The sequence below is a fragment of the Amblyomma maculatum genome, chromosome 5, assembly GCF_055883805.1.
Source record: "Amblyomma maculatum isolate TAMU_Amacu chromosome 5, ASM5588380v1, whole genome shotgun sequence".
Classification (NCBI taxonomy): Eukaryota; Metazoa; Arthropoda; class Arachnida; order Ixodida; family Ixodidae; genus Amblyomma; species Amblyomma maculatum.
Window position 1 is genome coordinate 149,616,970 of NC_139348.1, and position 72,089 is coordinate 149,689,058.

General features: G+C 46.5%; 1 protein-coding gene and 1 long non-coding RNA gene across 2 annotated transcripts; one reads left to right on the plus strand and one right to left on the minus strand.

Moving 5' to 3' along the window:
- Positions 1–18,577: 18,577 nt before the first annotated feature.
- On the minus strand, positions 18,578–24,457 carry LOC146189931 (uncharacterized). The gene is made up of 2 exons (XR_014707695.1): positions 24,084–24,457; positions 18,578–18,940 (listed from the first exon to the last, which is right to left on the minus strand). It is a non-coding gene; the product is annotated as an uncharacterized LOC146189931 (long non-coding RNA).
- Positions 24,458–54,979: 30,522 nt separating this feature from the next.
- Positions 54,980–58,950, plus strand: LOC146189932 (uncharacterized). Its single transcript, XM_084604661.1, has 2 exons — positions 54,980–55,091; positions 57,822–58,950. The coding sequence occupies exons 1-2, from the start codon at positions 55,001–55,003 to the stop codon at positions 58,712–58,714; spliced, it is 984 nt and encodes a 327-aa protein (XP_084460787.1). The 5' UTR covers positions 54,980–55,000; the 3' UTR covers positions 58,715–58,950.
- Positions 58,951–72,089: the final 13,139 nt, after the last annotated feature.

Here is a 72,089-nt window from a genome sequence, read left to right on the forward strand (position 1 = left end):
AAGCCTGAAGAGAAGCCAAGCTCGCAAAGCTGTATATAGCGCACGAAGCAAGCGAGGCAATCCTTGTGACACAAAACAGCCTTATAAGCCAGGGTTATAAAAAGCGGTGAGTTCTTGATTCTAGAACACATCCCGTGTTGATATTCAGATACTGGAGGAAGATCTCTTGTTTAAGCGACACAGAAAAAAGCAACCTTTTCACCAAGTTACTAAAACTTTACACCCTATTCATAGGATGCAAAAGGTAGACCAGCAAGAAAGAGATCAATAGTAAGGCTCTAGACAGCTGCTGTGCACAGAAAAAAAAAACAAGGCCACATAGGCAACGAAGACTTGCCGCCGAGTGCACCGAAAATTAGCCGCGGAGTTTGTGATCAGGTGACGCACATGAAATGTTCAAGTTGTTATAAAAAAAAAAACATCTAGACACTTGAGCCCGTCTTTTGTTCATGACACGAGGGCACTGTTGGCTCCCGTGTAAGGCCTCTCTTGCTCACTATCGTTCGCAGGCATTCATTTCGCAATTCGCCTAATCGTTTTTAGGGGCCTGTATTGTCGCACACGTGGTCATTACCATATTGTAATAAACTCATACATTATGTGGTGGCTTACGCAGGTCCTCGCCACCGGGACAACTCATGCCAACATTACGCCCCTAACTCTTCTCGCTTGCAGTTCGACTTGCCAAAGCACCGCTCGTCACCGGGTTATGAACTTCAAGTTCTACTCCACTTCATTTCCTTCCAACATATCAAGAGGTGTGTCTGCTTAATGCATTGCGATGAGATACTGAATGAAATGTGAAGCCAAATAATTCATTTTTTTTTTCAAGGTATGTTGCAGGACATCCCAGCATAGCCGCTCGCACTTCGTTTAAAACTGCAATACATTCTCGTGCTGTGCAGTGAACATCGGCGCTTCGTTAATTTCAATGTACCCTGTCCTTCATTTAGCCTACGTAAATCGCTATACACATACGTCATCCGGGCGAGTGCCGGCGATGTCCATGGCCGACGCGTCTAATCTCGCAACACCTCGCAACGCTTAGACTTTTGCATATCTCCACTGCAGGCGTCGCAGTACTTGCAAATGCTTAATATTTTTTCGGGAGAAGGGGGGGGGGGGGGGGGGGGGTGTACTTGTTCTGGTCTAGAAGGATGAGTGACTTGCCGTATTTACTGCACTCAACTGGTGAAGCTTTGGCTCTTCAGCTGATGGAACTCCGCTGCATTTTCAAATGATAATCCTACAGCTGAACTCAGAGGAAAGTAAAACACGGCATGCAGAAATTATGACGGAAACGTTTATGACAACCAGGTGCGTTCGGTATTCTTTTTTTATCATCTCCAGCGTTTACGCTTCCTGAAGAACTTCAACCCTGCATCTTCCTGCCCATGTTACAATGTTTTAGGTCTAAGTTTGCCTTCTCATTCACCATTCAATATGGCAAAAGATATTCATGTCACAAGGTTTCGAATAAGCAAAATTAAACTTACTTGCCTTCTTAACTACTTGTAAGACAACGTGCACATATCAGAATTGAAGTGTTCTACTCACGTCTCTTCGTATTACTGGACAATAGCAATGGTCACTTAGAGTCTTCACAGCCAAAAAATAATTTTCATTTCTTGCTGGCTGCACGTTTGCGCTGTTGCAGAAAAAACGAATACACCTATAACAAAAAGTTCAAATACACTCAAGAAACTTTCGCTCGTCACTTCTCGGAAATCTGTCAGAAGAACAAAGGATATTTATTTCATCTGCCTGTATCTGAAGAGGATCCGGGGTAGAACTATAGTTAGAAGATGGCTACACAGTGAAAAAGTGGACTGAACAAGGGTTGAGGGGGAGCCTCAGTTCGCAATCCGAGCCAGAGTTTCGACAAGTGGACTTGTCTTCACTGGGCCTGAGGCTTCTCCTCAACTTTTGTTCATTGGTCTTACTAGGCTATTCAATACACAATTCAAAACTTTCAAAACACCTTATTCTTCATGAAACCAGAAGCTTGTTTTTAAGTTTCTTGCTACTGCCTTAGGCTCTGGGCCTGCATGATTGTTCATCGTACGTCTTTCACGCATTCTTCCTCGTTTATATTGTAACTGCTCATGCCGGAGCCAGAACAGGCTGCGCGATAATTCAATATTTACTATACGGCCCTCGGCAGTGCTGGGACAAAATAGATTAGTGCGGACCATAGTGTGTTGAGCTGCGCTTCAAGGCCCTACGGCAAAGCTGCAACTGGGAGCAATGACCTCACGCAGACAAGAAAGTGTGAGCTTTAGGTCCATAAGTTCATATTTACTCTTGCCTCGAAAAGGCCTCGCTGCGCTTCAACTTCGCTAGATCAGGGCGTAGAAGCATTGTCCGAAATAAAAGCGTCTTTTCAGCAACAATGGAAAGGTGCAAACTCTGCCTGCAACTTCTCGGCCTTGCACAGCGTTGATCACTGTTGCTGAGCCTCGAACTCATTATTCAGGCATGGAGTCGTGCTTTAGCTTTCCAGCGTTCTACTATCAGCCACAAAAGGTTTCGGAATGAGGAGATATAGTAGCATTGCTTTCGAAGCATTTACACAAGCTAATCGCCTGCAATGCTTCAATGCACTTGGGAACGAGGGTGATCCATCAGCGGGTACCGTTACTGGACGTTCAAATCTACACCCAACACAAGGATTGTTTTTTTATTCAAGAAACATCATACCGCAGCTTTTGTGGCCGATCGCGCAAACAGCGTTTAAGCACTTTTACTTCCACTATGACACAAAATATTATATGAAATATTCTTTAGTCATCGTAGTCGTTCATAAACAACATCAAATATTTTGCTTAGTTAAATACAATATTAGTCATGTTGCGCATTTAATTACCTGGCGCGAAAGGGAGTGTATTGTATCATTCGCGCATGCGCTCTGGCCGTTATTATGCAGCCGCTCGTAGGCTATATGTACCAGCAAGCAATCTCGACTAAACGCCCTTCTTCTTGTTGTTTCCGCGCTGCGTGTTCATTGCTGCACGCCGGAACACGGTGTCAGAAGTGGGATTGCGTTCACGTATGAAGTAACGCGCTGATCGAAGCGGTGTCACTATGCACTGCACGGTGGATGTAGTGAAGCGACCGCAGCCGCTGGTGCTGTCCGGTAGCACCGCGAAGAACTGGAACCTCTTCAATCAGCGTTTCGAGCTGTTCCTGCAGGCCACGGAGTCGACGAAAGAACCACGGACGAAAGGAGCCAAAACCGCACTGCTGCTCACCGTAGCCGGTGAAGATACCCTAGAAATAATCAACAACTTTTTGTTTTCGGAGACGAAAGCAAGGAAGATTATCAAACTGTTACAAAGAAGTTCGAGGAATACTGCAAAGAGCAGCAAAACGAAGTGTACGAGCGCTATGTATTTCGTTCAAGATCGCAAGCTGAGGACGAACCCTTCGAACGCTTTTTACGGGACTTGAAGAGACTTGCACGAAGCTGCAATTTTGAAACCTTGAGTGACTCCATGGTCAAGGACCAGGTTGTCTTTCGCACAAATATTTCGAAATTGCGCGAAAGAATGCTGAAAGTTAAAGACCTTACTTTACTGAGGGCGGAGGAAATTTGCAAGGCTCAAGAAGTATGCGCCGAACAAAATAATACATGGGCTCACGCGGAGAAGCAAGTAGCACGAATTAGAACGCGCCAGCAAGGCAACTTTTCAGCTTGTGAACAGTGTGCAGAATGTTCAGATCAAGACGAGGCTTAACGAGAACAGGAAGTTGCTCAGATAAAAACACGCCGGCAGTTCGAATGCTCTAAGTGCAACCGCGTCCACGAACGCGGCAGATGCCCAGCATTCGGCAAAACATGCTTCCGGTGCCGTGGCGCTAACCATTTTTCGGCCTGTTGCAAAAACATGTCTCAAGTAAGCGAATTACGCGGCGAGCAGAAAGGTTTTGAAATAGTCGACGTCAGCTTAGGCAACAAAGCTGATTGGGTCATTGACACGAGGGTGGCTTCCCAAGTAGTGTCTCTTAAAGTAGACACAGGCTCGCAAGCGAATTTATTGCCTTACTCCGTGTTTCAAAGTCAAAAAGTGAAGTCTGGTTTTAGAGAAAGCCCCTCCCTCCTCCGCTCATACACCGGTGACGTTATAAAGCACATCGAAGTGGCTACGCTGCAAGTGTTTGTAAACAACCAAAGTGGGTACTTCGATACTTCATTGTAAAAAAGGGCACCCACGCCATATTGGGACTTTCTGCAAGTGAAGCTTTAGGTCTGTTGTCGCGTTCTGTGAACACTGTGCACATTAACAGCACTGACCAAGTGGTTAAGAAATTTCCCGAGTAATTTCAGGGCATCGGCTGCCTAGCAAACCCTTACCACATGGTTCTGCGTGAGGATGCAACATCGGTAGTCCAGCCGGTGCGACGGGTGCCCTTGGCGTTGCTCGAGCCCCTGCGAGAGGAGCTGGATCGAATGGATCGAGCTGGCATCGTGGCCAAAGTCAGCGAACCCACTGATTGGGTGAGTGCGTTTGTTGCAGCAAGAAAAAGGATGGGAAACTGCGGATATGTATTGACCCCAGGCGAATTAACGAGTGCCTAAAGCGAGAACATTATCAAATGCCTAAACGAGATGACGTTGAGGCTGAGCTTGCCGCATCGACGTCCATTCAGGGTTCCACCGAATCCCCTTAGATGAAGCTACATCAAAGGTATGCACAATCGGAACACCCTTTGGGCGCATACCGTTTCTTGCGACTTCCCATTGCTTCGGCGCCTGAGGTTTTCCAGAGAACTATGAATGAAATATTCGACCAGGCTTCAGGGGTCCGAATTTATGTCGATGACATATTGATATGTACGAGCACAAGGGAAGAGCACGATACTCGCCTAAAAACTAAAACTAAAAAAGATGCAGTTGTAAGAGTACGAGGGAATGCATGGGACTGCAAGGCTCGAGTCATGGGCCTGGTAACACCAAGGTCCTATCGCGTCCTTACATAGGACAACAAAGTGCTTCGTCGCAACCGACAACATCTTCTAGCCACACGTGAGCCATTCCGAAGCAACTTAATGGAAGATGACTCTGGTATCAAAGACATTTCCCAGGAAAACGTGGAAGCATCGCCGTCTACAATACAGCCCACGCAATTTGTGCCAAGGCGATCCACCCGACAAAAGAGACAGCCCAAACGTCTTCACTAGAATTGCCAACAAGTGTCGCGTATTGTGCTCTCAGACTATTAAAGATTACACCGAGGAAGATGTATTGTAGCAGTCGCACATGCGCTCAGGCCCTTATGATGCAGCCGCTTGTAGGCTAGATATACCAGCAAGCAATCTCGAATAAACACACTTCTTCTTGTTGTTTCCACCCGTCGCGTTCGTTGTTGGACGCCGGAACATGGGGCACAGGTAGTAGGTGTCTGTTCAAATTTGTGAAGTGCCAGAACATAAATTGTCCATCAAACAGCTTGAAGGCAATATTTGGACTGATGGTACGGGCTCATCATCTCAAGAACGACTAAAAGGCACCACCTTCAAAGTAACTTTTGCTGATGGTTTCTGTCTTGGTACACTTTGGAAGCACTGCGCTTGTGTCCATGACGGGTTCTCTATGCATCTGTGGCCAGTAAGAGTTCCAAGACGATCCCTGCGTTTAGCGTGCTTTCGAAGGATGGCCTGACCAGCGTCATCAATGATTATGTTTTAGTGTAGAATGCCTGCTACAAACTGTTGGCGAAATACTGTTCGGTCTCCGTGAGCGGCTATGAAACAAATAACCGCTCAGCGTTCTATCTTGCGATTCGATAATGACATTGCTTTGTGAAGTAACTCAGGGCACTAACTGCAACTAATTTTAAATGCTCTACACAGCTGAAGCAGAAAGGTAGGCCTAAAGTTTAATATGCAGAAGACTAAAGTAATGCTGAATAACCTGTGAAAGGAACAACAGTTTAATGTAGGCAGCGAAGCGTTGGAAGTGGTAGGCGAATATGTCTACTTAGGACAGGTAGTGACCGCAGACCCGAACTACTAAAGGGAAAAAATTAGCAAGGGTTTAGCGCTGCTGAACCGAATATGGAGCGAAAGCATTAGCTGTGACCGAGCGTTCTGTTTCTTCTTCTTCGTCTTCTTCTCCTTCTTCTTCTTTCTTAATTCGGACATGAACACGGACACGGGCACAGATACAGACACGGCACGAAGCAATGAGCGGTTAGACCTGGAGTAGTATTGCTTTCACAATAATAACTAGGAGAATGAGATTGGGATGAGCGTATTTGGAAGGTACTCAAACATTGACTAGCAGCTTACCGGTCTCACTCAAGGGAAAAGTCTATAACAGTGGCATCCTACCGGTACTGACGCATGGGGCTGGAACGTGGAGGCTAAAGAAGAGGGTTCTACCTAAATTGAGGACAACACAGAGGGCTATAGAACGAAATATTTTATTTTAGCGTTAAGAGATAGGAAGCATGCAGAGTGGGTCAGAGAAATTACTCGAGTTACCGAATTTCTAGCCGAAATTAAAAAGAAATGGGCATGGGCAGGGCATGTAGTTCGAAGAGAGGATAACCGAAAGTCTCTAAGAGTAACCAATATGATTCCAAGGGAAGGTAAGCATAGCAGGGGGCAGCAGAAAATTAAGTTAGTGGATGAGATTAAGAAATTCGCAGGGGTCAAGTGTATGCAGCCAGCAGAGGACCGGGTTAATTGGAGGAAAATGGGAGAGGCCTTCGCCCTGCAGGGGGTAAAGGCCGGGTAATGATAATGATGATGATCTATTTTTAGCTACAGGGGCTCTTCCATGTTGTTCACTTGCAATCGTCTTCTAGATCCCTCGACCGCAGTCGGGCGGCTTTTAAATGAGCCTTCGAACTGCGTTGAAACACCCCCGCGGCAGCTCGCTGCATCCGGTGCTGAGAGCGTTTGAATCTTTTCGCATATTTACGTGACGCAGCATGCTTCTCCAATCTTCTGCATTACGCATGCATCAGCCGGTGATCGTCCATGGTTCCATTTAACAATCTACTGCACAGTAATCACACGACCAAGTATGACTGAGATGCCATGCGAGTGTCGTAAGCAGTGATTCTATCGAGTGGCGCATAACCGCTCTGTTTCTACGCTCATTACAGTTCGTGCGTTAAGGCACTGCCTACACTGCTGACGCTGCCACGCCACCCGCCAGCCGTCTGCACCATGCCCTTTTCTGCAGTTCTTATGCAGTTTCAAATTTGCAGCATGTGGTTAACATTGGTTCAAACAAGCGGACCTTGTACCAAATGAAGCGGTTTACAAAATTTACTTATTACCATTATAGCCTACGGCGACTATGACCCCTGCGTGCCGTGCACAAGGGGAGTATGCTGTTTTTTTAGCCTCGTCTTTCGAAGGTGGACCAGACCATGTTTGCTTCATGTCTTAGTCATTTCGATCGTTACTTAGCGTGAAAACATTCTCGCTGGCTGGATAGCCTCTAGGAATGCATTCTGGTTTCTGTTTAGCTCTTCTAGCCAGACTATCATTTTGGCGATCTTCTCGTATATAAGGAACGACCATGTCAGTCTAGAAAACTGTGTTCCCTCCGCCGGAGGATTTGTGAGAGCATTTTACAAAGTATTTTTCCTTTCCAAATGGACGCGTGATTGGTATGTTCCTTCTATTCTTGATCCAGAATGGGGTTCAAGCAAAGCGTGTATGGGGTTCAAACAAAAACGACAAAAATCAAGAAAATGCTCAATAGGGTTTTAACGCGATAGCGTGAAAGATTCCTTTACTTAGAAAATCCTACATCGGTGTCAGCATTTCGAGCGAAAAGTCGAAGGCATGGCGCTGGTAAGTGGTAGCAGGCAGCTGGAACGGTCGCACTCATTCTTCTATCCGCTGTGCGTCTTAATTACACCACATGACATATAAAAATTAGAAGTAGCGGCCAACTCAGGCTATTATTTGAGGTGTAAATATGGAAAATATTTAACCTTCCAGTACCCTTGGATACCAAACCAATCACTCTGCACCTAGGTTACACAGGCACGTTCATAAGGCTCAGGTAAAGCGGCGCTTTACATATCAGGTCGTCGCATACGCCTAAATGTCCCTGTAAGATTTTAGTACTCTTGGAGAAGTTTCGTATACAGAAGATAGGCACTCCTGGTGCGCTATTTCTCTGTTCAGTTCAGTTCAGTTCAGTCGTTCAGTCGTGTCCGACTCTTCGTGACCCAATGGCATAATCGTGACATAATCACGCCACGATTTCCGGTCTCTCACTATCTTTCTAACATCACATTTCTCTGTAGGGTCGGTGCATATTGTCCTTTTTGTATACACCGTATGTAGGACACCCATACGCCTCTATGGCTATCATGGCTTCATCCAATGTTCCCGTTCTTATTCACACTAAAAAACAACCGGGCCCGCGTTGTGATTGCTGTTATCGGCTGTGCCGGCGTGGTCGTTGAGAAGGAAGATTCACGGGCATACTTCTGGCAGATGAAGGTTATTAGGTGAAATCATTCCCTGGCACTGATTAATCATAGAGTTGTGTGATGTCACGAGATCACATTACGCCGACGATATAGGAGCCGTTGCTTACACAGTCTTTCTCCGTTCTGATAGAAAGTTGAGGTAGGAATCATGCCTTCCAGGACCCATAGATGCCGAATCAGAAGATCTACATCTCTGTCAACCAAGCATATCGATTCGACCAAGTTAAGCAAGGCTTGTATACATATTGTAGTAGGGCGTTTATTGACGCTCAGATGGAGAGCTGTGAGAGCAGGACCTTGCAACGGCGAGCCCAGCGTACTTCTTCTTTGTCTTCGTCGCACAACGCACAGGTTCATGTCGATGGCTGAAGTGCTGACTATCCCAGTACATTTTCCCCCCGGGTAAAAAAAAAGAGCCATCCTGGCGACTTATGGCGCGGAAAGCACAGCGGGGTCATAGAATGGCTTCAATCGGTTCACGTGAACTGTTTCACGACCACGGCGACGCAAGTCCGCAGAGGGCGTGACGGGCTCAACCACGTAGTTGACTGCAGATGTTTGCTGGAGGACCCTATATGGCCCGTGGTAGCGAGCAAGAAACTTCTTTGAAAGGCCAGGGGTTGTGGAGGGCACCCAGAGCCACACCAGTGTGTTCGGGAGATATGACGAAGCTTCGCCGGTATCACGGAGGTATTTTTGTTGCCACTGATTTTCTGTTGTGAGAGAGCGGGCGAGCTGACGGCATTCTTCTGCGTACGTGACGGCATCGGATAGCGGGGAAGATTCGGAAACGTCAGGGCGGTAGGGAAAAAGTGTGTCCATAGTACAGGGCGGCTCGCGCCCGTAAAGGAGAAAGAAAGGAGAGAATCCAGTAGTGGCCTGTGTCGCAGTGTTATATGCGTAAGTAACAAACGGTAGAACTTGGTCCCAATTGGAATGGTCGGTGTTAACGTACATAGCCAGCATGTCACCGAGAGTGCGGTTAAAACGTTCTGTCAGTCCATTCGTCTGAGGGTGGTACGAGGTAGCGGTGCGGTGTATGATGCGGCATTCTTAAAGGAGAGCCTCAAGAGCGTCTGATAAGAAAACGCGTCCGCGGTCGCTGAGCACTTCGCGAATGGCACCATGGCGAAGAACCAGGTTTTTCAGAATAAAGGCAGCCACGTCGCGTGCGGAAGCAGAGGGCAATGATGATGTCTCAGTGTAGCGGGTTAGATGATCCACTGCCACGATAATCCAGCGGTTGCCAGCTGAAGTTGTAGGAAGGGGACCGTATAGATCTATGCCGACACGATCAAACGGACGGGCAGGACATGGCAACGGCTGCAACGAAGCAGGGGACTTGAGAGGAGTTTTTCGGCGTTGGCAAGACTGGCAAGAGCGGACAAAATGGCGGACAAAGCGGTACATTCCACGCCAGAAGAAGCGTAGACGCAAGCGCGTGTAGGTTTTCAACACTCCGCCGTGGGCGCACTGGGGATCAGTATGGAAAGCAGCACAAATTTCGGCGCGGAGATGACGGAGGATGACTAAAAGCCACTTCCTTCCGTCGTGAAGATAATTGCGGCGATAGAGCAGCCCGTCACGAATTGAAAAATGGTGAGCTTGGCGAGCAAGTGCCCGAGACAAACGACCTGGAGAGTGACTTGAAAGAAAGTCCAGAAGTGTAGATATCCACGGGTCGCGCCGCTGTTCCGTGGCCATGTCGATAGTGGCAAGCGAAGACAAATCGTAGGCGCAAATCTCATCAGACAACGAAGAGGGAGGCAGCGGTGAGCGCGAAAGAGCGTCTGCGTCAGTATGCTTGAGGCCTGAGCGATATATGACACGAATGTCATACTCTTGGAGGCGAAGAGCCCAGCGAGCAAGGCGGCCGGACGGGTCCTTGAGGGACGCCAGCCAGCACAGAGCGTGATGATCAGTGACCACATAAAATGGTCGGCCATAGACATACGGACGGAATTTTCCGATAGCCCAAATAATGGCCAAGCATTCTCTTTCCGTAACAGAATAATTGGACTCTGCCTTGGTCAAGGTGCGGCTTGCGTACGCCACCACATAGTCTCGGATACCAGGTTTGCGTTGGGTGAGAACGGCGCCTATCCCAATACCGCTAGCGTCAGTGTGAATATCAGTTGGCGCATTCGGGTCGAAGTGGCGGAGGATGGGAGGCGAAACTAAAAGACGGCGTAAAGTGTTGAAGGCGTCATCACAAGCAGGTGTCCATGCGCAGAGGTCGGAGCTGCCGGAGAGGAGCTGGATGAGAGGAGCAATAATAGAGGCGAAATTTAAGATGAAGTGGCGAAAGTAGGAGCACAGGCCGATGAAACTTCGTAGCTGCTTCAGTGATTTTGGGCGTGGGAATTCGGCAACTGCACGAAGTTTGGTGGGATCGGGAAGAATGCCATCCTTAGAAACGACATGACCTAGAATTGTTAGTCGGCGAGCAGCAAAGCGGCACTTCTTCAGATTCAGTTGGAGGCCGGCGGTAGCGAGACAAGTGAGAACGTCCTTCAGTCGGAGCAGGTGGGATTGAAAATCGGTAGAAAAGACTACGATATCATCGAGATAGCAAAGACAGGTTCGCCACTTGAATCCACGAAGCACAGTGTCCATGAGGCGTTCAAATGTGGCCGGGGCGTTGCAAAGCCCAAAGGGCATGACGTTGAATTCATATAATCCATCTGGTGTGATGAAGGCAGTTTTAGAGCGGTCAGCGTCAGCCATTGGCACCTGCCAGTAGCCAGATCGTAAATCCAACGAGGAGAAGAACTCGGCGCCCTGCAAGCAGTCTAGTGCGTCATCGATACGTGGCAGAGGATAGACGTCCTTGCGCGTGATCTTGTTGAGCCGGCGGTAGTCGACACAAAACCGGAAGGAGCCATCTTTCTTAGGTACCAACACAACTGGAGACGCCCAGGGACTGTGGGATGGCCGAATGACACCACGACGGAGCATGTCGTCCGCATGATCAGCAATTACTTGGCGCTCCGAAGCCGACACGCGATAGGGGCGCTGACGCAAAGGTGCAGTTTTACCGGTGTCGATGGTGTGCTCTACGACAGACGTGCGGCCCAAGTCAGTTTGAGGAAAGTCGAATGAAGAAGCGAAGTTCTGCAAGAGGGCGACAAGTTGATCACGTTGCGCAAGTGGAAGATCAGCATCAATAGCATGTCGGAAAACGTCGGAGGGCGTCGAAGCGGTCGCAACATCGCAAGAGCACAGACTAACGTCGACGGAGGGGGTTGAGTCAGCAAGAGTGGTGATATGACTGGGATCAAGCTCTTCAAGACGTCCAATGCATTCGCCACGGAGCAGGACTGCTGGGCAAGAAAATGGGTTCGAGGCGTAAAGTGCACTCTTGCCGTTTTGAATTTCGAGAACTGCGAACGGAAAAAGGAGGCAGGGATGACGGGAGGTGGCTTCGGAAGGTGTAAACATCGCAGTCAAAGGAGTTACCCACTCACAAGACAGTGGTACGAGGGCAGCAGAGAACGGAGGAATGTCGGTGTCATGGGCGACGAGAAGTTTTGCAGTGCGGGGAGGGGTATCACAGAAGGGGGCATCACAGAGGGGGGCGAAGGCAATTTGCGCACGAGCACAGTCAATAACGGCTTGATGAGTCGATAGAAAATCGTATCCGAGGATGATATCATGCGAGCAGTTCGGCAGAACAATAAACTCGATGGGGTACAAGACGTCTTGAATGAGCACACGGGCTGTGCAAGATGCGGAGGGGTGAATGTGCTGTGATGAGGCGGTGCGGAGCGAAAAGTCGGAAATCGGAGTGGTCACTTTGCGAATTCGACGGCAGAGCGCTTCACTGATGACGGAGACGGCTGCACCGGTATCGACGAGAGCGAGAACTGTGGCGCCTTCTACAGAAACTTTGATAACATTAGCGGGACGACATGGAGGACTTGAGGAATTCGAAACAAGCGCAGTTCTTGCCCCCGGAACTGCGACTGTTAGTTTCCCTCAATGGTGCTGGTAGAACGTCGCAGCATTGGAGAAAGCGATCGGCGCCGAGGAGAATGTGATCGACGAGCGGTATAGGTTTGGCGATCTTGTGGGACAAATTGAGAACCGGGCGGAATCATTTGCGAGCATGAGTCGGCATCGTACGGGTAAAGTCGAATGTCAGGCTGTGAAGGTTGGAGGCGCTGGCGACAAAGGCGCGCAACATGGCCCGGCCGACCGCAGGCATAGCAAATCGGAAGGTTGTCCGTAGTACGCCAAGGTTTCATAGGATGTGGGCGGAACCTTGAGGGTGGGGCTTGAAACGAAGGCTCAGCATGACGCGGTGAACGGTAGGCAGGGACCTGCACATAGGAGCCAGACGTGGGCGAAGGTGGTGGCCTAGCCGTTACTTGGGCATACGTGAGAGGTGCCGTCACAGGCGGCACCACGGGGTTGGACGGCAAGACATCAGCGACGTGTTCTTGCACGGCACGGCGTATAGCAGGGGCCAAAGATGGAGCCAGTTCAGGAACGAGGCGGCCCGAGTCTTGAAAATGGGGAAGGAGTGAGATCTGACGTGCGACCTCTTCACGAATAAAATCTTTGATCTTTTGATTCAGCTGGCTCCCTTCAGAAGTTGGCGAACCACCCAGGGCTAATGCGGATACGCCTTCGTCGCACACACTGGAGCGGCGCCTAGAAGCGCGCCGCTTGCGGAGCTCGTCGTAGCTCTGGCAAAGCTTCACGAGTTCAGTAACGCTGGTGGGATCTTTCGCTACCAGCATCTGGAAGGCGTCCTCAGAAATGCCCTCGATGATATAGCGGATTTTGTTTGCTTCCGGCATGGCCGGGTCGACTCGTTTGCAGAGATCAACGACGTCTTCTATGTAGCTTGTAAAGGTCTCATCAGCGCGCTGAACACGATCGTGTAAACGTTGTTCGGCACGAAGCTTACGCACTGCCGGGCGGCCGAACACTTCCGCGAAATTCTTTTTAAATGTCGACCAAGATGACAGGTCAGCCTCATGGTTGCGAAACCAGAGGTTCGCCACGTGCGTCAGATAGAATATGACGTTACTGAGCTTGTATGAGTCATCCCATTTGTTGTAGCTGCTTACTCTTTCGTACGATGACAGCCAGTCGTCGACATCTTGATCGGCCGTGCCGCTGAACAAGCAAGGGTCACGCTGGCGCACGACGCCAGCACACATGATCGTGGGTGGAACGGCCGGCAGCGTCGAAGTGGACTCGTCTTGCATGGTGGTCGTAGAGGGTAGTGTACGGCTTCGCAGTTCCAGTTTGGGTGGGATCGTACCCGGCACCTCCACCAATTGTAGTAGGGCGTTTATTGACGCTCAGATGGAGAGCTGTGAGAGCAGGACCTTGCAACGGCGAGCCCAGCGTACTTCTTCTTTGTCTTCGTCGCACAACGCACAGGTTCATGTCGATGGCTGAAGTGCTATCACAGTACAATATTGTTACTAGCGGTATTCGCTGGTCGTGCTCCGGAGGACGATGAAGTGCGACAGTCTACCAAAAGACGACCTCGTCCGCCACTCAGCAATTACTGATGAACACGTGATTACCGTCCCACCTATTATTGCTGTGGAGTTCGTGGCCATATTTCCTGAGACTGCCAGAACCGTGCTCCCGAAGAATCTGCTGACCCAAATACCCGCTTCCTGGCAGCCCTGTAATCAGTACGCAAGCGCCGATCCACCTTCAAGTTCCGTCGCGAATCATCGTGACACCTTTCGCTTCGCCACTCACCTTCTCCGCATCGTCGCTGCATGTTTCCTCCGGGACAGCGTCCCAATCTCGCTCAATAAAAAAACTTAATGCGGCCGTTCCTTAGGCGAGAACTGCGCAACGAGCGAAGTGTAAAAGGCCCCACTTATCTCCAGAAATCTGCTTGAAGTTTTTGTTGAGGGCGTTGTAGTAGTAGCTCTGGTCGCCACCGCCGCTGCTGTTTCTACCATCGCTGCAAATATTTGCCGTTAATTGCTCAAAATTACATCTATATCAGGATTCTGGCTATGCACAGCAAGTGCCCAGCCTGTAGATCCTATTGCGGCATGCACTGCTCAAGTCATCATTCAGGAAGTTGTGTAAGCTACAGAGTTAGTCTTTTCGCCTTCCTGTTCGTACGATCTTACCTTGGAATGGGATTTTCTGTCGCGTCATAAAGCGGTGGGCTCGTGCTGAAATAAAGTCTTCTTTTTTTTTTTTTTCGCTTGACGACCCGTCGCCACGTTTCTTTTCCCAAGCTCATCATTGCCAAAGATACTGACCTTCCTGCTTGTTATTTCTTTTATTCGCCAACCACTCGTGTTTTTCACGCATTACCGATATATTCTTTTCACGAGATTCACCTGTCTTTATAAACCGCCAGTCTTCCTCTGCCCTATGAGGTAATTTCTACATCAGCTGAGTTCACCGCGCTATGGATTTCTAATCAATTCTCATTTCCGTGTCCCTGCGTCGCAGTGAATGTCTCTGCACCATCCAGCTCATTGATTCCATTCTCACCGGTGACGTCGGTGAAGCAGCTTAGCTTGAACAGCTGGTATCAGTGAGCTGACTGAGTGCATGCGGCACCATATCTGATACACGAGAAGCTCGCGAGATTCGGAGAAAAGCCTAGTGGACAGCGAGCCTGTCAGTAGTATGTATTGCTTCGCAACAGATTTTGAGCGGCGTTTAAAAATATATTGGCTTTGGAAAGACATAGCATACATTTTCACACACTTCAAAGCGCTGCTTCAATACAGTCCGCTTGCGCTGGTGCTTTGTAAAACGAGAAAAATATTGCGGTACGTTGCGTGTACATGTCTTTCTATTGGTCGGCCTCCCACTTTCGAAACGACGTTGCATATTTTCGCGACCTATTCTTCGGCGTTCATGATTGCGCTGTAGCAAACATGGCATCATAGGTTTCTCTAGAATAAATAAATGCCTTGAAAATGTTCGCTTCAATATATTTCTGTGGCGTTACGCCTACTTTTCACCCCCCCCCCCCCCCCCCCCAATATGCCGCGGCGTATCGCAAGCACCCCTTTTGTTCGTAAGCGTGGTGTCAATCTATAGAAGGATATTTTTGCAGATCCTCGGTGCGCAGTCACGTTACACATAGGTGGCACGCTGCTCATCGATATTTTTTCCCCTTGAGAGAGGTGTGCAGCTTATTCAAAAGGCGCGACGCGCGGAAATGCTGAGTGAGTGCCAATTCTGTGCGTTCGCAATATTTTCCTTTCGTTCTTTTCTTCCAGTGATTTGGTGGAGTGGCTGGCATTGGAATCGACGCAGAGACTTGAAGTCGTAAGTCTGCTTCTTCGCAGCGCGCTGCGGGGATTGTGCGGTTGCTTCGCTCATTGCATTGAAAATCTGCGCATGAGTTATTTGCATGCGCTCGCGCCAACACACTAGCAATTTTGTAGCGGCGGAAAAGAAATAACCGTCTAAACCTAGCAACCAATAAGGCGGATTAACTTTGATGCTTGGAATGAGACAGTGACGTGACGAACAGTCTGTCCGTCACGTCACTAAGTTGTTTCACATAACTGGTGGAACTTATGGCACAAAAGCGACTTACTGAGCGCTGTGCTGTAACGTGCTGCGCAAAGAAGCAGTGAGATCTTTAGTGGTCCGTACAGCTAGACAAAGAAAAGGAAGGAAGCATTTAAGCGAGCGTGCAACTGCTCTGTACTTTGCCGAGGGCAGCTCCAAGCCGTTACTGGTTTAAAATCGCACGTCCACGTGGCTAGTCTGTTGTGCTGCTGTGTGCTTTGCTCGGTGGACAGCTAGACACTTATCCTCCTCCAGCTCGAAGCCGCGCTCCGACAGCAAAGCGCCCCCTTTCATCCTTCCCGCGCATTTGACTGCAGAGACACCTTGCAACCACCTTCTCAATCCCTGCACTACAATGAAGAAAAAAAAAAGAGACCAACACAACACGTAAAAATGACGTAAACCCTACGTCACGTTTGTGCCATGTGATTGCGCGCCCAAGACCTACAAATATCCTCCTTTGATGTATAGGCTACGTAGGCACGTGCATACGGCTTTGTTGACCTGGGGCTTTATATGTCCGGTGATAGCTTACGCTATCACGTCATACCCTTAAAAGCGGAGCTTATGTGTCCCCTGTATTTCCGGGCTACAAAAAAAACATAGAAACCTTCCATGACGAATCGAATTTTAGGTCCACAATTTGAGCGAAATTTTATTTCAGCCAGGCGATCATTCATATAAGGGAGGTGCATGAGTACACGTACATTCAATGGAGTGGCAGTTCATATAAGCGACGGTATTAACCTTGCTCGCTTTATAGTTGTTTGATGCTTGGGCTTTCATAATGAATTTTTGATGGCTTTGATTGCGTTGACTTCTGATTCCGCTTGCTTTTTCAGAAAAATTGGCTCTTTATCTGTAATAAACGTGAAGCAAAAGCCACAAAAGATGGACATGCGATAAATTACAGGCATCACATAATGACGCTTCCGGTTCCTCACCGGGAAGACGAAGGTTTCTATTTTATTGCCACGTCCACTTTTCTCCAAATCATTTTATTTCCCCCTAACCTTATAGTGCGTACGAATGAACGTGTCAAAAGTAGTGATGGAGCATGCTTTGTGTATCGTATCCGCACAAACAGTGCCTCTTTGAAAAACCTCATTCTCTAGAAAATCCAGAGTCGGCGCTGTCAGCGTTATATGCGAACAGGCACGTCACGCACCTGGCAGATGGTAGTTCGCAGATTACAGGGCACTTGTGGGTCAGTAGGGTATGTGCCGTCCCGAAAACACAAGGCAGGGCCAACTTGACAGGACACCACAGCCGGAGCAGCTCCTTTGAGGTGGGAAGCGAATCTGCCTAGTGCCTCAACTGTGAGGCAATACTGTTCCTCCTACAGGCCACGGATGCATTATTCTACGGATTGTTTACTGCGGGGTTTATATATACCTCAATTGTGTGATCGCGCAAAAAATGAGGCTGTCTTACGGTATGCTAATGTATGTATGTGAGATCATTAGGTGAAGAAGTCCAAGGATTAGTGATAAGCGAATGACTAAGTGCTTAAACGCGAGCGATAATCAGCAAGGGATGCTGACAGACAAGTGGCACAACCAATGTCGCGTCATCCTCTAAAAGCGGAGCTTAAGCGTCCCAAATTTATTAACTTTGCTTTCGAGACAGCCCAGTCATAAGACATCAGTCATGTGTAATCTTGACCATTCCTGTGACTCTTGCAATAAAAATATTGGCCCCTCAGGATTGAAATCTCGCCCGAGAAAATGTGGGGCCGGGTGGCGTAAAGAGTAATACCTAGCTTTACGTTCAGAGGTTACATTGTGCAGGATTTACAGTTGATACTTGATAGTGTTACCCTGCTATAAGTAATGCAAGTCTTGTCCAGGTCCCCACAGATTGTCTCTATGTCCGAACGTCCGTGACATAGCTGGATGAGAGAGTTCAGAAGAGCCAACAGGGTCGCGGGAGTTTCCTTACGATAGCCACGCAAGCGGCCGTTTTTCTAAGGGAAGCATCCGAATCCATAGAATCCACCTGCAGAGCCAGTTTTTTGCTTCCCTCACTCGGAAAATCTCCTCGCAGTCGCGGCTTTGTGATGGCGCGAACTGAACTAATTATTGCCATCCGATTGCACTACTGAAGATAGTTACACTGCGCTTGGCACTCGCTGCACTTCCCAAATTTCGTATGAACAGGGCGCAGACAGTCACAAACCTATGAAACATGGGCTGAAATTAATGTGCTTCATAGGGAGCGTGTACTATAGCCCTGTGATAAACAAGGGAACGCACTAACTCAGACGTCTCGTTGTAATCCATGTCTGGCCACAAGATCATGCTATACTGATGATTTATATATAAGGCTCTGAGCAGAACAGGGCCCGTTTTCGGAGTTTGAGTTGTTATTGAACGTTTCGCTATCCCACGTGACCTCGAGTCATCTGATTGGTGGAAACACCAGAACATGATGTTGCCACCTCTTCCGGTTTCGTAGTGGCAACACACGGTTTCGGCTTTTCAACCAATCAGATGACTCGAGGTCGAGGAACTAGCTACACTTTCGATAACAACGCAAACTCGGCATACGGGACCCAGTTACGTGCCAGAAGAATGAAATGAAACTTTTCCTCCGGCACGCCTTTTATTGTTTTCTGGAGACTGTTGCTTCCACTTTACGTGCAAAAACTGCCACGTTGGCTCAAGATTTTCACGTAACGGTGCATCATGGACGATTCTACTCTGGAAGCCCACCGGGGGGATGCCTTGGGGTAGGCAATGGAGCAAAGACTGGTTTTCGGCACCGCTGTGGGGTCACACAACGTCCCTTGAAATTCCTGTAATAGCCTGGCTTGCAGAAGCAGCGATTGACGCAGTCCGTATTGCAGATTCGTGGCGAATACACCCAACGAAACAAGATAGAACAGCTAAACTCGCCGCAGTTGCTGCTCTGGCAGTACATGAAGACTTCGTTTCTTCCCCGACAACCTGCAAAAAAGGCGTATTTATGCATTAGATTTAGGCCAGTTGCAAATTCATTCTTTACACATCATGCTGTTTCAATGCTGGGCCGCACGTCTGGATGGATAACGGATTATATGATTTTATTAGTGCTTAACCCTCAAATCATCATGAGAACAAGCAACATGGAGAAAGGAAAGAACTTAGGAGAGGCCCTGACGTCATTTTTTTTAAGCCAGCGCGGTCGCCCCGTGACCGGACGCTGCAACGTCTCTCCTCCTCCTTTACCCTCCGCATTCTCTTTCTCCGCGACGCTCACGTACCTAGGACCCTTAGCAACGCTGTTGCTAGTGGCCCGAGTTTTCATAGCAACAGCGTTGCCGTTGCTAATGGCCCGACTTGGCTAACCCTAAATTTTGACGTCACTTCCGCCACACTTTCTCCAATGCATTGGGAATGGCAAGGGCCTCTCAGAAGTTGTTTCCTTCCTGCATGACAAGCAACAAACTTTATTGTGCCTGACTAACTGGCCCATCATATCATGACGCAACAATCCACGTGACCTGCGCTGGTAATTCAAACAGTGATTTCACACTTACCATTTGTCTATCCAGGTTAAACAGCAGATAGAGCATAGCAAAATCACTTTCAATTTCGCTTGTAGAGCGTTTACACACAAAAACGTCATCAGGGAGGACTGGATTTAAACCTAGGAATTTCTCTTAGCAGGTCGATATGTAAAGTCGCAGTCATAGCCAGACTATTGCCCCGAAAGTTAAACTGCAACGCACTCTCGTGCTGCCCAGTGAACGTCGTCGTCTCCATCAATGTACATCAGCGCGCAAAGGTAAATTCTACTCGGTTCAAGTATAATAAACCCGAGCATTTGTACATATGATATCGGCATTCTCCAATAGATATAGACTTCAGTCTACACATGCAGTTAGGAGCCATGTGAACTCAGCGGCGTAGGTAATATGAAAAGGCTGTAGCAGCAGAGCGCTTCTTGCAATTAAAACTTTTTCCTGGAATCATTCGGTAGGAATGCCTTGTTTCCGAAAACAATGCTGCTTCTCTTTTTGCACTATTGATACAAACTCGCTGCTTCAGCAACTGATTCTAAGACGCCTAATGGCTAATGCAATTCAAGTTACTGTTTTCATCCTGTATACCGTTTTTCTGTTCATAGCGATTGCCACACTATATGAGTAAATGCCCCACATATAGCAAAGCGTAGGTTGCTCTCTCGTAGCAACACTTGAAGAGAAGTCGGTAAAAAAGATTTAAGAAACTTTTTCGCCAAATTTGAGAAAAGCAAAGTTCTTTCGCGGCGACTAAAAAATCAGAGAATGCCGAAATATTGCTGTAACCTGTGAAAAATGAGCAATGCATGGACATTGTACTTTGAAGTGGCGTTCACATCTCCTCAGAGATGATAATGCGTGGCGTTTTCTGGCTCAGTATGATGACAACATGACCTGGTGAAGAATGATTTAATGGCTGACCTAGCGCGAGGGCTCCTCTCGCGCCACTGCCAATCTTCTTCGACACACACACACACACACACATGTTAGTGTGTTAGTGAATAGGTTAGCTCGCCTTCTCTTACTGCCGTCCAAGAAGAGGGGGTAGAAGAGAAGTAGGGCTGGCTTTCGCCACTACTTTCTTAAGCAAAACTGAGTTCAATCTTGTAATTTAATGTTTTATACAGATTCCATACTGCTGCTGCATATTCATATCGGGGCCTAACACGCCTAGCATAAGCCTTGTACGCTATGAGTCTGGTACTAACGAGGGCATTTTTTAAGTTTTCTTTTGTCATTGATATGGGAGATTTCAAAGTTATGGCAGGTCCAAGTATCTTGTTAGATGAGTTATTTCGGGATACTTATAGCTCTCAGCCTTTAAAATACCAAGCTTTTGTAATATATAAGTATGTAGTCATAACACTATTTTTCTATGATTCCTAACAATACTGGTTTTTCTTTGTGAATATTCATAACACATCCCTTTCACCAGTCTGTGATTGCTACTACAGTCTTCTATATCGACAGATAATCACTATAACTCCCTTTTAAATTGAACATAGTATGTTCGTAGGCGAATTGCTTCTTAGGTACATCGTTGTCAATAACATTTACTAGGTATTTCACCTTGATTAAACATAACACGGGCCTCAAAAGAATCCCTAAGTCACATCCATCTAGGACGTCTGAAGAGCGATCACGGATCGGTACGAATTGCTACCTGTCTGTAAAATAGGCGATGATCCACTTAATTACAAAAGAACGAAGCCCTAGTTCTCCCAGTTCAAACAATAATTTTCCGTAAGGCGCCTAGCCAATGGTCTTACTGAAGTCAAAACCTACACCCCGTGGCACATAGGCACTTGTAAAATCTTGGAACTTCAAGTTCTTTGCGCCAAAGGCGGTTTACGCACCGCTACATGGCAGAGCCTCGAGACCTTTAAAAACAGGCCCTTAACACAAAAGGCGGTCCCAAACATGAGTGCCAGCTACCGAGCTTATGAATCAAAACTTTTGATGAAAAAATAATTATATTTATTATAATTTCTTCTGTTTATGTGTTCATTTCTCATCACAATGAATTTTAAAAAGCTGCTCTGCAGAGAAGGCTTCGAATGTTTCCAGCAGCCACACTGCCATACGTATGCAATGATTTGCTCCTTGTGCGGTGTTCTTTGCTGCATTTTGTGGCAAGCATTTTTGGTTTAGCAGTGATTGCTTGCTAACTTACTAGTAATTTCCTATTGCCGCGGTTTATCTTTAGTGTTTTAAAAATTTAGGTTTCCGGAATCATCATCATCATCGTAATGAATCCCCTTAGCACTGTAGCTGTATCGCTGCTCCGTTTTTGGTTCTGCTCTTTTAGAGGAACAAACTTCTTTTGCAGCAAATACCTTAAAAAATTGCTGCCCTGTGACAGGGATATAATACGTCCGTTTATTCAGAAACATCCAGTACTGTAAGGTCGCGATGGTTCCTTTACAAATGTTTTAGGCGGTCCTGCTGGAGAAAGTCGCGCTAATAGAAAGTTATATCTAAAGCTTTCCGAAGAAAGCGCTGCCGATTACGCACTCCCGATTGCGGCGGCGCGCCACCTCACCCCCGTCGACACGGCCGCCAGGCCATCTGGCGACATGCAATAGAAGCTGCTAACACCTTTTGGAACAGAGAACAACGTACAGCGTCAGTTTCTGCATCCCACGGCATAGACCGGGTCCTCCTCTCATCGTCTCCTTGACAAAACAGAGCATTTGGGCCACGGCTTCGCGAAAATTCGACGACTGTCTAGCGCGGCGGATGACATGAGCCAGCTGCCGTTTGAGCTCGTCCCATATATCCCTACTGAAAAACCAAAAGTCTACGGGGCAATCACCTCATAAACTCTCATCTAATCGCATAGACTTTTATACGGTGCGCATCATTATCATAAAATATCTTACATAAGTTATGATAATGTACAAGAAACTATGAGAGATTATGCAATTCTATATGACTTGTATGTGATTTCTTATGTGAATTGAGGAAGATTGTGCGAGAAAATGTGAGGTTATTGCCTCATACAATTTTTTCATAGCGTCCCACTCCGTCCTGTAAAATTTAGATACAGTTATTTGAGAGCACACTGTGCGGCGGATACTGGTTCTGGACGAAGCTCTCACAGCGGTACCAGGCAGACCCTGGCTTTAGAGGAATTCGTGAGAGAACAGTGAGCTCCAGTGTTATGTACGGCGCCAGCTCTTGGAGGTCCGCTTGCATTTCAATCAGCGCGTGTTGTAGAACAGTATTAGCTTCTCTTTCTTGTAAATACTTTTGTGTAATAATTTATTACAAGTGTTTCTAAAGTTGTTTCGTCTGCTGCCTCGACTTTGCCTCCTTCGTCTCTCTGAGAATTACACGTCACCCTCCAAATCGTCGGGCATTTCGAAGAGCTAAGGTGCAGAATAGAAGAACAGAACAAAACTTCCTTTACTACTACACTTGAAAATTCCTGCACTGCGGACAGAATTTGAGAAACAATAGACATCCCTTTCCTAAACCCATGCTGGTAACCTGACAAAATCTTGCGGTCTTCTAAGGACTGCTAATACAGCCTTTCTGTAAAGTTTCAAGCTTACATTTAAAAAGCTCCTGAAGAGTACAATTTCGCGCCCTTTATATTTCTAAGTGCAACCCGTAAGTGCACCGAGTTAAAAACTCAATAGAGAAGAAATCCCAGAAGTCTATGGTACGTGCTACTCTTGTGCAACAACAGATTCATTTGTATTTAGAGGCATATAATGCAGAATATAATTCCTTTAACAACTGAAAGAGCATTTAGCACTTCCTACATTTTTGTATATTCTCGATTAAGAAACAGACATAATGCAGCGGACGATGCTAAAATTTAAGAAATTTCTACTAATAATTTGGAAGGTTCCTGGTATTCTTCTTGATAAAACTGCAAACCATGTAAGAGGTACCCCGGAGAGAGGAGTTCTGATACTCAGAATTATCTCTCTCCTAACCAGCTGCGGCGTAAAACATTTTTATGGTAGTGGAAGAAACGCTCTTCACCAGGAGAAATCTTTTTCGACTTAGACGTTCAAGTTGGCAACGTCCGTAGAAAGGGCGCTGATTTGGACGGCACGTTTTTTTTTTATATATATATAATTAGTTGTTTTGTTTGTTTGCTCAAAAACCCAAGAAAATATACTTCGATACGCCAGAAAACTGCACATGAAACGAAATAGTTCTCGAGTATTTTTCTTACCGCAATAATGATTCTATCAACCTCCAACGGCGCACAACGTTACGGTGCCCATATATGTCTATGAAATTAATCCAATTTTGTTTCCCAGCTGAGCCTTCGAATACACAATTCTGAAGAGAACGTTAAAAAAACGCTATGATTCGGACTACGATTACCAAATTTCGAACTTCGCGCAGCTTGGACGCAGATATCAGAAACTATTCTCCTCAGAAAAGCCACAGTCGCCTTTGATTGCTGTCAGCATTGCCTACCCGCTCTTCTTTTTTTATGATAATGACAATAGTAATGCATTGATCTGTGATCTGCATAGCCAAGATTTTACTGCTCGAAAGTTACCGCGTCGTTAAACGAAGTTGTAAAAGAGAAGCTCGGAGATAACAATTCCTGTACGTACGTGGACGCGTCGGACGCCAGTATGGATTTACGTAACCGGAAACACCGTACGGTGCCGCGAGTGCTTGAGAACTGGCTTGTGCACTCGCCAGTAGCACAACAGCACAGAGTGCCAAGACCACCAAGATGCACGCAATCGTCACCTTCGTCATCTTGATTTACCTTCGCGGTGCTTAGTGAGCAGGTCTGTCTCCTGCAAAGTATATATTTCAGTTCCTACAATGCGTATTGTTTAAACGCCCATAACAACAGCGCGACAGACGGGACGTAGAAGAAAGGACGACAACACCGTAACTCGCCCAACAACTGGTATTGATATTGTTAAAACGCAGCGGCTCTTTTTCGGGTCTTTCAGACTGTTTGGTCAATGCAATTTGTCAGAGTTTTGGATTGGACGAATGTGGCCTTCAACTAAGTATATATAACGTACAGCTTTTCTATTGTAATATTTTTCAAATATACAAGTGGAATTACCTACAAACGGCACCCATATTTGACAGAATAATGTAACGGAGTGCACCATCAAGACAGTTGTTTTCCTCTTTGGTATCACTGGATAGCTTGATTGTATGAAATTGGGCCATTCTATGATGAAACGCTTCCGTGCACCTGCGGATGAGCAGCAATAAAGAGCGATTTCTCACTCGAAACGCAGCATTCTACCTCTACCACACCTCATGCCCACAATATTGTCTATCGCATTTATGTTTAGCATTTAAGTGTTTTTGGCCGCGTAGCTGCGCTCCCATTGAACTGCATCGATTCAAATGCAGGATTGTACAAAACAGAAGTATTCCGGTTAAAACCATTCACAAATAAAGAAAAAAGCTGAAAATAGTTAGAAATATCTGTCGGACACTTTTCTCTATGCTTTTATTGTCCTCATACTTTCGTCATAACTTGTGTTTAACTCACACTAGTCACTACTGCGAAAGATCCATTTTCCTCGGCTTGCTGTCATGCCACAATGCGAAGGCGCTAAGTCGGCTACTTAGACTTTGCTTGTGCGGCATGCGTGCGCGGGGCATTCTGTAATGGCGTAAATTGTCCAGCAGCCTGTGAAATGCTTGGCTGGGATCCTGGTGGAGCTTTTATAATGCTTCTTAATAATGAAGAAACTGAGGAGTTTGCATTCATGCTGGTGATTGTAAAGCACTGTGTTACGGCGTACACATGTCTAGTGTGCGAGCGTTTCGGAGCATAGTTCAACACGAGTTTTCTTTCAAATGCTTGACATGTATACTGGCCCGCACAGAAACCACTTGTGAAGGGCCCCGTGATGCCATTTAGACTTGCCAAAACAACGACAATGGGCTAGTTTTTGCAGTGCAGTACTGAACGCTTTTATGCTTTTTACTGAGGGGTGAAACATCCCAGCGTCCACTTACGGATTGATAAAACTGGGGTTTTTATCTCGACCGAATAGCGTTTAAGGGTGAACCCAAAATGTGTACACCCCTCTTCCAAGAGTTTGCAGCCCAAAGAGTTTGCGTTTGACTCACTCGAAATTATTCCACTTTTTATATATTGATAATATCCTTCTTTTTCTGCCCTATCCGATGGCTAGGACTTAACGAAAGCTAAAGGAGCCCCACTATACTGCTCAGAAGCAAGCCCACTGGGCTCTAAACGTTTGATGAAGTGCAGAAATCGGAGGCAAATATTATAAACGTCATGCTGCTCCTTCCCCAGTATACCTTAAACACCTTCAATGATTTTGTTTTTTGTTTTTTTAATCAGCCTAACCATTTTTGTAAATGACGGCTGCGGTTGTCATTTACGTGCTATAGCTACCAGACAGATACCTGCGCACTGAAACAACGACCCGTCTGACTTATGCAGACCCTTCCACATGTTAGTGGGATTTACATACTACGTCGACGACGCAGGAAACAAAAGACACACCATGCCTCTTATCGCACTCGGGTTCCTTCTTTTGCCCAATCTTTGAGCCCGACATTACGATATAATGCTTGTATAAGTCATGCCGTGGGAAAGGCAGCTGGGTGCGTCCTGTTAGTGCGACAGAATTTGAGAGAAGTGGTTCAATGTGTTACTGTGAGTGCTGATGGTCAATTTTATTGTATTTCTCTGTGTACTGAAAATATAAGAGTGGCGAATTGTCTGTATTTGCACACTTTTTAAACCCGTCGAAAGAAAAGCATTTTTTTTAATAAAATCGAAATATTTTCGACACCTAATGGCTGATTATCTTCCTATGAGATTTTAATTGCATATTATTTGCAAGGGACAAATAAAGCGAAGCACTCTTTAGGGGTGTAAGTAAATGGTACGTTTAATGCTTCGGCGTGGATGATGTATGTGAGTTTGTAACTGGGTCTAAAACTGTTCGATACATTCATTTCCAAAAGAGTAGTCATGCCTGTTTAGACCGAATTTGTTTCATTGAACTATTGCGTCATTGTTGTCCATATGACGTGACTTTCGTGTCCTTTATTATCTCTGTTTACTTTTAGTGGCGCTTGGGTAGACAAAACAGAAACAAAAATTCATTTTAGTTGAGACCGTTGGACACTGAACTAACAGCTGTTGTGCGATAAAGTTATACAGACTTTGTTAACGTTGCTTAGAAGAGACAGAATTGCATACCGAAACAAAATTCGCAGCCATTTGGGACTTCACCACGAGAACTATGCCGAACCTCTTCGTTTTGCATTCATTTCGCTTATTTCGCAAGCACTACAGGCTTGTCAATTTTTCAAAACTTAGCCGGTTCACATACAATACATCTAATTATAAAACGTTCAAATTGACCACTTTTTTTCAATGCATTGACCAAGTCAGGTGCACATGGCTGAGTTTTCTAAAGTTGTGGCGAGGCTTGTCAAGCGGTCGTAATGACTGCTTTTATCTTGCCGCCCTCAGTTTTTTAAAGAAAACTGAAATAAACTGATTGATTGATTGATTGATTGATTGATTGATTGATTGATTGATTGATTGATTGATTGATTGATTGATCAATTATCTGTAGAAGAAATCCCCAAATACTCTCGCATAGGTCTGTTATGAAGATCAACATCGCAAACAGCCATTCATCGTTTCCACACGCTATGCAAACTTAATAACATTATCATTCATACCGAACGCCGTAATCAAAATCTACCACTGAGAACCGAATTCTATATAGAGGTTCAGGGAAAATATTTGTAAAAGTTCGCTTTAGACATGCCTAAAGGAAAACCCCATCCGAACAATATATAAACTCATGTTCAACAGTCCTGTTTTAAACAAAATACCCCTCACACCACAAGGCACAAAGATGTCTTTTTTGGCATCCATATATTCCCACGTGCTTGAAGATATATATAGTGGCTGCACAGCAACCATTGTTCTGCATAAAGAAAGTAACAAAATTCCTATAAAGAAAGGTGTTAGACAAGGAGACACGATCTCCCCAGTACTATTCACAGCTTGCTTAGAGGAAGTATTCAGAGACTTGGAATGGGAGCAGTTAGGAATAGGGGTAGATGGAGAATACCTCAGTAATTTGTTATTTGCTGATGACACTGCCTTGCTAAGTACCTCGGGGGATGAACTGCAAATAATGATTGATGACCTAGACAGGAAAAGTAGAAAGGTAGGCTTAAAAATCAATATGCAGAGGACTAAGGCAATGTTCAACACCCTCGGGACGGAACAGCAGTTTACGTTAGGTAGCGAAGCACTGGAAGTAGGCGAATATGTCTACTTAGGACAGGTAACCGCAGATCCGGACCATGAAAAGGAAATAACAAGAAGAATAAGATTGGGATGGAACGCATTTGGTAAGCACTCGCAGATTATGACTAGCAGCTTACTGGTATCGCTCAAGAGGAAAGTACAACAGTATACAACAATTGAATCTTACCTGTACTCACCTATGGTGCTGAAACGTGGAGGCTAACCAAGAGGGTTCTACTTAAGTTGAGGAAAACTCAGAGGGCTATGGAACGAAAAATGGTGGGGGTAACATTAAGAGATAGGAAGCATGCAGAGTGGGTCAGAGAAATAACTCAAGTTACTGACATTCTAGTAGACATTAAGAAGAAGAAATGGGCATGGGCAGGACATGTATTGCGAAGAGAGGATAACCGATGGTCGCTTTGGGTAACAAACTGGATTCCAAGGGAAGGAAAGCGTAGCAGGGGGCGGCAGAAAGTTAGGTGGGCGGATGAGGTTAAGACGCAGGGGTCAAGTGAATGCAGCTAGCACAGAACCGGGTTAATTGGAGAAATATGGGAGAGGCCTTCGGCCTGCAGTGGGTATAGTCAGGCTGCTGCTGCTGCTGCTGCTGCTGCTGCTGCTGCTGCTGCTGCTGCTGCTGCTGCTGCTGCTGCTGCTGCTGCTGCTGCTGCTGCTGCTGCTGCTGCTGCTGCTGCTGCTGCTGCTGCTGCTGCTGCTGCTGCTGCTGCTGCTGCTGCTGCTGCTGCTGCTGCAGCTGCTGCTGCTGCTGCTGCTGCTGCTGCTGCTGCTGCTGCTGCTGCTGCTGCTGCTGCTGCTGCTGCTGCTGCTGCTGCTGCTGCTGCTGCTGCTGCTGCTGCTGCTGCTGCTGCTGCTGCTGCTGCTGCTGCTGCTGCTGCTGCTGCTGCTGCTGCTGCTGCTGCTGCTGCTGCTGCTGCTGCTGCTGCTGCTGCTGCTGCTGCTGCTGCTGCTGCTGCTGCTGCTGCTGCTGCTGCTGCTGCTGCTGCTGCTGCTGCTGCTGCTGCTGCTGCTGCTGCTGCTGCTGCTGCTGCTGCTGCTGCTGCTGCTGCTGCTGCTGCTGCTGCTGCTGCTGCTGCTGCTGCTGCTGCTGCTGCTGCTGCTGCTGCTGCTGCTGCTGCTGCTGCTGCTGCTGCTGCTGCTGCTGCTGCTGCTGCTGCTGCTGCTGCTGCTGCTGCTGCTGCTGCTGCTGCTGCTGCTGCTGCTGCTGCTGCTGCTGCTGCTGCTGCTGCTGCTGCTGCTGCTGCTGCTGCTGCTGCTGCTGCTGCTGCTGCTGCTGCTGCTGCTGCTGCTGCTGCTGCTGCTGCTGCTGCTGCTGCTGCTGCTGCTGCTGCTGCTGCTGCTGCTGCTGCTGCTGCTGCTGCTGCTGCTGCTGCTGCTGCTGCTGCTGCTGCTGCTGCTGCTGCTGCTGCTGCTGCTGCTGCTGCTGCTGCTGCTGCTGCTGCTGCTGCTGCTGCTGCTGCTGCTGCTGCTGCTGCTGCTGCTGCTGCTGCTGCTGCTGCTGCTGCTGCTGCTGCTGCTGCTGCTGCTGCTGCTGCTGCTGCTGCTGCTGCTGCTGCTGCTGCTGCTGCTGCTGCTGCTGCTGCTGCTGCTGCTGCTGCTGCTGCTGCTGCTGCTGCTGCTGCTGCTGCTGCTGCTGCTGCTGCTGCTGCTGCTGCTGCTGCTGCTGCTGCTGCTGCTGCTGCTGCTGCTGCTGCTGCTGCTGCTGCTGCTGCTGCTGCTGCTGCTGCTGCTGCTGCTGCTGCTGCTGCTGCTGCTGCTGCTGCTGCTGCTGCTGCTGCTGCTGCTGCTGCTGCTGCTGCTGCTGCTGCTGCTGCTGCTGCTGCTGCTGCTGCTGCTGCTGCTGCTGCTGCTGCTGCTGCTGCTGCTGCTGCTGCTGCTGCTGCTGCTGCTGCTGCTGCTGCTGCTGCTGCTGCTGCTGCTGCTGCTGCTGCTGCTGCTGCTGCTGCTGCTGCTGCTGCTGCTGCTGCTGCTGCTGCTGCTGCTGCTGCTGCTGCTGCTGCTGCTGCTGCTGCTGCTGCTGCTGCTGCTGCTGCTGCTGCTGCTGCTGCTGCTGCTGCTGCTGCTGCTGCTGCTGCTGCTGCTGCTGCTGCTGCTGCTGCTGCTGCTGCTGCTGCTGCTGCTGCTGCTGCTGCTGCTGCTGCTGCTGCTGCTGCTGCTGCTGCTGCTGCTGCTGCTGCTGCTGCTGCTGCTGCTGCTGCTGCTGCTGCTGCTGCTGCTGCTGCTGCTGCTGCTGCTGCTGCTGCTGCTGCTGCTGCTGCTGCTGCTGCTGCTGCTGCTGCTGCTGCTGCTGCTGCTGCTGCTGCTGCTGCTGCTGCTGCTGCTGCTGCTGCTGCTGCTGCTGCTGCTGCTGCTGCTGCTGCTGCTGCTGCTGCTGCTGCTGCTGCTGCTGCTGCTGCTGCTGCTGCTGCTGCTGCTGCTGCTGCTGCTGCTGCTGCTGCTGCTGCTGCTGCTGCTGCTGCTGCTGCTGCTGCTGCTGCTGCTGCTGCTGCTGCTGCTGCTGCTGCTGCTGCTGCTGCTGCTGCTGCTGCTGCTGCTGCTGCTGCTGCTGCTGCTGCTGCTGCTGCTGCTGCTGCTGCTGCTGCTGCTGCTGCTGCTGCTGCTGCTGCTGCTGCTGCTGCTGCTGCTGCTGCTGCTGCTGCTGCTGCTGCTGCTGCTGCTGCTGCTGCTGCTGCTGCTGCTGCTGCTGCTGCTGCTGCTGCTGCTGCTGCTGCTGCTGCTGCTGCTGCTGCTGCTGCTGCTGCTGCTGCTGCTGCTGCTGCTGCTGCTGCTGCTGCTGCTGCTGCTGCTGCTGCTGCTGCTGCTGCTGCTGCTGCTGCTGCTGCTGCTGCTGCTGCTGCTGCTGCTGCTGCTGCTGCTGCTGCTGCTGCTGCTGCTGCTGCTGCTGATGATGATGATGATGATGATGATGATGATGATGATGATGGTGGTGGTGGTGGTGGTGGTGGTGGTGATGATGATGATGATGATGATGATGATGATGATGATGGTGATGATGATGATGATGATGATTTTCTCACGGAAAACCCCTATATTCGATTTAAAGATGAGCAGTTCCCCAGTATGCCATACAGGCTTTTTCTAACGCGTATGAATATATTTCCCCGGCCCAGAAGTTATAATGACCAGTACATAGGAACAGGCGACGCTATTTCAACACGATCTTTGTAAGGCATTTTCCGGTGACATCGGTAAATATATCATACAAAAGATACACAGGACTTTTAAAGTATTTAGCTGGGCTCTAATAATGAGGAAACAAGTCAAACAAACCTTTTTCGCCACATAAGCGAAGGTGGATTGTCTTTGTCGCGCTTATTTTTGCGTCAGGTTGTTAGCCGTTCCTTATTACGTGATGTAAAGGATACCTTTCTACGTACTCTTTTTCAATTACGCTTGACAAGAGCTTTGCCAATGTTCGTTGCGTGAACTGCTTGTCATGTCGCTGGTGGATCGCGTGGTTACTTTTGTGAAATTTTTCAATCCAAGCCGAACCTAGATCTGCTTTGAGACGTCGCGATATGGTTTTAGGTGGTGTGTTGTCTTTCGTGCAATGTGGGGGAAACTCGAGAAGGCAGTAGGGGGGAATAGGAGTTCACCGCTTAACTGTAGAATCTCCAGCTTGCTGCGTGTAAACGCTGATATTTTGAATCATGTCATGCAGTGCAGTAGCAACAAAACATTTGGCAGATTACACAGGGCCGGCCACGGAAGCACGTGGACGCTATAGGTTCTGCTATAAAGACAACCTGTGCTCACTTCACGCACATCATTCTAGAAAGAGAACGGCTTTTGTTTTACTGACATTGAGTTTTAGACTGTTTTGACACGCCCAGTGTTCAATTTTTTACAAGGTTATGTTAGCCCGACTGGATAGCTCTATGCCTGAGTGACCAGAGGAAAACAGACTTGTATCATCAGCGTAAATAATGTGTTTTGCAGATGAATCTATGGAAACAAGATCATTGATATAGAGAATAAAAAGAAGGGGGCCTAAAAGACTGCCTTGTGGAACTCCCGATATGACTGGCTTGACTGTAGAGGAAAAACCGTTTATTTCAACATATTGTGTCCTATTGGCTATGTAGGAAGATATTAAAGAGTAGGCTGTGCCACGTATGCCATACCTGTCTAGTTTACTGAGTAAAGTTTTGTGGCTGATGCTGTCGAAAGCGTTCGAGAAATCTAAAAATATGCCCAAGACGAGCTTCTTTTCTTCAAAATTAGTTAATATATACTCTTTTTGAGCGAGAAGGGCAAGCTCAGTAGGTCTGTTTTTCCGAAACCCGAATTGAGCGGGGTTTAAAATATTATGATGATTAATAAAGGACGTAGGACGAGCAAGAAATAACTTTTCAAATTCTTTTGAGAAGGTAGGCAGGATAGATATTGAGCGATAGTTGGAAAGGTCGTTCTTATCGCCTTTTTTGTATAATACTGTGACCCTCGCGGTGCAGCGGTGGCGTAGAGGTAGAACATCCGCCTCGCATGCAAGAGGATCGGGGTTCAAATCCCGGAGCCGCGCAATTCTCCACCGGATGACAAAAAAAAATCCGCGTGTCGATGGAATTGCATATACAGGTTTGGGGTGCGACCTGATGCCGGTGAACACCTCCGGCAACGCACTCCCTCACCAGAACAGGAGTTGGCCACCCTGGTGCAGTAATTGGCCACAACCTCCTATGATAAAGAAATATGGGAGAGGCCTTCGCCCTGCAGTGGGTATAATCAGGCTGATGATGATGACTGTGACCCTCACCGACTGCATGTTACGTGGGAACACGCCTTTTGATAAACATAAGTTGAAAATATGTGTCAGGCAGTTTGATATATGAAGAATAACAAATTTTACTGGCATTATCTGAACACCCGCGCTATCCTCAAATTTGCTATTGTTAAGACTGTTGAAATCTGCCACCACCTCTCCCTCTGAAACTGGATTCAAAAATATTGTTGAGTTATTGCGAGAATAGTTGACCGGTACCTCTTCGCATGATGACGACTTTTGGGCAACAGAAGTGAAAAAATCATTGAAAGCGTTAGCGAGTTCATGTCGCTCAACCTCTATACCATCAAAAATAAGTTTGGTAATTGGTTCTGTTATATGCTCTATGATAGAGTTCAATTTCTTCCAAGTCACCTCCGGGTTATTCCTCGAATAAACAAACAAATTCTCATAATACAGTTTCTCGAAGCTCTTTTGACACTATTTTTCTGAAATATTTGAAAGCCTTCAACGCATCAGGACATTTCGTTTTTAGAAATTGGCTATACAATTTGTCACGTTCTTTTATTCGGTTAAGTAGCGTACTGCTGATCCAAGGCTTACGAGCTCACCGTGGACGACTATGTATTTTGCGGGGAAAACAAGTAGAATATATGTGTTTGAATAATGTGACAAATTTATCGTACACTGCTTCAGGATTGGTTTCGTTGAAAACGTCGTTCCAGTCTGCACCGACTATCTGCTCACGAAAGTTATAAAGCGTAAACGAGTTGATGTCCCCATGAGCGTATTGTTTTAAGCTCCTTTTGAGATTAGGTACGTGGTTGACACACAGAAATACAGGGAGGTGATCGCTAATCGGCATACTGATTATTGCGGATGTTAAGTGATTTTGGTTATTTGTAATGAAAACATCTAATAATGTTTCTGTTTCTTCTGTTACTCTGGTTGGGGCATTTATAGTATTCATACAGCAGTGAACATTTAACAGTGTATCTAATTCCCGCGTCGCGGTACTATCTGACAAGAGATTTATTTTCAGGTCGCCTCCAAGGACAATATTTAACTTGTGCTGAATCGCAAATTCAAGAACAGAATCTAAAAAAGAAAAGAAAACACTCGTATTGCCGGAAGGAGGGCGGTAACGCACAGCAAACAGGTATGAGCGGACTTTGAGCGTAAGTATCTGGTAATGGACGCTAAGTAACGCTAACTCTGAGACGGCTGACCGTGCTATGTCTGAACCAAGTCCGGTAGTGGACGCCGAAGTTCCTCACCCTGTTAAGCATCAGTCCAACACGCCTTATACCCAATCTTCCCTGGCGACGACTCTAGGGATACCGAAAAGTGCTTAGTGATTGTGTAGCCAGACGGTCAACGAAAACTGTTTGGCCCCGGGCGCGCCTTATTTATGATGAACATTTTCAACAGTTAATTGAGGAGTTCTTTTTGTGTTCCTTGCGGTGAGAGTAGCCTCAGAGGAACGATGATGTATCGGTAGTTTGCTTACTTTGTAGTATGTGATCCGCAACCAGGGCGCAACACGAACGCCACCACAGGGATGTGCATGGTGAGCGAGAAACAAAAACGCGCTTTTCACCTTCCACGCTCGTAGTGTGTGGCTGACGTGACGATACAACAGTCTCTGCTGCCTCGGTTACTCCTCTACCTCGCCGGAGGTCGGTCAAGCTGCTACTATTGCCCCAGAATGGCGGCACACATCACGGCCACTCCCATGTCACAGAAAAAATCACTTTGAGCAACGCGCGAGCCGCAGGCGTGCGCGAACAGCTCTACTAGAACCAAGGTACGAGAACTTACTCAACCACAGTTATACTAACGCGATACACTATGCATCACGGTAGCCTTCGACGGCTAGCGTGATAGACCATAGACTGCAGGAATTAATGGCCACCGCCATACTTATGATCAACACTGTATGTAGAAGCGACAGTTATTGCGCCTGCGACAGTGTCCAGCCAGCATGGAGAAACAACTTACAACAGATTTATCTTCTAATAAAGATAACGACCTTCAAATGTATGGAATGGTAACATATTATTTTAAACTAGAAGAGAAAACACCTACTGTATTGCATTATTTCATCTGTAATAACTATTTTATAAGTACTATATAAAGTGTTATTCGGCGGATTCCCCTATATAATAAACAAATCCGTGCAAGGATCCATTCACTACCCACGTTCCGAGAGCTGGCAACTTAACTAGGAAGATATTTGGCATTATCAAGAGGTGCAAATTGAGCCTGCTGTTCCCAAATAAAATTTAAGAAATGAATTTGAAAAATATATTTCTTCGGAAAGTATTCTTTATCTGGGCATGTTCTTTTCTCCAGGAAGGCCACTGAATATTGACAGCAAAGAGGCCTGTGAAGTCCTGCTGCGGAAATCCGGCCTCATGTATATCAGCTGAAACTCCTCAGACTGGAACAAGATGCCGCTGAGGAACAAGGCATCCGTCCAGAATCTAAGGCGGAGCTGCCCCTGGCATCCTCGACTGTGCCGCTCGTGCCGCTGCGGTCACAACGCAGATTTTTCAGCACTCGAAAATTTTGGGAAGTGCTTCCTCATTGCAGTTATTTCTAGTTGAAACTTCTCTGCAGCTTCCGTGCGGCTTAGTATTTGCAGTAGTTTTCACAATTGCCCATCATTAGTTCTTTGTTTGCAGCAACCACCAGAATGTTATGGAATGTTTCTTTTTCCTTTTTATTGCACCTTCCGCACAAGACGGAACATGTCTTTTCTTGAGCTGTGACTGCGGAGACTTCAACTACACAACGAGTTTGTACAACACTTTTTAACGTATAAAAAGCAGTGCCGACTGATTCAGTTATCAAATAATAAGAAGGTCTTCAAGCCTTTATAAGCTCATTATGACCGACTACAACGCCTTCGCAATCCGGTGAGGGCTTAGTGAGCGACTTAAAACTGCTGCTACGTACACACTAACATATTTACTACTTACTTAAACAGTTGTACCAATGTGTGCACTCATGTGCACTGAAAGGAAGCTTTACTTGACAGAACCGCTCATTGGTCAAGGCTAAAGCATTGTGAGGCAACTCGGAGCGTATCAACTTGGAGAAAATCAGGAAAAAAGCCTGCTTTATTAATGGCGAAAATAACATAATTTTACCATATTAGGCAAGAAACAAGCGTTCGGTTCTTAACATGTGTTGAACGAGAGATCTATAATCTGCGCAATGAACAAGAATCGGTCATGAGTGGCCAAGGTGTAGTGGGTACAAAATAATTTCGCAAGGGAAGCTTCTGGTGCCTGGCCTTCACAAATCAAACGGCCACTTGTGTTCACCTCATTTTGGAAGAGAAGTTTCTTAAGCAATGTCTAAAGGAAAAAAGCATTCTATATTAAAATAAGTGACGCCAAAAACGCAAAAGGAATGAGGTTTTCATAGAGCCATCTTTTATTGTATTCGTAACACCACACCTAATTTTTTACGTACAATCGCTATTGAGTTCTTTCGTGAACCGTCGGAACGGGATGGACCGTTTTCCACCTCTACTCTGATTCTTTGCTGAAGCGAAGTCTGGGGGTCGGGATACTGGTCAGGTTAGTGCCGTATGCAATTTCTCCTGAGAACGCAACGCCTGCGATGATCCCTGTACAAACCTTCCCTGCAGAAACAGCCGTTAACACAGTCCGAGGTGCACGTTGGCAACCATTTCTGGAACACGTCAGAACACTTCCGCTCGCCACAGGTACTGCTCCGGCATCTCAAGTAAACTTCTCCTCTTCGCTGACAGACTGCAAATAGAAAGGCCTCCTTTCAAACTATCACAATAAAAGCAAATTCCAAGCGATTCTCTGCTTCAGTGTCGTCCGTGTCGTTCGTGTATAAGGGGCAAATTAGAGAGAGCCTCGGCAAATTAGAGAGAGCCTCCCCTACTGCCCACTATAAGCAATAGGTACCCCTCCCCCCCCCCCCCAACCATGTAAAATGTTTGTGGGCGCTTTTGCATAAGGTTAATTCATGAAGATAACCCCCTCCCCCCCCCCCCCTCACTTATTGGTATTCCGCTAAAGCATTCTGGGAATAGTGCCTCTCCCTGCCTTCCTCTACCATCGCTACCCTCGAGATATGGTGAAAACATTCGGTTTCTTGTCAAAATTGATAACCTTTGCAGACAAACAGTAGTACTTTTATCCCGTCTCTCCCCATGCTAAGGCAGCAAGTGCTCTATTTTAACGTCAACAGTGCCTGACCAAGATGTTTCTTGGCATTTCGGCAGCCTACCGCCAAGCTTGTATAGTAAATATTTGGAGCTCACCGAATCGATTTCAAACCTCGCATCTCCAACATTTAGAGCAATAAGATCTGAACCAAGTCCTCTGATATAGCACGTGTCTTACGTACATCTTCTGGAAGGACGTGGAGGCCAGATCGGGTTCATGGACTAGGAAGGGCTGGAAGGCCAGACCACATTTTGGGGCCAGTAACCACCAGTTAGTGCTCCCGGCGCTTCAGGGTCGCCCTGTCCTCTCCCCAGCAGAGCAGTCGCGCAGAGTATAAAAAGCGGCAGGAGACACGCAGGAGCCACTTTCATCATCACGAACAGGCTCGCATGTCCTTTTTTCGTAGCTGTACCTAATTTGATTTTTATATACTGTTTTTGTGAAATACATCAAAGCAGAACACAATTAATAAATGTCCGTTCTTCTGCACTTAAATTGTGCATGTTCAATTTGTTCGACGCACGATTCTGCTGAAAGAGTCACATTCATACTTTTATCTACTGCAGCATGAGCCTAGCGAATGTTTGCAATTGCTTAACAATGTTTCCTCACAGTTGTGAACAATATGGTACAGTACGCACATAGAATTTGTCAAGTTTTGCCTCTATTGCCTTACAGGTGCTTTCATTGTTCTGTAAAGATGCATTGCCTACTGACTGTTGCCATGCTGGAGAGTGTGAGAAGGCAAGCACATGTAAATTCCGTGCTTCACTGCAGCTTAGCGACTTCGTTATAGCGTTTGATGTCTTCAATATGTAAAGTTCGTTATTTCCACAATATCGAGAAACGATTTGAGGAAATGAGAAAATCCCCTTTCGCATACATATGCCACCTTTTTGACAGTCCCTTTATTTCACTAGCTCACGTCACAGCACGCAAGTTCGCCTTCAATAAAGCCCTGGGTTTCAATTCCTGACGAGACGTCCAGCAAACGTCCCCTATAACACTTGGGGGAATGAGGACAATGACATCTCCGTGATGAAAGCAGCCTAAATGAAACATTCATAACCGTACGAATCTAATCTCCCGGCCCTAAAGCATGCTGGCAAAAGAATCAAAATATTGGAAAAGCTTGGAAAGACGACCTTGAGCTTGTGAATTCAAGGTAGTTTAAAGATCCCCGGGTGGTCGAAATTACTCTGTAGTCCTCCACTACGGCACATCACTCACTTTCTCCGCTTTCACTTCCACTTTCCTCCCTTTCCTTACGGTGTGGTGATGTGTCCATGGACACGTGTGACACATACGGCGCCCGTTCTATTTCTACAAACCAATGTACATCTACTTTATTCGAAGATACCTTCCACAGAGTAGTACTACCGAAGTATTGATCAAACTGGCAACCGAGATTATTCGCCCATGATCGTCCGCGTACTTCGTATAGGCTGCTGTGAGCCCTCGCTTTTCTCGACGCCCTGTCTACCGGCATAAGCAGGTCGTCTGAATAGCCGCTAGTCAGTCGAGCCTTACACTATTTTTTCTATGGTTATTGCACGTATACTGCATCGGTCCCGTTGCACTTCCGCAAGATGTCAGGCATGAAGTTGGGCACTTCGAGCAACCCAGGTCGCTAGAGCCCTCGGACTAAAGGCTATTTAGCTCGGAAGCCCCTGCATAAGTCTTCCTCCTCGACAAACCAACGTTCTTGCTCCTCCTAGGCACCTTGCAGCACATGCTACCACGCATGATATATGTGGTTGACTGTTGTGGCGTCGATAAAGGGCTGGTCTGCAGTTCCGTGTAGACAGCTACTTCCCTGTTCAGCCTGATATAAGACCGTGCGTTTGCTAGTTTGTTCTGACTAAACAGGTGTATTATGTCATAGTACTTTAAAAGCGAAAGCTTTACTACGCCTTTTCGTTGCTTCTTCGCAGGCCGAGTAATGCTGTTCTTGAACCGAGGAGAAACCTGAAAACCATGACGTCATTCAGCCAAAGCAGCGCCGAGGCTGCGCGCTCACCTCTGCCTAGTCATGTGATAGCCGTGACGTCGCTAGGCAACAACTCCAGTGTCTCTGTCAGAGGCTCGGAGAGCGTGCTACGTCTTTGAGGTCCTATGATGGCATAAACCCGTATTTCAACTGCTTCAGTATAAACAAAACAACAGTATAAATAAGAAAACGATACAGCAGTGCCATCCTCTCTTCCGTTCCACGGTTGTCATCGGGCGTGCATTCGACCAGCTGGCCCGGAAAACTGTTGAGGCTCATAGTTTAGTAAGAGGAAAGCCTGCGTGAGTAACGCATTCGTGGGCCCAGTAGTCCATCTCAAGAAATAAGTAAAATTTCTTATTTCTAAATAACACCCACTGTCCGGTGATGCTGTGGATTTGTTGTTGGGTTCTCACGGACCGCTCACTCTGTCTGGTGTAGCTTGGTTTTGTGTTAAGCACTTATGCTTGTTTTGCCAGTAGCTCAAGGTACGCAAGTCTCTCTACGCGTGTGGCTCTGGCACTGTACGCATAGGCGTTTTTGTGGTTTTTAAGCTGGTAGCTTTTTCTGGAACCATATTCGCAAGTTCGTATTTGCTTGTGTTCGTGCGCGGGTCCAATCCTTTTGTTGCGACATTTTTGCTGGCTTTGTATCACTAAGCAACAAAATTCATCTTCTTGAAAATGTTCAAAAAGAGCAGTACTGAACCATAGGCTATAGTGCAAGTTGAGACAGTATATACTGTCACTGCCTCCATTGCACCTTATGGCTCACTACCACACCTCTCTTGCTCATTGTCATACCAGGTGTGAAGCCAATGTACAGTCAGGGCTTTACTAAGATGTCAACAAAACTGTCAACGAAGTACTTTTTTTCCTCGCATACATTTCTTGCCGGAATGCTGAAAAACTGGAGCGGCTGGACGAGAAAGGAAAATGGCAGGCCCATGCCATGAAGGTAAGTCGTGTATATTCCTGTCGACCTCATACCGAAAACATTTTTGTATTCAAGCGGCACAGCTGAGTATCGAAACGAGAGGGCGCCAAAAATTCAGTACGTCACTGGCTTCGAAAATAAAGTATATTCAATTAAGTAGATTACAGTGCCTTTCATGCAAAGACGAAATACAATAATTACCGAAGTAAGAACAAACGACCATGAAGTGCTCATACGTATTAATCGCGCTTAAGGACCAACAAAAGTAGCATAAATAAATATAAATATCACTTTATTAAACCAAAGTATAGATATTTTGCCTTTTGTAGAAACCAGTATCAGTTGCTCCTATCGGCGCTTATCATTTCACAGCTTAGTTGGACCCCAACCACGTCAAGCATCGGTACCACGCAGCATGAGTGCGCGCTTTCAATTCCCTTCCTTCCTTTTTCCCTGCCATTCTCTTTCCTTTCTGTGCTATAAAAAGTAGACGTTAAGAGCAATAAACATTATTCGGATGCCAACTCTAATCTCGTGTGGTTCCTTAATCAGGGCACACACATGATGTGTGCAACGATGTAACACCCTGTAATATACATATGCATAGATATATCAGAAACAAGTTGGAATATCAGAAATAAGTTTGGAAACTTCGGAAACAAGTTCGGAATATCGGAAACAAGTTGTTCTTTTTTAGTACATGAAGGTGCAGTCTTTGTCAAAAGTGTACAGTCCAGGGGGCCTGTTTCTGTTCCGTGTAGTGACGCTCATTCCGCATTAATAGATGCACTTCCCAATGAAGATGGTATAACAAAACATGTTCATGCCATCAAGATATTGGGAACACTGGAAGTGCATTACAAGCACCACAAAGTGGCTCAGAAGCAGACCCCTTGGGCTCTACACTTTTGTCAAAGACTGTACATATAGAAATTTAATCAGAAGACTGTGTGGGATTAAATTTATTATTTCGCAGAAATAACGTCTTAATGCTCTCAGTAAAGAGCTACATTACGTTTTTGACCTGCTTATGCATACAATCACATACATCACTGGCTGTCTCTCATGCTGTTATAAATTTGTGCAGTACCAATACCTCCAACCACTTTCACGCAGCAGCTCTATATCATGGGCTATTGCTGCAAAATCTAATGAGTGTGTGGAAGATAATTTGTAAAATTAGCAACCACGTGCCATATGTTACAATTATAAAAAAATAGTACACATATCGATGTTTTTCAAACTACCCATCTGAATGACAACGTTGCATTTAGAGGAGCGATTAGGGTTCGTGTAGGAGCGTTCTTCCGACGAATATAGGAACTGTCAGGCCTGTTTCAACGGCATCGCCAATTAACAGACTAAGAGGGGTTTTTTGATTACCTCTGTTCATGTCATTTTAAGGTGGAAGCCTTTCTAGGCTTATTGAACGAAACCCCGTGGACGAGAGCTGTGCGCGCGAGTGCGCGGGATCTGTGCATCGGATCTGTGCGCTGATGTATCACTTGCTAATAGCGAATCTACGAGAAGGAGAATTAGCTGTCAATTATCCTGATGACGACATTTGAAAAATAAATATCGTGTCTACACCGGCAATCACATCTCCATCCCTCGTATCTTTAGCCGAGTGCTTTAACCAACTGCGCCACGCCCGAGATCGTCAAATGCACACTACAATTCTCCTTGTCCACCGTGATGATCATAGTAGCGATGATGATGACACTTCAATAAGTAATAATGACAATGACGCCATTAGTGATGATAACTACGGTGATGTAGTGGGTAATGACAATGAACGAACGTGACGCATCATGTGCAGCAGCAACGCCAGGCTTTCGCATTTCAGCGCTGTAAGTTCCACGGTGCTTTCGGCATTTTTTGTTTTTACAGACTAGCATATTGCAAGAGTCATGAGGAAGGCAAGCACAGAAACTTTCAAAGAGCAGTACTCACAAACTATTATCTACTAAAGTAATCCTCGTGTTTACTTGGCATTATCGCAACTCGTAACGCATGAAATAAAGGCGCCCAGATGTCACAGCGAAAAGTTTTTTCTCATCTTTTTATACGGTTGAAGGAAAATGAACACAGGTTTTGCGTACCGCAACACGAACCCACGGCAACGGTCCAGCACCGCAGCAGAGAACCGCGGGCGATGCTGTTGTATATTATGCCATAGTCGATCCAATCTCGGAGCGGTTATGGAATCTCTAGCTATACACACAATGTGCACTTAGATCCCCAGTGACATGTCTAGGCCAAGCGGGCACGTTTCCACGGCCCAGTTTAGAAGGAGCGTTGTATTTAATCGGGTGACATTTTTCATAATGTGGTAATTTTAATTTATTAGTTTGCTAAAAACAATGTGTCAAATAATGAGATGCAAATTAAGAAATATTTCTTAAACGGCTAGCAAAGTGAATGGACCCTCTGTCCTTACATAGATTCTCCACCTACGCGTGATTCCGTTCCCTCAATGGTAGAGTTCTCTGAGTAGCGTCACCTGGCGACAGATAGCGGAAACATTGTAAGAATGAATAATAGCGGGTTTAAAACTTGCCGTGTTCGTTGCTTCAGTGGTGCAATAGATTGACCCAACTTACCTCATCACTAAGCGAATAAAAGAGCTATTTGAATCCTGTATAAGAGCAACTTTTTTCTTTTAAATTTTTTTCAGATTTTTGTTTTAACCGCAACATTAAAATAAGCTACCATGATCATTCCTGGGGGTGTTCCCCTTTAGGCTGCAATATGTAGTGTTTTTATTTCTTAATAGCCGCAAAACCCGTCGTGAACAGAGCCTCGAGGTGATGGCATGACAATGGTAACACTAATCAATTACCTTCACTGTAATCATTGCCTGCCTTCAGTAAGTGTATGTTATCTTGAGGTTGCGTCCAGAGACCCCTTTCGGTAACTATCGCCGTTTAACCCGCTGAGAAGCAACCAGTGACGAGAAAAGTTGCGGGACCCTACCGTTGAGGAGACAAAATTACGCCAGCAGCGACCCTAGAGACCCTAGCAATAGTAAGCAGCATTCAAGATCTTACACTACCACCCCCTAACACTTCAGGATATACCTATACACTGATTCAATACAGGCTACACGCCGCATTCATAAGGGTCGCTTTCCTGAATAATTACAGGATGAACTACACAAAGCTCTTATTAAACTACGTTTCCACACCGTCACACTGGGATGAATTCCCTGTCTCGCTGGAATCACAGGCAATCAGGTAGTGTAACGCCTTGCCTGCGAACTTCAGCACCGGGTGCCTATGATTCCCTTGCCTTATCCACTCACGTGGGGCGCTACTATTCAGTATACAAAAGAAATTAGTCTTCACTATGGAACATTAGAGACACTCTTCGCACACTTCCTGTTTAGGACAAATCCCCCTCTACCACGCAAATATGCATTATTTGATGCGTGCACCTAAATACACTCTTTACTCCTGTCCGATCTTTTCTCTACCGCATCACACATTCTCCCGCATACCCGAATTGTCCTGAACCCTATGCCAACTAAAAACACTGCATGTTTGCTTGCCCTGTTAAAATTCAGTCACCTTAATTTCTATACCCTTCTTCCCTAAGGTGGCGGGCTTGGATAACCTCTTACCGGCTGGCAGACCAGTTCACCCTAGCCCAGGTTATTCTCGACGCTAAATACTGCGTTTCAATTAAATTAATTTCGCGTCCTCCTCTCCCGAGATTATTCAATACACAATTCAAAGCTTTCAAAACGTCTTATTTCCACCTGCCTTAAGCTAGGTGGTCGTTAATGTTCAGCTTATACCTTCCACATATGTGTCCTTGTTTATTTTGTAACTGCTCCCAACGGACGCATAACAAGCTCCGCAATAATGCAACACTAGCTCACAATACGGCCCTCGACAGCGCTGTGATTGCAAAATAGACTATTGTGGACCACATTCTACGACATACAGCGCAGCTGCAATTGGGAGCAACGACCTCCCGCAGGCAAGAAAGCGTGAGCTTTAGGTTCGTAAGTTCGTATTTACTCTTGCCTCGAAAAGGCCCGCTGAGATTCAACTTCGCTCGATCAGTGCGTCGAAGCATTGTTGGACATAAAAGTGTCTTTTAATCAACACTCTAATGATTCAAGCTCTTTCTACGACGTATTGGCCTTGCACAGCGTTAAGCACTGTCGCTGAGCACTGAACTCGTGATTAAAGCACGCAATCATGGTTTCGCTTCGCAACGTTGTACTAGTAGCCACAGAAGGTTGCAGATTGAGAGTATGTGGTAATAATATTATCAAAGCAGTTACGCAAGCTAATCGGCTGCAATGACCGAATGCACTAGAGAACGAAGATGTCGATCAGCTAGTAGCGTTACTAGGCATCTAAATATCGACCCAATACGAGAAGTGTTTTTTTATATCTGCCACAGCTTTTGTGGCACTTTGCACATGCAGCGTTTAGGCCCTTTTGCTTCCACGATGGCACTCAGCCTGGCACAATATAGTATTTGGAATTTTCTTCAGTCACCGTGGTAATTCATAAACAACACTAACCATTTAGCCCATAGGGCTATACAATATTAGTCAAGGTGGAAATTTTTATTACTTGTGGCGAAACGGTGCTCGAGTAGCAGGTCCGCGCCAAAACTAACACTCCATCAAATAGCTTGGCGGCGCCAATATTTTCACAAATTTTATGAGCTAATCACCATAGGAATAGATAAAGAGCATAACCTTCACAGTAATTTTTGCCCATAATTTCTGTCTTGGTATACTTGAGAAGCACTGCTTTTGTTCACGACGAGTGGTGCCAGCGAGAGTTCCAAGAAGATCCCTGCATTTGGAATATTCTCGAAGCACGGTATGTCCAGCGTCATCGATGATCATGTTTTACGGTATACGATTGAGCAAGAACAATGCCGGCTACAAACCTGCTACAGAACCCCCATAGCACAGTTTTCAGAGCTGCACAAGCGACCCAAGTTGGCACGTTGAAGAGGACGCACAAGTGGCCTTTTTAGCGTAAATTCTTATCGGCCTGTAGACAATTTGAGAATACGCTCCTCCTGGTAGTCACAAGTGTGGCTTCAGCCGCCTTGAACGGCATTTTGGAGTTTGTAAGCGCTATTGTACTTGGTATACTCTTTACAGCAGTTTATCGTTGAAATTTAAATTCATTCCACAACAAACGAATGTCGCGGGGAAAAAACGTAAAATCTGGAGCAGCTTGTTACCCACGTTGCCCCATAATCAAGGACAGTCACGAAGAATTTTCAAGACGGCGTAGCAGTGAATGCTGCTATGCACTCCTAGGGAAGAGCTGATAGGGCTGCGAGCAAAAGCTTGTATCGCTTCTGCCAACAACACGCAACTGGTGAGCAATCCTCAGTAGGAACATATTGTTAATAGTAGTGTTAATGTATTTTGTTAGTTACGGGGAAACTAGTTTAAGCTTGTTTCCTTGGCTGAGGCACCAGCGATCTGCCACCAAGAAAGGCCCGACATATGATCCCGTTCATTATATCGCTGGCACTCTCCACGCCCGATTTGCCTTTCTCCTCTGTCATTACGAAATGTCCTATGGCGACGCCCGGTGATATATGCCTTGTATCTTTATAGGCGGTGTCGCTCTTTTTAGACGTCGCACTTTCTCGTCGTAGTTCTGTGCAAGTCGTCAAGCCGACCCAGCTGCGCAAGTCCCAATGGTGATCTCGGACGTTGCTGTGATGCGTAGCTTGAAGACCGTGGGATGGTGGCGCAGTGTGTCATTACTGCGCCGTTGTACGCTACTCGACAGCTGAACAAAATCGCTGTTGGCAGGCATTATATACAATGCCAAAATATTTGATGTAGCTTTAAACCGGACACGCTCGACAATGCCTAAATCTGATGTCTTTATTTGTAGCAGACCCTGCACAAGCAATGCTGAGACACATTTTATCTTCATTCATATCCACCGGACCTACAGGCGCCAAGTGGATCTTCACATACATTTAGTCCATGTACAGGGTCGTCCACTTCTAGCTGTAACACGGTCAGAGCTTTAAAAGCAGCATTGCGTCCTATGTAGGCGCATATCAAAGCAAAACGATACACGTACAGAGGGATCCGGAGGTGGGGCTTCGCATGACCTCACTCTTAGCTTTATTTCTCGGCTGGATCGGGTGCAATGACACTTTGAAAGAGGTGATCTTGTTATAGTTAGAACTGGACGACCCTGTACATGCTCTTTCAAAGTTAGAGGAAACTTCGTAGTGGTCCCGCGATGCGGCAAGCGCTGCAGTCGCCCCCTGCTGGGAAATTCGTGCAAGCGCAGAATGAACTGATCGCTGAGGGGCGGAGTCACGCCGCGTTATCTGCTTATGCGTGAGTGCGCTCCGCTCTGTCGAAAAGCAAGTGGACTACAAGAGCAGCGCAGGCTCTCATCGTGTTCTATAGGAACTGAGCTTATAGACCAAAAGAAAAGTTTTCTCTAGCCGTCCTCTGAACCTTCAGGGCCAGTAACGCTGGGCTTTAAACGCATGCTCCATTTACTGCTTCTTTTCCTACAAAGCAGCATCCATTTCGCTCAGTTCTATAAACGAAGTGGTATAAAAAGTGCTTTGCAGCCTGAAAATAAAACCAATCACTAAAGATAAAACCAATCCTGTACCGCCTTATGGAAAGATACAACAAAACGAAGAAATATTGTGGAATCATGTTTCAAAAATATGCTCTGAAAGTCCTGCCTCTTGACCGCCATTGAGCGCCCAAGACAGCATGCAGCTACCGGTGAGGAAATGTAGACATACTCCGGACTTACTCTAGCCACAGCCATGGCAACCCCGATGATAGCGCATATCTTGAACAAAATGGAAGCGAAAGATCGATCGATAAATGTATGTTTATTCGCAGTACGTTGAAATCGATGAGATTTATGAATGCAGTTTTGACTCGGCGTTCCTTAAAATACAAACGAGATGTCATCTAGTTGTGCTCTTGAAGGGAGGCACACCGGGTAATTATTGGAGAAAAGGGGAAATAAACAGGCTGCTTGTTCTTGCGAAAGCAATACTATGCTAGGTCTAACCGTTCGTCACTGTGTGCCATGACCGTGTCCGTGGTCCCCGAGCCGGCACTGCGCCTAACAAAAGAAGAATAGCGCTCGGTGACCCGCCGCTAATGCTTTCGCTCTATATTCGGTTCAGCAGCGTTGAATTCTTCTCATTTTTTTTAGTTTCATTTGCTGCACGAGCGCCTTGCTTCTCGCATGCATCAAAAAGCGGCCACCACAGCCTCGTTCTTGGGTTTACCAGCCAAGCGCCTTAACCAGTGAACTATAGAAGCGCGAAGAACCATGCCGTCAGGGGCGGTGTATAGGAGAGCAAAAAAAGCCATAAAAGGGTTCGAAGTTGTGCTTATAAGTTTTCTTTAGCTTACCAACTCACTTCCAACAAAAAGGATGAGAGCCGCACACTGCCCTTGTAATCCATCTACCTTTCGACCGAGCGCAGCGCATCCGCGGTGCAGCAAACCACGTGACGAGACTCCGCCCCCCGCCTTCAGCGCAATCTGCGCTTGCGCGAGCTTCCCAGAGCTCGCTGCAACGCGAGGCCACGTGCTCTGAATTTCCCCCTAACTGTGAAACAGCCTCTACATATGTATGTGCTCCGATGCTATTCAGGTTAACACTTTCGTAGGAAAAATTCAAAGAAAAAAATCACTTCGAATCCGAGCGTTTACATTGATTCTGCGAGAAAGCGAGAGTAGCAGCGATAGTCCAGCCATCTAATTCTTCGTAACATTTTGTCAATCGCTCTTTGAACGCGACACCGTTAAAGGTGCTGTTCTGCCGAAACTCCGGTATCATAGTTGTAATTGTGAGTACAAAATTACGGGCAAGTGTCTGGCGTAGCATTCTGGCGTAGTAGTCTTGGCGTAATAGTCTGGCGTAGGCTTCTCCAAAAACTTACTAGGCTGGCGCGCCTAAAACATGTTGCTGATGAAGTCAAATGGGCCCAATTTTTATTCCACAATTCAACACAACACTCTGTGGCATAGAGGCGGTGTTATTTGCAAGCGTAAATTCTCATCTCGAATTCAACACTAACAGAACTCCTGCAATAACGGACTTCTTCGGGGAAACGCTTTTTGTCCTCCTGGAAACAACACGGAATACAAATATAATGCATCTTCGTCTACTTGTTCTGCAGGTCACTAAGCACAGCAATCCCTTTTTGGGGCAGTGGAATAGCATGTCTTTGTATGACACAGAGAGCACATTGTTCCTTTGTGAGACATGACTGTTTTTCATGCATTTCTTTTTTTAGAATTGAGAACGAACTGTCCGACCCGCTTTCATAACATGTTCTAACGATGCAACATCGGCTACGTTCCAAGAAATCTCAGTGATTATTTTTTGCATCCTTGCAGATCAGGGTGAACTACTACAGGTAAAAATTCAGTAAACTGTATGCTCTGCCCTTGCAAATAAAATAGGAAATTATTTGAATGGCCTAGTGCCACTGAAACCTTCTCACGGAAACCTTTTCTAGTGATAGGGGGCGTAAAACCATCTCTTATTTTGAATTTAGGCTACACACCGGCTGAGGTTCAGTTTTAATTTGTTTGGCCAGGAAAAACTGCACCGGAACTGAGCTGAGATCTACAGGCCTGTTACACGCGTAGATAACAAAACGAGAGTAAACTTTGCGGCGTAACGCAGCTCTGGAATTGATAAGGGAATACACCTAGTTAGTGTAAGTAATCACAGCCGATTCCTACCATGAGAGTGATGCAACGCGATGAATAAAAAGGGGCGGGCTGCATTTGAGTGGTACCTTGAGCACAAGAATAGCAAGCTGCCGGAATCTTTGAAAGAAAATTGTAAACATGCACGTTTCTGGTCAAACACCTATAGAGCAGTAATACCCCGGTCAGACGAGCAAGTTTAGTGTCACTTTCAACGAGTGCACTCGCCTTTAGTGTCATTCGCATCGTGCCACACGATGAACTTTAATGACACTCGCTGCCGAACACACTCAGCGCAAAGTGAGTTTGGGGAACTCACTACCCTTTGTCCGGCAGGCGAGTGTGTAGTCTCGACAGCAGGACACTTCATATTACTCATACATTTTTTGAGAAAACAATGTTTTGAAATGTTTATCGTAATTTTATGAGCGTTTCTATTATTAGGCAAGGGATTTAAGCTGTCACCAACTAAAAACAATGCGTACACTTGAACAGCTACCCTCGCTCTAAGTGCTTGCGCTAAGAGAAAGGCGTTCGTCTGCTGCTGCGCCTCGATGGTATGCGGTATCTCAAGCTGCATCAACGAAGTTGGAGTTATTTGTAACCCAATCTCTAGAACGTCGTCACTTGACACGGCAGCATTTCGCTCAAGCGCCGGCCGAAGACAGCACCGCTTTTGCTCCCGCAAGCCGCCAGCTCCAAGCTAGCACCTTTACGGCGCATCCGGCCCCGCTGTCACCGGCGTAAGAAAAGTGTGGGAGAATTAGTTTTTCCCGTAAATAATAATCCCTGGAGTAAAGCAATGTCAGAAATTAATCCTTGTTGGGGATCGTTGACCCGTACCGAGTCGCTAGCAGGAGTAATAGCTGCGATACAAGCAAACTTCTGTTCACTACTTCAGAGCCATCGTCGCCGGCGGCGCGGCGCAGCTCACCCTTGTAGTACACGTATACGCTAGCTACGCTCCTAAGGAGTCGCCGATTTGAATTGCACGTTTCTATCATTATTCTCATTTCTCTCAAGGCAGTGCCACAAGTGAGCCATATATCCGATTAAGCTGGCCATACGAAAACGCCGCCCACTGATACTTCGATGCGAAACAAACTATAGGCCTAGCGACGACCACGGAGGAGCGCACGGCCAAGCGCTACCTGCCCCGCGCGCTCTGCCGTTCACGGGCGCTCACGGGCGGCATACAGCGGAAAGCTAGTAGCATCCGGTGCTGTGAACGCTGCGAACTTCTCGCCTACTTTCGTGATGCTGCGGAAACTGGACATTTTTCGACACTGTGTTACAACTACACGCCAAGCAAACGCTGTGAAGACGAGACGATGCTGCCGTGCGTGGGAGCTGCGCAGCTGGACATTTTAGGCTGCATATAGAAGCGCCGTCGGAGATGATTTCGTGTGAAAAATGCACGCTACTCTGAATCGTACAACTCGTGCACTTTTCGCGCTCGAACACCGGTGACTCCGTTCCATACCTAGGCGCTATCGGTTAACGATGCAAATCAAAGTCGCAAAGCTACGTTCACGATAACCGCAGTTAGTAGCGCAACTATATATAATAAACGAGGTCGGTTTTGCTTGTAAACAGCAGTAACCATGCATGTTAGCGAAAAGTGCGTGTGACTGTGACATCGCGATGCTTTTTTTTTTTTTTCTTGTGAAAACCATGTACTGAAATGCACAAATAAACTGAATATTAGCTTAAGGTAATTGTGCTTGCAATAAAATTAAATTTTAAGGTATTTTTGTGAAAACTAATTTCCACATAGGGCTGCAGCATCCGCATCGGCACTGCCGTCATTTCAAAATGACACTTGATTTTGCCGTGTGACAGCGAGCACCGAAAGTGTCACTCTTCCTATGTAAGTGCACTTCGTGAAAGTGTCACTAAACTTGCCCGTCTGACTGGGGTATAACTTTAAGGGATAATCAAATGGTGTTATCTAAACAGGCGAGAATGCAAAAAGCGGCTGCTGCTATCAGAATGACTGAAATTTCGACCACCTGGGGTTCTTTAGCGTACACTGACATCGCACAGCAGGCGGACGCCACTCCGTTTTGCATCCATTGATTCAAGACCCCTGCAGCCGGCACAATTTAGATTTAATGAAAGAATGTGAGGGATACATCTTCCATCCAGTAGTGTACGTAGGATGATGACTGAGTAAGACACGAGTTCCAAATTTAAAATGGACTCATTCTAAAGTTGATATTCTAAAATTTATGGCAGACAAATGTTTATGATAATATATAATACTATGAGTGCGCACGCAATTCTTTACTTCGGCGGTCACAAGTCAGAAATTTCGTTTCGTATAGAGTCTCGACTGGCCATGGTTACCTTATGACTGGATAACTTGAGCGACCCGTCCTGCTGTTTCATACTGGTCTGTCAATGGCAGCCAGTGTAATTTTAGTGCGTCCGTCTGAACAACAAAACTCACCTGTCAACACTGAAAGTAGAATCCCGTGCACTGATACTGGAATAGTCATACCGCACTACTGGTGCTTTGGAGTATGCCCACAACGTAGCGATATACATTCACTGAGTTGAAGTGGCTTTGTACTGTGGCAAGCCTCTGGGTCATAGCAGGATGCAATTTTTGGGAAAGGTAGGGGAATAAACTTCCAAAATATCAAAGTCCTCCTCAGATAACACGTCAGAGTGGTACCTGTGCAAACACTTCCCCCCACCCTGCAGTAGTTGTCGATTTCTCTTTCGAATTCCAGCTTCTGAGTAGAGTTGTTGCTTTCTAGGATAACAACCATTCTGCCCATTCGGTGTACCAAGGAGTCGATATAGTGAAAGCATGTGAACGGCACAATACGGGTATCATTTATATTCCATCGGGTGTCTAAGTAAAGAGTTCAATGAAATGGTGTTTCTTTCCGTCATATACCTACAGTCGTGACGCAGGCTTTTCTTTTGCTTCCCTCCCCAGTACATGACGGTCCTGGTGATGATAATGATAATTATAAGCGGCAGGCTTTAGAGGATCACATCATTCCATCAAACGAGCGGCCTCACTGGAATCTCGATTTCACCATTAACAAAGTTTAAAACCTTGCACGGAAAACTTTTGTACGGACTTACACATTTAGCCCTTGTTCAGTTGCCAAAGGAAATAAATAAATGTAAGCTTACATCCCCAGCATGTTGTAGCAGATGCCTTCCTTTATCGGTAAGCCTAGAAAAGTCTCGAAGGTTCATCTGTGGCCTTCGTTTGTCCACCTATTTTCAAACGCACGTGGAGAGCCTTTGTTTCACATCGGCTCCCTGCATTTATGCCAGCCTCTAAAAGAATACTATAATTCTCAAGGTCACCGCAGCTGTGTTTGTACCTTCTCTTCACTACTCACTAAAACATAGATTGAAACGATTTGCCTGGCTTTGGATTGACGGCGTACTTTGGAGAGAAAGGGCACTTCGGAGTCTGCATGAAACACCTCCTGTCGGAAACAATCGCATTGCAAGCTAAACAAATCATTTGCATTTGTACACTTCAGAACAAGAACTGAGCCTTTTTCCCTTAAAAAATCTGTATCAATCAGTTACAAAGATGCCGTTCGGATTCTATTGATAAATGTTGCACTAGAAACTATTCCTTGGGCACCTCTTTCTGGTGCCCCGCCACGGTGCTTCAGTGGTTATGGACTTCACTGCTGAACTCAGAAGCACAGGATTGATCCTGGCCCCGGGAGCCGCTTTTCGGTTGAGGGGAAACGCATTACCTACGCGTGCTTTGCGATCCCAGTGCTTGTTAAAGAGCCACAAAATGTTTAGAGTAGTCACCATAGCGTTCCTCATAGACAGAGTCGCTTTGGGCCTTTAAACTTCATAAACATAAAGTTGAATATTTTTTGTTAGCAAACGTCACTTTTATTCACGTTCGCATTAACACAGTCAAACAATTAAAGGGAGATATAGGGAGGGATACAGAAAGCTTTAATAAGGCAAAAAGAAAACACTAATTCTCCAAACGTAGTCCTCAGTTCTAAAGCCGAACTCCTCCTTACATTGGATAGTACATGTAGGACCTGCAAAAGCATTTGGACGTACGAGAGAAAAGGCTGCCAGTTTCCGCACAAGCTGTTTGAGCACATTTTCCTACCATGTGGGAAAATGTAGCAGGGGTGGTAGTGAGGGATCTGTACAAAAGCTGCATCTTGGCGGGGCCTCATTGAGGTGAATGAAGGTGATGGGGGTTTTCAGGAGAATGGCCAGAGTGGTAGACTTAGCGTCAGGTTAAAGTGGTAGTGGAGAACGTTTTTATGATAGCAATTCCTGAAACTCTGTGATAGAATTGTTCTGCGCAACAAATTCCAAATGAACAAATGAAGCGCAGCAAGCTTCCAAGCTTACATTCAGAAAAATTGAAATTAACGCTGAGCCGTCCTTCGCTTCGCTTCGTTCGAAGCAGAATGTAAGAATCCCTCACTCCGTCACTGCGTTTTATGCACTGTTGCACGGTGTTCTATCGCTCTAAAGTCCTCACAGGGCAGGTATCGTGTCATGGCACCTTAGTGCATCTCTTTCAGGCACTCATTAACGTTAATGTAGAAATTATCCGCTAATCAGTAATGGCTTTTTAGTTAAAATACCTCTACATTTCTCTCCCTTATGCGCACAGTTCTCTGAAACTTTAGACAGGCTATAATCTTGTGGAAAATTTAATCATTGAAGCTTCTTCAATGTCTTGTTCAATCTTGTTTCACGCTTCAAGTGAACAACGAAGCTATTTACTATGGAAACGGCAATCAAATATAGTGCCGCAATTCACCCCTTCAACTCCACACACGTTCACGACTAAAAGAAAAATAAGAGAAATCAGCTGCCGCTCTTCACCAGAAAACCCCGTCCCACATGCATAATTTGGGTGCGCCCAATGAAGAGACGCACCCACAGATACCAGTTTACGCCAGTGGGGCAATGGGGAGGGCTCTGGTAAGAACACGTGATAAGGTGTCGCTCTAATCGGCTAAATAATCGGCTAAATTCTCTGTAAATTAACGAATTTGACCAGAGTTTAAACTTGGCTCCAGTACTCAAGTACTCACAAAATCTACCTCTAAAGATCTATCGTATTAGAATACGTATGACTATAATTACTTTTACAGCGTCCCACTAAGATAATTGCACCTTGTTTCCTCTATGAGAAATGACACGTCACTGTGTAATAACCTTTCAAATATAACTTATTTGGTCGCCATCTGCAGTGTTAGAGCACATTACCTGGCAATATTGCCTTTTATCGTTTAGGCATGGCTTGTTTGCTATCAGTTCGTTCTAAGCCGCATAGCTATGTTACGGTTTTAAGTATCGTCATTTTGTTTATCATATGCAATTGGTGCTGAGACGCTTCTATTTTTTACGTTCATTTATGCGGTGCGTAGCGATTCACCCCTAACTGAACCTCTAAGTGGGTAGTGATACTTTCAAATAAAAGACAATACGCGCTGATGAGTTCCTTGAAGCAAGCATACGATATTCCTGTACTAACCAGTATTCCATTGTTTCATTCATCAGAGCATGTTGATTTCGAACCACCAGCTAGACGGCAAACAAAAACATTAGTTCGGTTCTTCATCTCTTCCTCACATCGATGTCGCCGATCAATGAGAAGGTTAGGCTACAGATTTTGTACAAATGTCCCGAGGCGTGCTAAATGGCCGAATCAACGCGTGGGCGATTCTCGCATTCTGTTAAAGATCGCATCACATACAGCAGCAGGGATTAGATAAAGTTTCATTAGCCAGCCTTGCGCTCTCAAGCCCACTAGGTGGCCGTGGATCACCTGCGACAGATGACTCAAGTTAGGCTTAGCAAACTTCGGTAAAGGAACTACAGTATTACTGGTTTTAGGTCTGTAGGGCCCTACTGTCGGAGAACCTAGATTGCTGATGAACTGCCAATGCCTAGATTAATGCCCGATACCTTGATTTGTATATATTTAGTATACGGCCATTGATATATTTGGTTGATATATTTAGTATACGGCCGTATTATGTGAACGTCCACCAGACGTACCCGTCACCAAGCTGTTTCCACGCAGTGCTTAGAATTGTAGCAATCAAAAAAATGCCCAAACATTTTAGTGCAGCTTTCACAGCACTGATCATTGCGTATGCATGAGGTCAAAACTATGAACAACACGCATTGATTCCCGTAGTATGTCAGCTTGGGTGTACAACAGATTGGACTACGATTTTTTTTTATGATGGAGACTGCGCCGCACTGCCAAACAGTGGACGAGCTGCAACTTGAGCCAAGATTAGAAAAAGAAGCCTTGAAAACGTCCCTCTGTACAAAGCTCGATCAATCATTCCAAAAGAAGCAGTCGCGGATGTAAACTTGGTAAGCCAGAGGAAACTGGAGCATTCGTTGTCAAGGCTGTAAGGTAGCACTCTCTATCCTAGACGTTGCTTTCATCTAACAAAAAATATTCCCACTAAATTCACAATAGTTTCTTTGGGCATGCACTAAAACAATGCTTGTGAGATTTATTTTTCAAGCAGCTGGCGTTGATCAGCCTTCCAGCCAGTGGTGGACGTAGGAAGACGTCGTATATAAAAGACACGGAACGTATCCGGCAAACAGACGAGTCCGGAGCACTTCGGAAACGGACAACATGGCTCGCCTCTTCGGAATATGCGTCTTGGCCGTGTCCCTGGCATGCGCGGCTTCGCAGCAACAGAGGATGATGAGTTCGCTCTACGGTGGTGAGTTTCATTCGCAGAACTCCGGGTGTCTATGGATAGATGTGCAGCATTGTTGTGATCACCGTCCGGGTTAAAGCAAGGCCTTCTTATTTTCCTGTTTTGCTGTAAAAAAACAATACGACTTAAGGGAGCCTGCATCTTTAAGCTTGATGTGTTACATAACCTTAAAAGCTTATTCCATGCTACCACCTTCAAAACCTCCTTCTGGTGTTTCTTCGCTGTCAAGCGTCCTAGGTTTATAAGAGCAAAGCTCTAGTTATAAACGCTTCTCATCCTGTTAAAAACTTCGTAGGATACATATATGAATGACCGAGCAAACAAAATTTCACGATATGTACTGCATGCCCTGAATATAAAGCATTTGGCCCGTTTCACTAGCTAAGCAGAATGTGATTCTACACTCCGGCTTAATTCCTTTCTTGGTGCTGAATGATAAACTAAATATAGCGCTGCTTACGACGAAAACAAAACAAAAAGGAGACGAACAACATGCGCGTTAGCTTCCAATTAATTTTTTTTTAACAAGCAATATTGATATGCGCCAAAATTCGGCATAGTATCGCATTTGCGGAGATGATTGCTCTTCAATAAGTGTGACCTCTTTATACTAAGGAATACGGGCGGAATCCTTGCTCGTGTGCGCCCCGCTCTGTCTTTTTTTTTTTAAGCGAAGCTGTTTAGCGCCCATTCCTGGGTTTCGCGTCGTCGTCACCGTCGGCGTTGTCCATCGTAACCAGCTCCACTTTCCCTCCCACCTTCCTTTCTTCCCTTACGGCGCGATTCAGGTGTCCACAGAAACAAGTGTGACAGATACCGCGCCTTTCCATTCCTGTCAACTAATTATGAAAGGCGCTGTTCAGACCTCAAGTGGAAGACATGACCACACATGGTACACACTGCAAAGATAATAATTCATGAATAATGCGAGAGCCCACACCAAACTGCAGGGTAACATGTGCAGTAACCAAGAATTCACACACTCAGAGAGAAAAACATCACCTTTTGATGTAGTTTGCGTATAAACAGCTAGCTCACCACGGTAACAAAAAAAAACTTCGCTTTTCAAAAAAGGGCTCGAATGGCATCGTTTCAGCATTGAGCTCTTTGGCGCCCGTTCCTAGGTTTCGCGTCATCGTCGCCTTCGCCGTTGTCCCTCGTAACCATTTGTCTGTAATTGTACATACATGTCTTGCTCAAATTCTTTGCCTCATTCTATCGAAAAGCTGAAACAGCTGATGAGCTGCGCTTAAATTTTGTATTAGGAAGTACCGTAATCGTCGCCATTTTTTTTTCGGTGTTTGTTACAACCACAAAAGGAGCTAGGACGAATTCCTCAAACCAAGAGATGTGGCACACTATGCTCACCGACTGAGCTTCAATTAGCATATTCTATTTCGTGTATTTTATTTTTCGATGACAAACACGAAAGGGTTTCGATTTGCGCAAAGTGATCTAGTAAAATTGGCGGCTCCAACCAAAGAAAAATTCAAAGCTAAACTTGCTAAGTAAGGCTTGAATGTCCAGGGCAAGCTTGAAGGCTTCGCAAGGAAATAAACGCAGTCGATCCCTACAAACGAAGCAAGCATCAGCGGTGTAGACAAGAGACACACCGGGCAAAGAGAACCTGAATACGTTTAGCGTTTCTGATTCTTATGCGGATTTGTCCGTTGTCATGCTTGTTTTTTTTATGCGCTCATAGCATGCGGTCACCACCTGTCGTTGTTTAACAAGGTTAAAGACCATGATTAGAGCGCGATCGCATCAAATAGCATCCAAACCAGCTTAAAGTCAAGCTCTGACTGATATTCCATAAACAAGACTCGAAACTAATGGTCTATCCCGTTTTTCAGTCAGGCGAGAGCATAAAACGTGTTTTTCACAACAAAACGGTTTCGACGTCATTTCTTTAAAGCTCACAAGACGCAGTTCGCTTCATTTGTCACGTTAACAGTGTAGCAATGTTCAGCGTAAGGAACGTACTGTAAACACTATTACACATAAAATTTATGCAAGCAATAAATGTCATGCTCAAAAACCGACAGACCTGAATGAATAAGATGCTAGAAATACCCGCCAATTCAATACAGCCATCAGCTCCTAATATTTCTTAGAGAAAGGCAGTGGATCTGGACGGTGCTCTGACTGTATATCTTAAGAAGAACTAGTTAACACAAATACTCAGACAAGGTACAAAGAAAGGAGTCTCATATGTAGATAGATCACAGCAGCCCAACTGTCCCAAGCGTTCCCTCTTTTAGGCTCTCGTGCTAAACTGTGTGCGCTAAACTATTGATTGCCTAAAAGCACAATTCATGGTCCCTTATATGCAGGCTTCTCCAAAGGCTGCGAATCTAAAAAGAGAAAACAATTCTTGTGTTTTTTAAGTGAACTTACGCGACATAAATTGCATTTCAAGCGCTACGGATATTTATTTCGCGATAAACACATTATTTCAATTGGTGCCTTCTTTTTTTTTTTACCGTGCAGCCTAGGATTGAAAATCTGGGATTCACTTCCAACTTCTAAACGCGCTAACTTCAGCGCGCAAAAATTGTATTACCGTCCAGAAAATATCTGACCAAAACTCAAGCCCTTCTAAGCGCGACAACTTATATATAGCAATTACAGTAAAGTTTGCCTTCGCGTTACATAAAGTGCGACACTGGAAAGCTGGCAGTCGTTTGGTCATAGGGAATCCAGACCTGAATTGTTTACCCGTTTATGTCACAGGTGGCGGTGGATTAGGTGGCGGCAGCTACCAAAGCAGTGGCTACGGCGGCGGTGGCGGTGGCTACGGCAGTAGTAGCAGCTACGGAAGTGGAGGCGGAATGGGCGGTGGCAGTATGTTCGGCGGTGGTGGAGGCGGACAACAGAGTTTAAGCCTTGGCAGCCTGGGTGGAGGTGGATACGGAATGTCCGGCTACGGTGGAGGCAGTAGCGGAGGAAGCAGCAGTATGTTTGGACAGAGTGGTTACGGTGGCAGCAGTGGCGGATACGGCGGCAGCAGTGGCGGATACGGCGGCAGTAGTGGCGGATACGGCGGCAGCAGTGGACTATATGGCGGCAGCAGTGGAGGATATGGCGGCAGCAGTGGCGGATACGGCGGCAGCAGTGGCGGATACGGCGGCAGCAGTGGCGGATACGGCGGCAGCAGTGGCGGATATGGCAGCAGCGGAGGATTCGGAGGTTTTGGTGGACAAGGCGGACTTGGCGGAGGCAGGCGATTGCGAAGAATCATGCGTTACTACCTTCTACAAGGCGGCGGAGGTGGTTCTAGCGGCCTAGGCGGCCTCGGAAGCTACGGTGGCTCGGGAGGAAGCAGCCTATACGGCTCATCCGGTGGCTACGGGGGTTCCAGTGGCAGCAGCGGTGGTATGAGCGGTGGCATGAGCGGTGGCATGAGTGGTTATGGAAGCGGAGGCTCCGGCATGGGCGGCTACGGTGGTGGCAGCAGTGGTGGCTTGGGCGGTGGCAGCTATGGTGGTAGCGGAGGTTTCGGCGGTGGAAGCTACGGTAGCAGTGGCTACGGAGGCGGTAGCTACGGTGGCGGCAGCTACGGTGGCGGCGGCTACGGTGGAGGCGGCTACGGCAGCGGTGGCGGCCAGCAGACATTGAAATTTTAACCATGAAAATAAGACAAGAGACGCTTCTTAGGGAAAAACCACAATTTAATAAAGCAAACTATTATTCAAAGGCTCTCTAAACGTGTCTGCTCTATATCGACCAAACAACGGAATGCCATAGTGTCCACCACGAAGAAGAAAAATTCATATGCGTACTCATACTGCTCGCCATAACAATGAAAAAATGCATTTCTCGCTCTTTAAAAGTAGCGGCTGTGCGTCTCGCATATAGCGGAAAGTTCTAGGTCAGGAAGTGTATAAATGGCATATTCGACAAGCTGCCTTCTTGAAGTGTAAGCATGTAACAATTATTTTTATGCAAGCCTTTACATCTCTAAGTGCCTGAACGAATTACAAAATGAATGTTGGGCTTAGTCCGGTGTACTATATTCGATCCCTTGAAATAATGCATATTCCACAGTGACAAAAGCTTTTGTGTGTATGCACGAAGATGAACGAGCAAAAACCGTACATGAGAAAAATGCCACACATATGAGCGTCGTCCCCTCAACGATATTTAATACAGAAAGCTACAGGCAGAAGTACTAGGAAGAAGTAAAGAAAACAATAAACTGAACTGACGGATGAATGGGCATACAGTCTCGAAAAAGCCACTCAAGCACATGCTTTTAAGGCATGATTGCGTCGCCATTCATTCGAGGCCAGTGGTTCAATTTAAATCTATGGAAGCATTGCTTTCAGACCAATGATACGTCACCCCGCAGTGGTGTGTCTGCCTCCCTATGCAAAGAAATTTAATCAAACAATTGCGAGCGTTTGTGCATAGCTTGAAGCTAATGTAACCAACGGAATTGTGTCAAGCATGGTTATGCATGGTTTGACGATCTGAAATAGGGGCTGCAGAAGCTTCGCCTTGAGAGTAGCCGTAAATAACCACTGCTTTTACAATTTTTTCATTGGTTGACGGGAAAGAAAAGGCGCAATATCTGTCACACTTGTTCTGTTGACACCTCAACCGCGCCGTAAGGGAAGGCAGTAATGGGGAAGTGAAAGTGGAGAGAGAGAGAGAGAGAGAGAGAGAGAGAGAGAGAGAGAGAGAGAGAGAGAGAGAGAGAGAGAGAGAGGAAACCTGGGGAGTAATTTCGACTACCTGGGGATCTTAACATTCACTGACATCGCCTAGCGCATGGACGCCTCTTTGTGAAGGGTGGCAGTTAGTTCCTAGCCCTACGGGCCGGGAATAGTCACTGGAAACTCTAGCTGGGATGGTAGGTCAGCGCTGCTTGCGGCGGTGACCTACCTGCCCCTGTCCCATCAGGGAAGCCTGCGCCTCCCCCATCAGGGGAGTAATGCGCGTTAAAGATCCCCAGGTGGTCGAAATTACTCCGTAGCCCTCCACTACGGCTCCTCTTCCTCTCTTTCCACTTTCTTCCCTTCCCTTACGGCGCATTTGAGGTGTCCACATAAAACAAGTGAGACAGTTAGCGTGCCTTTCCCTTCCTATAAATCAATCAGTTTAGGAAGCGGAGATGGCTCAGCTACGGAGCCAGTAGCAGGCCCGTGCATTTTATTTTCCTTCTTCCTACAGCCGCAACAACTTCATTTCACCTCGACCAAAAAGAAGCTGCCGGCGGTCGGGACCGAGCCCGAGTAAGTAATAAAATATTAAAGAGCACAGCAGAATCAGTATTTGAGTAATGCGAAAGCACGGATGCTGCTGTTGGTTGCTTCTAGCTGCCTAATTCACTTCTTGTTTGTCCATTTTAGTGTTTGGTACTTTCAAATTGCGCGCCAACCCCTTCCTATGTCCTTTTTCGGCTGTAGTTCCGGTTGTGTGACGTCACATCCTTGACGTCATAACCACTACAGCACCCCTTTCTCTCTTTCTGCTTTCCCTCTTTCCTTCCTCCCTTCCCTTACGGTGCGGTTGTGCGATGTCAGCGCACGTTAAAGATCCCCAGGTGGTCGAAATTACTCCGTAGCCCTCCACTACGGCTCCTCTTTCTCTCTTTCCACTTTCACTCCCGTCTTCCTTCCTTCCCTTACGGCGCGGTTGCGGTGTCCACCGTAAAACAAGTGAGACCGTTACTGCGCCTTTTTCTTTCTATAAATAAATCAGGTCCACAGAACAATTGTGGGAGATACTGCGCCTTTCCTTTCCTGTGAACCAGTTATTTTAATTATTTACCTAATTCCTTTATTGACCTAGTTATTTTTTCGGACACAACATTACGTCATCCTCTATCGATTGACACCACTCATTAACTTCTATCACTTCTCAATTACTCACAACTGCAGCCGACACGATTTTGCGGACACGTTCCATCGACACGTTCTGCGGACACGGCCTGCGGGCACGGTCTGAGGATAAAAATCTGTGAACATACGAACTAATGCTTTCGCGTTAATAATTGGTTCAAAAGAAGGAAAAGGCTCGGTAACTTTCACACTTGTTTTTGTGGACAGCTGTCCGCCGTAGGGGAAGAGAGGCAGGTGCGAATAAAAGTAGACAGAGATAATGAGCCATATTGGAGGGCTGCTAAGTTATTTCTAACACCTAGGGATCTCTAACGTGCGCTGACATCCCATAGCACACGAACGCCTCTTTGTTTCGCCTTTTTCGAAACGCAGCCGCCAGCGGTCGAGATCGAACCCAGGTACTCCGTGCAGAGTATTTCGGTACTTTAGGTATTGCGGAAAAGAAGGTGCAGTATACTTCGAATGGAGATCACGAAATCGTAGACACCCACGCTTCATTAGGTCAAGAAGTTAAAATATAGTTCCACTCAAAAACCGGCTCCAACTTTCTTCCCCTACGGTGCGGTTCACGTGTCCACAGAAACAAGTGTGACGGATACTGCGCCTTTCCCTTCCTGTGAACCAATTATGATTAGCGTAGTTTTTGCAGTTCTAACTAGCGTAGTGAACATTTAGCTTTAAGTCTAAATTAGTTATAAAAGACCATTATCTCTTTTATTGTGGGCACGACTCCAAGAGAAGGAATGGGGTCGCTCTCATAGTAAACAGAAGAATGGGCAAAGCAGTGCTAGGGTACAACCCCAAAAACGACCGAATGATTTCACTTCGGATCCAAGGTCACCCTTTCAACATAACAGTTATCCAAGTCTATGCACCGACCACTGCTGCTGAAGAAGCTGACGTTGAGAGATTTTATGCGGACCTACAATGCCTTTTAGACCGCACCCCATCATCAGACGTCGTTTTTCTCAAAGGAGACTGGAATGCTAAGGTCGGGAGTGAAGAAATATCCGGAATTACAGGCAAGTTCCGTCTTGGTGAGCCAAATGAAGCTGGGCAGAGGCTAGTAGAGTTCTGTCAAGAAAACAACCTGACCATAGCGAATACTCATTTTCAACAGCACAAGAGGCGACTGTACACATGGATTTCACCGGACGGTCTGTACAGGAATCAGATCGATTATATTATTTGCCGGCAGAGATGGAGAAGCGCTATACAAGCAGTAAAAACAAGGCCTGGGGCCGATTGTGGCACCGATCATCAGCTTCTTGTTGCCAAAATTAAGCTTCGATTGAGGAAAACGCAGAAAACTAGAAGGCCTTTCAGGTATGATCTGGACCAGATTCCATTAGAATATGCTGTGGAAGTGAGGAATCGATTTCAAGAATTAGATCTAGAAGACAAAGAGCCCGAAGAGATGTGGACTGATGTTCGTGATATAATACAAGAAGTTGCTACTAAGGCAGTTCCAAAGCAAAAGAAATGCAAAAAAGCAAACTGATTATCTGAAGAGGCTTTGCAAATAGCTGAGGAAAGGAGGATGGCAAAAGGTATGGGGGAAAGAGAAAGATACAAGGTTCTCAATGCGGATTTTCAGAAAATAGCAAGGAGAGATAAGAATGCCTTCCTGAACATACAGTGTCAAGCAGTTGAGGACAACTGCCAATTAAGGAACACAAGAGTTCTGTATAAGACAATCAGAGATATCAAAGGAAGCTTCTGTGCTAAGCTGGGCGTGATAAAGGACAAACAAGGCAAGGACCTCACTGAAGCCTCAGAGATAAAGAAGAGGTGGCAGGAATACACAGAAGAACTGTACAAGAAGGACCCGGATGTGCAAACCCAACATAGGACGGTTGTGATTACTGATCTCGAGCCGGGCATCCTGAAGAGTGAAGTTGAATGGGCCTTAGCCAGCCTTGCTAAGAACAAAGCTAGCGGAATTGATGGTATTCCAGCTGAGTTGCTTCAAAACCTCAACCACGACGCTGTTAACACACTGCATACATTATGTCAAAAGATTTGGACAACCCTGCAGTGGCCACAGGATTGGAGGAGGTCAGTTTACATCCCCATTCCAAAGAAAGGCAGTGCCAAAGATTGTTCCAACTACCGCACGATCGCGCTTATTTCGCATGCTAGCAAGGTGATGTTGAAAATCCTGCAAGGTAGGCTGCAGCAGTATGTGGATCGGGAGCTTCCGGACGTGCAAGCTGGGTTTCGCAAGGGCAGAGGAACTAGAGACCAAATTGCCAACCTTCGCTGGATCATGGAAAAAGCAAGAGAGTTCCAGAAACCCATTTACTTCTGCTTTATTGATTATGCGAAAGCGTTTGACTGCGTAGATCACAGCAGATTGTGGCAAGCTCTCCAAGAGATGGGAGTTCCAATTCACCTCATCTGTCTCCTCGGGAACCTTTATGAAGGGCAAGAGGCCACAGTCAGAACTGGGCATGGTCTTACTGATTGGTTTCCGATTGAGAAAGGGGTGAGGCAAGGCTGCATACTGTCGCCCTGCCTATTTAACCTATATGCAGAGTGCATCATGAGGAAGGCCGGTCTGGACGAGTCTTCAGCTGGAGTGAAGATTGCTGGAAAACGTATCAACAACCTTAGATATGCGGATGATACCACTTTAATGGCAGAAAGTGAAGTGGAACTCAAGAGACTTCTGATGCGCGTACAAGAAGAGAGTGAGAAGTTTGGGCTTAAACTGAACACTAAAAAAACGAAGATCATGGCGTCTTGCCCTATCAAGTCCTGGAGCATCAATGGACAAGAAGTGGAAGCTGTGACAGATTTTCTGTTCTTGGGCGCCAAGATTACCTCGGAAGAAGACTGCAGCCATGAAATTAGGAGACGCCTGCTTCTGGGAAAGAGATCAATGGTTAGCCTTGACCGCCTAGTAAAGAGCAGAGACATTAGTCTGCCAACCAAGATCCGTATAACCCGTGCTATGGTCTTTCCAGTTGTGATGTATGGATGCGAGAGTTGGACTGTGAAAAAGGCTGACCGCCGAAGAATTCACGCGTTTGAATTGTGGTGCTGGCGAAGACTGTTAAGAGTTCCTTGGACTGCCAGAAGATCAAATCAGTCGATATTGTCGACCATAAACCCTGACTGCTCATTGGAGGGTCAAATTCTAAAGTTAAAGCTCAGCTACTTTGGTCATCTGATGAGAAGAGAGGAGTCGCTGGAGAAAGATTTGATGTTGGGAAAGGTTGAGGGTCGCCGGAGAAGGGGTAGGCAGCGAACGCGATGGTTAGATGGCATTCTCGAGGCATTGCAGATGAAGCTATGTGATGTTAAGAAGATAGTGAGAGACCGGAAAGCGTGGCGTGACATGGTCCATAGGGTCACGAAGAGTCGGACACGACTGAACGCCTGAATTGAACTGAACTAAATTAGTTTATAAGAAAAGAAAGGTGGCAGTAGCTGTCAATGTCGCTTGAAGGTGAAAACCTCCGTAACGCTGACGACTCGAAAAGCTCTCATGGGGAAGCTGTCGCTTCAAAATTGAGTTTATGCACGGATCGGAGAGACATACGAGCGAAATCTGTGCTAAGCATAGTTATGCATTGTCTGACGGTTTGAATTAAGGGGACGCTGGAGCTACGCCTTGAGAATGCCGCGGATAGTCCCTGTTACTCCGCCTTTACAATCCGCAGTTTTTTTTACATTTTTTTCATCGCTGGGTTTTAGGGAAGGAAGGTACACAATACTTTTGATTGGATGGGCTGCTCCCGGCCCTACGGGACTGGCAATCTAGGACCATTCGCTCTTTACAGTGAAGGCTCCTTTGCCACAGGTGTGTTTGTACCTGTTTTACATGCCATCATTGCATGAGCTCCCCCTTCGCTTTGTCCTCGGGCTTTGTAAGCCCGCAACAGTCCCGCGTTATAAGCAGGGGTTAAAGAAGCCAGGGTGCGTTGCAGCTGGCAAACACCTTCGTAAACAGTTGTATTCGCCTCCGCCTGCGGAAGCACGATGAGGATGCCCTCGGGGTCATTCCCCGCAAAACAATTAAGTGGATCCTCGACATCCTGGTGAATATCCCCAACAAGTGCACATGGCGCTAGGAATGGTGAACATCTTCAGCGGATTGAGGAACGCGCACCTCTTAAATCAATATACGCGTTTATCGCGGACACTGTCGGACCGTCGCCTTCTTTCCCAGCTCCACATCCAACACACCACACTTAGGGAAGAACTGTTACGCATTTCAGTGCCGTGGAGATGTGCGCTCGTCGTTCTGTTCCCGCCAAAATGAGAAGCGACGACCGTGATGGCCGGTGCCTGGCGAGGGGGAAGCTGTGACACGCCAATATGGTTCCAAACTCGGGGTTTATTATGTGGAGGCCTCCAGCCCACACCATGGGAAAAAGGTACATGACCGCAAACCTCCACGAGGGGAAAAAGTCAACGGTCTTGGTTTGGTTTGGTTTGTGGGGTTTAACGTCCCAAAGCAACTCAGGCTATGAGAGACGCCGTAGTGGAGGAATCCGGAAATTTTGACCCCCTGGGGTTCTTTACCGTGCACCGACATCGCACAGCACACGGGCGCCTTGCTTTTCGCCTCCATCGAAAAGCGGCCGCCGGGGCCGAGATTTGATCCCGCGTCCTTGGGAACAGTAGTCGAGCGCCGTAACCACTGTGCCACCCCGGCGGAGTTCAACGGTCTTCGCTTTAGGGTCCCCAACATGCCTCATTTTGAAAAGGTTGCCAAGCAATGACTACTTCCCCTTACGAATCAAAATATATAATTTCCGAATCGCGAGGGTCCTGTCGGAACATCGATCATGGCTGGACCCCCCATCTAGCCTTTAGAATCCTGCAATATAGCTCCTACATTCGGGATCCCGCTCACCGATATATTTGGGCTCCTGCTTAGCAGGGGCTGGCTGGAAATGAAGGTGCCGCCCGCGCTCTCTCTCTCTCTCTCTGGGATGTTTCCTGCCCTCAGTCCCAGACGCTGATCCCAATCTGGCTTATATATTGAAAAATGTCTAAATTACTACCAATCTGGCCGCACCCTTGCCTATGTTAAGGCCTTGCAAAGGCGGATGAGTGGCTCCTACTCTGCATCTATACCAATACATTGCTGTGCCCCTCAGCTCTGAAACATTTTGACCCTCCTTCCTCCGGCAGCTTCCTGCACTATGGGGCGCTGTCTTCGCCTTGGGCGCCAGAAGCTCTCTCTCCTACGCAGTCGCACGCAACTTGCGGACACCTACAGGAGCTCTCCACCATTGCTGGCACTCTAGATCTAACGCTAGTGCCCGCATGAAGGAAGTCAATTGTCTTTAACATGCCGTGTGTCGTTATAGGGACTCACCGTGTTCAGTGATGAAATCGCGAATAATCACAGGCCGAGTTGTGCGTATATCCTTTCTGGCTTGCTCAGACGGAGAGAAAAGACACTATGTCAAGCTCCTTTCTAAGTGAGAGTCGCCGGCTAGAGATTGCGCAGTTCCTTAATAAATAGAGGAAATTCTAAGAACTCTTACCTGTAATAAACTGCACAGCTTTGCGAATCTATAAGTCAAGTGTTCAAAATTTAGAGGGATATCGGTGTATATGCCACAGGATACAAATTCGATAGCTACAAGCTCGCGAAATGCCGCTATTTTTGCGCGAGCAGTAAAGATGTTTAAAAAAATCCGTGCCCTGCGGGGACCAAACATACCGAGCGACACCCATCGTGAGATTTGTTTCCTTCCCTCGGTGAGCCACGCTTAGGCTACTGTATCTTTCTGTGTTTCAATGCCGTCATCGCCAGGTGTTTAAGCCAAGTCCTGAAGAAGCATGAAAATGCATCTTAAAAGAAACAATCGCATTGCGAGTTATACGCCATGTCAGAGTATTGTGGAAAAAAAATGAAGAAAATTGAAGACGAATTGAAAAAAAATGGCACGCTTCTTTTCTTGTCGAAAAGGGCATGTTGCTTTAGTGTGCATGCCCAAGCGCGTGTGCTAAGCAGGTTCTTCCGTTTGTAACTATAGATACGTCACTGTCATTCACGCGAAAGCCGAACATGAAGAGTGAAGTTGCTCCTGCATTATGAATGGTACCAAATAATGTCCTACTTTAATTATGGAATCATATCATTTTAGCAGACGTTATTTCATCAGTCGGGACATTTATTACATCAAAATACTGCCTTTGTTATATGTAGTCTCAATAGCATGAAAGAGAAAGAAGAAGCTCACCCCGAGGTGTGCACACTATCAAAGGTGAGCTTGTCTTTTCATAAAATGGGTCAATATCCCCTTACAGGTATTTTGCGATGGTCGTATCAACCCTGCCAACACCTGCGATGGAGTACGTGACATGCGTTTTTGAACCTACCGATTCCTGAAGTTCGTTTCACCTAGTGGCCAGGACAAACTGCGTAGTGCAGTTTGTGCGGTGAACGTAAAGTAATTGCGTTCTCACGAAATGTTGGCAGTTGCAACCATGATGAACAGATGAAATACTATTTGCGCGTTAAAGAATCCCACGTGGTCGAAATTAATCTGGCGTCCTTCACACCGCTGACTCCATGCGCAATATGAGGCCAGTAAATACTAATGCCCCGTATTCACAAACACGTCTCGACTAGACGCTCCACCTCGACTCCGTGGAGTGGAGGAAACAGCCGCTCCTCCACTCCAGGGCCGATTCGGATTCATGAACGCCCCTCGGCGTTTCCGCCGACAAGGCTTCCTCGAGAATAACTCCTCCACTCGAAGTAGCGCGCAAATGATGTATTAGGACGAGATTAAGGAGAACATTTGGCCCCAAAGCTGCATTCAGCAAATTGTAACCAGCTTAGTTTTTCATGCCGAGTCTTGTAAAGAACGTTTGCAAGTGCCACTGACGTTTACACCCTAGTAAAACTTGTTTTACGCGCTACATAAAAAAAGTAACTGCGAAAATGGCAGTTAGTGGTTTTACATCTGGCAACAGTCGCTGCTGAGGATGTAGAGTATACGTAGAACATAACGTAGGCTTTGAGAAATAGTGTGAATACTTGGGTTTATAAGTTTGGTGTGAATCTCTGCCTTCGGAGGGCACGGCGGCGAGCGATAAAGACATATAGGCTGCTTCACAGTGCGTTTCAGCATACGCACACTCAATTCTCCTCTCCGGAAGCAAATGCTGCTTGCGGTTTGCAAGCAAGTTGGAAACCGCCGTTGTAAATGGGCTTGAGAAGAAATGCCCTTCGCCGACTGTGAATATCTCTTCGTAGAACGGGCAAGCGAAAGCGCTCCCGCGACAGCCCCGCGCGTTTGGAGGCGCACTGTACTTACCTTGAAGCAACGGGCATGCCATTGACGTGGGGCGAGCAGCACAGATGTCCGCATAGCTAAACCGAATCTCAGTTGCCCTCCAGCTTCCTACATACACACGGTGTAAGAATATTTAGGTGGGGACACAGCCCGGGCGAGGCACTGGACGCAAGTTTCCAGATAAAGTACCAGCCACGCTCCTCCGAACCGGGCCGCTGATCGCAGCGTCAGCGTCGATGTAGCGGTGAATCTTCACTGGAAGAAAAAAACAGGTACATCGACGACGCCGTTGCGATAGCAACCTGCTGATATCACGCGGCGCGTTTCTCCTGCTTGAGCCGTTTGCGTGGCCCGTACTCTTTCCCCGTCGTCGCAGGAAGCATCACCGTAGCACTTTATTCTTAAGCCGTGCCCATTGCATCACTGCAGAAGCGAAGTCCAGAATAATTTATTGGCTTGTTAATACTATTGACGTAATTTATTCCTAACAACGAAGTGAAGAAAAGGTTGAAGTGGCACTTTATGTTTAAATATCGGGGAGTGAATACTACATTACTCAACCATTAAGTCATCGTAATTGAATTGAAGGCACCGGGGAAGCAGTTGGATAGCGTAAATAGAGTAGGGAAAGCGAATCCTGCGTTCGGTTAAGCGAATGGGAGAAAAATACAAAAATTCATAGGGTATTCGTAACCACTTAATGAAGGAAATGCAACAGCGCCCCGTACCGCTTCGTGCAAACTGAGCGGAAGAATGGAATAAGCAAGCGAAGAAAAGTACGGACGAGTTATGCGTACGAAAACCGGAACAAATGCTGCCATGATTTAAGGCTTTTTTGCCTCAAGAAAGCTCAACTGTCTTCAATATTCGCACGAATCCCGACTGCACGAACGGCTGCACGATCTCTCTATCCATTTATGTTCATCAACTGATTTATATGCGGCTTTGGCGCACCACATCATATTACTGTTCGCCAATCTCTAACGTAGATTCAAAAAAGCTGTTACCGTAATTTCACCTCTATTGTTGCGTATTGAATAAATTATACTCGGTGTTCTTTTTCCATTGTTGTGAAATTTTCTTCCCCTCTGTACTGTACCCAATACCCTGAGGATAAAAGAATAAGGGAAAAGAAAAAAGAAGCTAACAGAAGTAATGGTAAGGAGGAAGTGAGAGGGGGGGAGGGGGGGGGGAGGGCAATTCAGTGGGAGCTGGCAGAATCCAGTAAGAGGACCTCTAATTTAGGGAAGGAATAAAGTAAGGAGCAAACTAAGGATGAGCGGGCAGACTGATGGGCGAACAAAAGATGCAAAGTCAAAGAACAAATGAAACGACCGAAGGTTAATGCTTTCTTGTCAAAGTGCCGCCACTTATGCGTGCTGCAGGTTCAAATTCCGCGCGAAACATTATTCGCCTTCTCCTCTTTTATTTAAGCATTCACGAAGCCAGAGATTGATAAAACTGCGCTGACTAATGGTCCTAGACAAAAACAACGCGGCAAAAATATTTTTCTCTCATCATCGGCCACAGTTTACGAGAAAATTGCTCTCAAAAACCGTGTATTCACCATAGAAAAGAATTGCCTCCCACTACGTCACAGACCGCTGAGTGAACTGCCATCTCGTACGGCTTAGACTAACTAGGGGACTTTATCTGGAACCGGCGTGGATCGCTGTGTCCCCCCCTATATATCTTGGACCGTGTACATACATCACGCCGTTGCCCACAATTTGGCCACCATCTGCGGAAGCCACTGCGCACGGCGAGCTCACCACTAGTCTACGAATGTGCTCCTCAACTCAGCACTATAGGCTCTTAAAAAACCAGCGCGAAAAACGAGGACAATAGAGCATAACAGACAAATCAACGCTGTGTTTATCGGTTATGATCTGTTGTCCTTGTCTTTCGCGCTAGTTTTTTCTTACCATGAGCCCATTCCAACTATCCCGGTCCGCCAGGCTCTGAAGGTTAATCTAATATCTGGTGATGACTTTAAAAGAAGCTGAAACGGGTTTAAAATTGCATAAAATTCGGTGGTTGGAAAGAAGGCGTTTTGTTCATTATGTGTGTCAATTGTTTCATAATTTTGTCGATAAGAAAAGCCTATCAATAATCGATGCTTTACTGAAAATTCTGTGCACCTTTGTTGTATCCACTTCCGTGAAAAGCTTGATGCACCAATAGAACAAAGTCGACACAGCTTGCCAACGATGGGACGTACGACATGTTTACATCTGGAGCAGCAGTCGAGAAGCGCCCAAGGTGGCGTCGTTGCTGACTTAAGAATCTAGAGCAAATTCGAGTTTTCTCCTCCACTGGTGGAGCTATCGGGGTGAAGGTTAGTTTCTGAAACGAAAAACAGGCCTCGAGGTCAGCTTGAAGCTGAAGTTGGATGAAAGTATATTTGTGAATATGGCGGAAATTTGACATCTCTCCACACCATGCCATTCTATGCCATTAATTTATTATGCGCCTTTCCCGAACAATATGAACAGAAGGAACCCCTCAGCCTCTCTCTTGAGGCTTTTCTTTAGTTGGGTTGGTTGGTTGGTTTGTGGGGTTTAACGTCCCAAAGCGTCTCAGGCTATGAGAGACGCCGTAGTGGAGGATTCCGGAAATTTCGACCACCTGGAGTTCTTTAACGTGCACTGACATCGCTTTTCTTTAGCGTACTAAAGTCAGTGATAGCTTTTATGTCACTAATCGTAGCAAATCATTACTTAGCACAGCTCGATTCCAAGTGAGTTGCGGCGTTAAAACGCTAGACTTCTTAGCCCGAGCAGGCGGGCTGAATCTCGGCCGCGGAGGCCGCGTTTCGTTGGAGTCGTAGCGTATCGTATTTTTACGGTCAGTGTCAGGGTACAAGACCCCCAAGGTGATCGAAATTAGCAGAGCCTTCCCTTACAGCGTCCCGCATACCTGACGTCTGTTTGTAACGATAAAATACCATATAGTTTGCTGACCTCATCGAAAGAAGCAGACCTAGGGCTCATGGAGCCAGATTTTTAATTGGGCCCAGGTTCACGTACGCGACTATCCTCCCAGCTTCATCCTAGGTGGTCAATACATGTTGCTGCTTTCTTAAACCTGGGCATCCGAGTGTTCGATACACGCTACAATGTCAGTAACAAACACGTCTTCACAGGCACCGGGCCTCTGGAATTGACGAGTTACTGAACCCTAAGATAGAGCACACTCACATATTCAAATTCATTGCTAGACACCTTCGTCGCACTGCTGGAGTGTAAGACAAGTTCTACCTCCTTCCAATTTTTTATCGTGATCATTCTTTCATGTGAATTGTTAAAATAATTGGTCGTACTTCCCGCTCCCAAATTCCGCAGGTTTGTTATGCAAAACGGTACCCCGTATCGGCTGTCATAATTCCGAAATACTCCTGAGGGCCACCCACAAGCCTGTCTGTGATGGTTAATATTCACGCTAGCCAAAGAACATTTTCCCGTTCATGGTGGCGAACTGGAGTAACTCATATGCATAAAAACTTATGTCGCATGAGCGTGTGACATTTGTTCAGGTAAATTGATGCGCTGAGGGAGTTTGCGCTGGTTTCCCATAAACAGGCACATGAAGGGTTATTACGAAGGCCTTCTTGATTATGATAACGATGTTACTTCCTAATTTAGCGCTGAAAACATTTCGTTCACCTTTTTTGTGCGTGAATGTAGAAAACTCAAGTAACTTTGTAAATTATTCTATTAACTAACAGATTCGTGAAAGTGATAGGGTATGGATGTGGCATTGCATTGCTTGAGTAAACAATTGCAGACAAGATGAATAACCACAGACGCGAACTGGACTAAAATCATATTATTGGGGCATTTGGTGCGCGTACCTGGCAAAAGAATGCATCATATACTGAAAAG

Coding starts and splice junctions, on each gene's coding strand:
- LOC146189932 (XM_084604661.1), top strand. CDS start 55,001: ATGGCTCGCCTCTTCGGAATATGCGTCTTGGCCGTGTCCCTGGCATGC. Junction 55,092..57,821: donor GATGAGTTCGCTCTACGGTG/GTGAGTTTCATT, acceptor TTTATGTCACAG/GTGGCGGTGGATTAGGTGGC.